This window comes from Saccopteryx bilineata, chromosome 5, assembly GCF_036850765.1.
Source record: "Saccopteryx bilineata isolate mSacBil1 chromosome 5, mSacBil1_pri_phased_curated, whole genome shotgun sequence".
In the NCBI taxonomy this organism is placed as follows: domain Eukaryota; kingdom Metazoa; phylum Chordata; class Mammalia; order Chiroptera; family Emballonuridae; genus Saccopteryx; species Saccopteryx bilineata.
The window spans coordinates 181767550-181835824 of record NC_089494.1 but is presented as its reverse complement, the minus strand read 5'-3'; the positions used below and the strand labels follow the sequence as shown (position 1 = coordinate 181835824).

The following is a 68275-nucleotide window of genomic DNA, read 5'->3' as shown; positions in this document are numbered from 1 at the left end:
TGTATGTGCCTTGACCAGGGATCAAACCAGCAACCTCTGTGCTTTGAGATGATGCTCTAACCAACTGAGTCATCAGGCCAGAGCAACCATTATTTTTAAAACCCCAAAGTGAGGTGAGGTTTTTTTGCCTTCAGTCTGAGTGTGCAGACAAATGATTCTCACTCTCAGAGAGCCTACTGAACAAACTGGGTATTCTATTTGATAAGATTTTAAAATAACATAATAATTTAGATCAATAAAAATTCTACCATTTGAGGCACATTATCTAACCATTTACCTTCCATCATGGGATTGCAGTTACTCTAGAATGAATTAGTAATCATTTGCTACCCTCCTATTTAAAAAATGTTTAATTTATTTACAGTTGACTTGGAACATTACATACACATGAAAGCTATTTTCATCATTCTATTTTTACTAGAAATATTTGTGCCATAATCTTCTAAGATTACATGTAAAAGTTTGGACATTTCTCTTTCCAGAATAGGCTTTAGGTTTAAATTACCTGACTCTCTTTATTTGTAAATATAAGTCACCTCCATTCTATTTTGGGGTATCAATCCTCCTCTTTTTTATACTTCTCCCACTGAGCTTGTCCGAAAATTAAACCTGTGAACACAGTCATGGAGTAAGATTTCAGTGTGAGGTGAATTCTTTCAAATTATTAAGCTATGAAGGATGTGGAACAGTGGAGATATTCTAATATATTTCTCAATTAGGTACCTTATTAGAGCTAATTCCTTAGCTTCTTAATGGAATATGAGAGAGGTGGGTATTGAATACAAAGCCCTTATTGGATAAGTAGACAATTCCTAAGTTACAACAATTTACTCCTAACTAAAGGTTTCAAAGTCTCCTTTACTTTTATTACTTATTAGACACTTTATATTGCACTTGTTATGTGTCATGTGCTTGCTCTAGACACATCATAGGCATCCAGTCATTTTATTCCCATAACAACCCCTTAAGGTTGGAACTATCATTATATACCCTTTGTATATGGAGAAGAGCAGCACAGAGAGATTCAGTGACTTGTCCAAGATTTCACGGCTCATGAAGGGCAGAGTCAAGCTTTAACCCAGGAATCTCCCTCCAAAGCTCTAGCAGCTAACCATTGTACAGCAAGTCCTCACTTAATTTTGGAGGTTAGGTTCCCAGAAACTAGGACTTTAAGTGATAAGAGGCTTACAAGAAAACCAGTGTTACCACAGGTTAGTTGATATAAACAAAAGTTAAGTTCATACAGTATACTTCTTGTCACAAAAAATCACCAAACTTCTAAATAAAGACCCAAAATACTTATAATATAAAACATTGAAATAACTGTGAACTACACATACATGTAAAGAGATTCATAAGACCCTGGCTGGGTTTCTCTGTGGGTAGATAATTGTCCTAGTGTGCTAAGGTCATGGGTTCCATCCCAAGTCAGGGCACCTACGAGAAGCAACCAATGAGTGCACACCTAAATGGAACAACTAAGTGGAACAATGAGTTGATGTCTCTGGCTCTCCTTTCCCCCTCCTGTCTCTCTCCCATGCTCTTTTCTAATCAAACTTTCCAACTGCTTATTCCAGTTCAGGATGCTGAGTGGCTGGAGCCTTTCTAGGCAGCTCAGGGTGTAAGGCGGGTCCCACCCTGGACAGGACTTCCTTCCATCACAGGACACTCACACACTCACACTCACACTGGGACGATCTAGACACACCAGTTCATCTTTGGGAACAGAGTCCCTGGAGAAAACCTGTGCAGATATTGGGAGAATGTGCCAACTCCAGACATTGGCCCTGGCTGAAAAATTTTTTTCAACACTATAGCAAATCAACATTGATTGAAAGAATGTTATTCAAGGACTTGCTATACTCTGTTACCTATTCAAGATTCAGTCTGAGCTCCTCTCCACACTCGCTTCCAACATTTCCTCCGAGTCCCATATGCACAAAAGTGCTTCTTTTTTATTTTATGTTATTTTATTTATTTTTTTGTGAGACAGTGAAAGAAAGAGAGAGAGAGAGACAGGAAGGGAGAGAGATGAAAAGTATCAACTTGTAGTTGCATCATTTTAGTTGCTCATTGTTTGCTTCCTCATATGTGCCTTGACCAGGGAACCTCCATGGAGCCAGTGACCCGTTGCTCAATCCAGTGACCATGGGCTCTGTCAGCAACTTTTGGGCTCAATCCAGCATCCATGGGATTATATCTATGACCCCACACTCAAGTCAGCAATCCCTCACTCAAGCTGGATGTGCCTGCACTTAAGTCAGCAACCTTAATATTTCAAACCTGGAACCTCAGTGTCCTGGGTGGATGCTCTACCCACTGTGCCACCACTGGTCAGGCACACTACTCTTCTTGAACAACATTCCTCCCTCTCCTCCAAACACACCAACATTTGGCTGGCCTAGTTTCTTTGCTCTCATTCTTCCTCCAGCCCTTCTGCCCAGATGAATCTTACCAAGCCTAGCTCCCATTACATTTCCTGCATACAGAAGCTGCCAGCTACTGAGTGTACCTGCTTCTCAGGAACACTTATTACAGGCACCACCCACTTTGAAATTAACCAGACCAACTTGGATGACTTGCCCTTCTCCGCTGCCTTATGTCATTAAAATTATTTTTATTATATAAATATCTCATGTTCCCAAATAAAGTGTGAGCTTCTCAAGTTGAGGACCATGTTTTGTAATCCTTAGTATCCTCCATGCAGTGCAGAGTTGGTGTTCAGTAACTGCGGAGCTATTCTCTACGGGCAATAGTTAGTGCATTCCTCACTTGCAGGGTGCCCGAGTGGCTTTCAGGATGGCCAGGGAGCCATTTGAAGGAGACAGACTTCTATCAGCGCCTCCACAGCAAAGCAGTTTACTCTCCCTTCATGGCCCAGTGCTCTTATGCTCCCCTCAGAAGGAAAAAATAAAGGCTACATTAACTTTGCCAAAAACAGAAGGAAAGCAATATTCTTATGCACTATCTTTTACAAATTTTTACAAAAACCTGGAAACAAGCATTTGTTTCCATATATATATTAACTGAGGAAAATGAGGATTGAAAGAGAATATCTCATTGGGAATTGGTATGCTAACATGATGGGCCAAGAGCAGAGTTTTCTACTCAGGAGCACCAGCCTTTTTGTTTCCCTCGAAGAAAGCGGTCACCTTGTGGTTGCCAATGGCTTATGGTCCAGAGCAGTGGTTCTAAAAATGGTGTCCATAAGAATAACCTGGAGCAGATCACTGCAGCTTCCTTTCATTTTGGATTCAACTGGCCTGGGGTGGGCTGAGGATTTGCATGGAAAACACATGAAGTTTTCCAGGTGAAGCCCATGTAGTTGGTATGGGGACCACACTTTGAAAGTCTTGCCCTAGGGAAAAAGAAAGACACCTAAAATTGTAAGAAGATCATTGGTCCCTCCTGATGTTTGTAAACTCCCTCTCTCTCCTTCTTTCTCAGTGTGTGTGTGTGTTTAGAGTTTGTACTTTCTGCAGTAAAATAGATATTTCAGCAAATCCCTAAGAGCCGTCATTCCTTCATCTTTAGGATAATTTTAAATAAGTGAAATGCTAAAATATAAAGTTTCTAAATAGTGTTTTGGATTTTAGGAGGTGGGAGGGTTGGGATATGGGAGGTAGGAAGACATCTCAAAATCATATGTGTCAAAAGTTTTAAGGATGTTTATATGCTTTTACTCAGTAATTCTACTTAGAACCCTTTATTCAAGGAGATACTCAGAGATGCCTGGAATGATTTGTATCCAAATATGTTTGTTGCACGATTATTTTTATAGTCCAAAATTATAAAAAACTAAATATTTAAAAATATAAGATTGATTAAACATATTATGATATTGCAATATGTAGAAATAAAATACAGCTGTTAAAAATTATTTCTCAGCCCTAGCCAGTTAGCTCAGTGGATAGAGCATGGGCCCACCATATGGATATCCAGGGTTCAATCACCAGTCAGGGCACACAAGAGAAGTGACTATCTTCTTCTCTTCCCTTTCCTCTCCCCCTTCTTTCCCTCTTCTTCTCTTGCAGTCAGTGGCTCAGTTGGTCCTATCATCAGCCTCAGATGCTAAAAGTAGCTTGGTACTCAAGCATTGGCCCCAGATGGGGGTTGCCAGGTGGATCCCAGCCACGGTGCATGTAAAAATCCATCTCACTATCTCCCTTCCTCTCCCTTAAAAAAAAAAAAATCATTCCTGTAGGTACTTTGGAAGATAAAGAGGTGGATTTATATAATAATTTTAGGAAGTACATAAGTAGTTTACAAAATATACTTACATGTTCTTTTTTAGCAGTAATTTCTGTAGTGAATTTCTCTGAGGATTAAGAATTTGGCCTACTTTTCCATTTTTAGACTATTTTAACATTTTCTAAATTTCTTCAAAGAACATGCCAATAAATTTGAGTATCTTTTTTTTTTTTTTTTTAAATTTCTTTTTAATTTATTTATTCTTTTTTTTTTTAGAGAGGGGAGAGAGAGGAGAGAGAGACAGAGAGAGAGAGAGAAGGAGGGAGGAGCTGGAAGCATCAACTCCCATATGTGCCTTGACCAGGCAAGCCCAGGGTTTTGAACAGGCGACCTCAGCATTTCCAGGTCAACGCTTTATCCACTGTGCCACCACAGGTCAGGCGAATTTGAGTATCTTTAAGCAATCAGAATAGCAGTGAGTTTGAGTTTTTCAGAAGCAAATATGCTGTAATTGGGAGATATATTATAGTAGTTAACCCTTTGAGTAATATGAATGTTCATGCACTCTTGTACCTTCTGACCATCCAGAGTGTGATCGTAACAAAAATTTTTATTTTAAAAATGTGTAAGGTGGCCCTGGCCAGTTGGCTCAGCGGTAGAGCGTCGGCCTGGCGTGCAGGGGACCCAGGTTCGATTCCTGGCCAGGGCACATAGGAGAAGCGCCCATTTGCTTCTCCACCCCCACCCCCCCTCCTTCCTCTCTGTCTCTCTCTTCCCCTCCCGCAGCCAAGGCTCCATTGGAGCAAAGATGGCCCGGGCACTGGGGATGGCTCCTTGGCCTCTGCCCCAGGCGCTAGAGTGGCTCTGGTCGCGGCAGAGCGACGCCCCGGAGGGGCAGAGCATAGCCCCCTGGTGGGAAGAGCGTCGCCCCTGGTGGGCATGCCGGGTGGATCCCCAGTCAGGCGCATGTGGGAGTCTGTCTGACTGTCTCTCCCCGTTTCCAGCTTCAGAAAGAAAGAAAGAAAGAAAGAAAAATGTGTAAGGCAACATTAAAACAAGGCAAATGTATGTTCTTCTTGTTTCCACAAATTGGTTATCAAACAAACATGACTTTAAGTTAATAAAACTATAACTAAAACTAGTTTCATTTTTTGAAAAAAACTCACTCCCGGGGGTCAGCAAGCATGAAAAAAAACTCACTATTCAAAGGGTTTTAATATTTTTTAAGTGCTAACTACAAGCCAAAGGTAATAGTATCTTATTATTATTATCACATTATAATAATCTATATAATATAATGTTATTCTGCAATACTATATTTAGTGTGTGTTTGTGTGTGCTATACGTATACAAAAAATAAAACTTGTTCTTACTCTATCCAATAGTACTGGGGTATATAAGCTTTCAAAGAACATCCACTCAAGGGACAATGTGTTGATCGGGTTGTAGCTACAAGGAGCAGAAAGAAATATCAGGGTTTTTTGATACATCTTTGATGACTGTCTTTTCACGATACTTCTATTGTATAAATTTATCAAAGGGGTTGACCATGCTGCTTTTGTCTATACTCCTCCCTCACCACCCGTCAGTAGCTCCCGTGCCCCTGGCACAAGTAAACAACTTCTTCCAGTCTTGCTTTTGCTCTGGTCTTCTGGGTCCTCTGCACACTCAGCCCTCTTTGTCCCCTGCCTGTCCCATGCTGGGTGGTTTGGGATGGATCTCTTCTCTGTAGTCATTAGTCAGTTTCCTCTTTCAATCTCCATGCCTTTGACAGGCTTAGACTAGCTAGCTTCATCAGCATATCAGGCATGCTCGCCATGTTTAGAGGCTTCCTGAAATCCTAACCGCTTCACGAGTCAGAGAACCTGGCATGGAATACGCTTTTTTAAATTTTTTATTCCTAAATAATATTAATATCCTTCACATTGGAAATACAATAGTGATTTCTGCCCTATGGGACTCCAACATATGCCCAACACTCAAAAAAGCATGCCCATTAAAACTTGTATACTTGTATATACTACTCTGATTCTATATATTTTTCTATAATTCTTTTCTTTTTATTGAGACTATAGTAATCTAAGGATTGGCTTTAAAATTACTTTTTAAAAAGTAACTGTTCAAAAATATCCCTTATGAGGATGATGGTTTTAAAATTGTCCCCAAATTATTTGATACTCTTCTGATTGAGAGATGGGGTGTCCATTGAGTCTGGGTTCTGTGATTGCTTGTCAAATAGAGTATGGTGAAAGTGATGCTGTGTCACTTTCTGAACTAGGCCTTAAGAAACTGGCAGCATCTACTTCCTGTCTCTTGGGATAGTCATTGTTGGAACCACCAATCATGTTTTGAGGAAGCCCAAGCAGCTCATGAAGAGACCCAAGTGAAGAGGACCTGAGGCTCCGAGCTGGCCCGGCTGATAGCTAGTGTTGGCTCTCCACAGGCTTGGGAGTGAGCCATGTTGGAAATGGATTCTCCAGTTCCTTGTGGAGCTCATGTGTGAAGCAGAGCCACACCTCTCATGCCCAGCCCTATTCAAATTGCAGGTTCATGAGCTAAACCAATAATTTTTGTGGCTTTTACGTCACAAGTTTGAGGTGGATTGTTACTCAGTAGTAAACAACTAGAACAATGGTTATGCTTGGTTATGAAGTGAGGTCTTCTGGACATAGTGTAGTAGGTCTGCATTAGCAGGAATTCAATAGGTGACTAAATTGCTTTATGTAAGAAGTAGGAAATTAGAGGATTTTGAGCCAGCAAGCTAAAGAACCGAAGAAGCAGAGGCTGAAGAGAGGGAAGGGCTCTAGCAATAAGGAGAGTGGCTGCAGCACAAATGAACTCAAAGACCAGTGAAGATTTTCTAATGCCAGAGATAGCACAGGGCTGTTTAAGAATAGGTATATAAGTGGTTCAGGTTTAAAGTGTTTGTTAATGCAGCTGGCTGCCTTATGATGGAGCACCTGCTAGTCTCTATCCCTTGTACCTTAAACCTTCAGCAAAATCCTGCCACAAATATATACTTGAGTCAGGAATGCTCAGGACTGGATGGGTGAAATGAAGTCAGACTATAACGAAGTTTCAGCCACCACTGTCTTCATTGTACAATGGGGCAATGTAATGCAGAATAAAACAGTGCATGCTGGAGGCAAGATGGAGAATGAAATATGAAAATTCTCTAGAAAACAAAAGCCAGAAGCCAGAGGTGACTCAGGAAAATATAGGGCCTGGAACTTTCAATTTTCTTTCTGCTCGATCATCCTCAACCCTGGACATATGTAAGAAATCCTGGATTCTCTTGGTGAAATGTGGGTTAAAGTTTTTGTTGGGCTTTAATCTTAAGGTTTAGAGTGACTTTAGTTAACTGATTGTTGACTTAAAGGACATATTACACTATCGATCCTCACTGTGCTGCTGGTCCTCAAAACGTGTGCCTCTTATATTTGGGCTTTGAAGGGGTTAACTTTCCTGGGCCTGGTATAGGCCTGCAGGAACATTGTTGTTTAAGTTGTTGTTCACACACTGTGTTCAGTGCTCCTCACAATGCTACTTAATGAGTCAAGCAGTTAGAATCTTTGGGTCAGGTGAAATACAATGAGATCAGGGAAAGATCCATCCAAGACTTCTGACCTCCAGAACTGCAGAATAGTAAACTGTGTTTGTCATAAGCTGCTAAGTTTGTGGTTACTGCAAGAATAGAAAACTAATACAACTTGGATGTGAAACATTAGAGTATTTTAGCAAAATGAAGGATTTAAGTTAGAAGACAGAATAAAATGGAAATGTCCAATGCTTATTTTTTTAGTTAAAATAAAGACAAACAATGTGTGTTTTCTTTGCAGTTACTTTTACTGGAAAACAACAACAACAAAACAGATGTTTCAAGAATAAAAATAAAAGACCATTACACAAGATTGCACAATCACCTACAAATGCTAGCAGTTAAGGTAAGGCTAGTCTCACAGAGTCCGTCTGGGTAGTTTTCTCCATATGCAATACACTGATAAATGTAATTCTCAGAGCTGTTGCGCTGGCTCACGGTCCCACTGGCCAAGTTCAGTGCATTCTGTAACTGAGTCACATCAGACCAACTTTTGGAAGTAGGAACTCTTCCACCAAGATTTCAATCTTGAAAGCAGTTCAAATTTTCACATTCTTTCCATTTACCACTAGGTTTTTTTCATAGCCAAGGGTATAATTCAGCATTATCCAAAGTCTTTCTCCATTCATCACACAATTTATCTTCTCTGTTTGGGACATAACTTCCTCAGTCTTCACATGCTTTTCAACCACCACTGTCTTTACTATATAGTAAGCTGATGTGAATTTCAATACAGAAACCTACACCTCCAAAGGGGGAGGGAAAAAGGACCACCTGCTAGAAAATAGATATGAGTATGATAGGTAATTTCAAAGAGCTCTGGAAAGGACTTTTTGCCATTAACGCTAGCCTGTAAAAAGCAATTATGAAACTTAAAAAAATCAAATTAGATGTGTTGTGTGTGTTTTATTCTGCACCATTATGAATTAAATAGGAATAAATTTAATAATATGCTGTAGTTGACATGAACGAGAATATTAACAGCTTACTAATACTGCTGTGAACATTCAGATCGCTTCTGAGACACGAGCTGTACAAACAAATCCAATCTTCAGAATCCTCCCCTGGGCCTTATAATCACACATGCCACACATAAACACACTTTTCCCCCAGAGTCTGCACTTCTGATTAGATTCAAGCTTAAGGTACAATTGAGCAAATGCTACATGCTTTATTAATGATTTTATGCACCTGTGAGGTCTACTTAGGACCCAGAAGTCAGTTAAGAATATAGAAACAGTCTCTTGAAAATATATATCATATCTATATGTATACTTCCTTAGAAATTATGTAAAAGACTAACATATTTTATGAATTTAATTTTTTAAAACAAATCTATACATAATTTAAAAATTTCCCCCTCAACAGTACTGATAAAATACAGGGCACCTTTTTCTTTCAAGTATTTGGGTAAAACAGCATACCCTGAGAATTTGGGGTGCAAACCTACACCTTGTAAACTGTAGAATGAAACTCCTCAAGCACCACATAGGAGAATGTATATGATGATAGTTTTTAAACACAGAGACTATTATTGAATGTGTTTTCTCATGCGTGTGTGTGTGTGTGTGTGTGTGTGTATACTTATCATGAGATTATAGTCAATCTACCAAGGAATCAATACTGTCCTGCAGTCCAAAGTATTATTTCAGGTAGCATGAGCATTCAATTTGTATTAAACACATGAAGTATGAAAATAATTTAAACACATTAAGTCTCTTTAAGAGGCAAGGATTATAAAGCCAAATCTGAAATTAAGAAAAACATTGATAGTACTAGGCATTTCCTAGAGCTATAAGGATGAATTTGAAATGTGTGTTAATATTTGAGATTTATCATAGAGATGTCAATATGTGATTTGTTTTAACTTATTTACTCAATGATATACAGAGAGCCATATACACAGAGACATATACAGACATACAGACAGTCTGTAAGTTAAATCACTGACTGAATATCTGAGCTTTATGTAACCCTGAGGGAAATTTCAGTGAGTGCTTTTAAGAAAATACATTCTGGTGAATTAAATTATCATACTGGTTACAAATGTGTTCAGTTTTCCAAAAATAATTCAAATTGAGCATATTTCAACCTGACCATTTAACCAACAAGGAAAAAAAGGAATGGGTCAAGATTTCTACACACAACACTCTGAAAAACTGAGTCATACTTGTAGCCATAAGAGAAAATGGCAAAAGGCAAACTCTAATTAGATTCCAGCTCAAGGCACTCTTTAGTAGATGCCATATGCTTCACAAACAGTTTTGTATATTTAAAACATAAGAGAGTTCAATAGCTAAAGGGACATTGTATGGGTGATAGCTGTGTGGGTTAGAAGGTTCATAGACTCTTATTCTACTTAACTTTGGTTGAAAAAAGAAGAGCATCACCACTGTTTTCAAATATCAATGCAATCCCAAGAAATGATAAAACAATGACAATGAGGATTTACCTCAAGTCTTTAAAAAATGTTCCTCCCTATCATTTGAGGTAGTATATGGCCTAGCAGCTACAAAATTATCAATAGATATTGTCATATTCATAGAATATTATTTTAAATTTACATTCTTAACCCCTTAGACATTTACTACAACCTTGTCAGCTCCTCAGAGGACTTGGCCAACAAGTGAAAAGTTCTCCTTTCTTTCCCAGTGTCTGTCCTAGTTTATCTCAATGTGAGAACTTAAGGTTCAGATCTGCTGGTGATAAATAATGATAAATAGCTTATGGGGCTTGGTAGGTAAGAACATCACCACATAATCTAGGAAGGAAGGGTCTCACTTTTGGGGGAGCTGGCAAGCAGTTGACTACTCAGCATGACCTCTGGGTTTTCCTAAGTCACACATAGTTTTAAAAGTCTTATCAATTCTGGTATTACCCATCCAAATCCTGTGTAAGTTGCACCAGATATTTTCAAATACTGTTTTGAGTATTATAGGTTTCAGACCTTTGAAATTGGCTCTACTTTTTTTGTTTCAATATTAAGTGACCTCATAGTCAGCCAATCTCTACTGAAAATGAGGGAGGGCTGATGCTTTTATCTAACATATCTGTATTCTATTTTTTAGGAAAAATATTCCTTAATGGAAATCCCTGAAATTGAAATTGAGTTAATTTTTAAGAGTCTGAAATAGGAGCATGACTACCATGTAATGAGAGTACATAAATTATACAATAATCAGTCTCAGAATATTTTACCCACACCTTCAGTCATGAATAGCATAAAGTTCTGTGGCTTCAAGAACCATTTTTAACCAAAAACCAAATATTGATGACTGTTAAAATCAAAATAAGGCTTTAAAAAATTACCAGAATAATTTATCTTTGAACAAATCAGTGAAGAAGAGGAGATTCCTTAAATAAGAAAGCCTGAAGAAAATTTTAAGGTATTTGTTTAAAGAGTAAGAAATAATCCAATGTAATATTTATCAAATATATATTGACACACATTAATTCTGATAAGCTAAATATTTATCTGATCAATCAACTCTTTAAGACTCACTGTTAACACTCACTAAAATAACCTTCAGATTAAGTTACAACTGAGACAATATTGAATGTTGATGAAAAATTCTGTGATTTGGACTCTCAACATCTCTTAAAACCACAAAGAACAAGTGATATAATCCTCTGTCACTGCTATTGGTATGGCTGGGGTTGGAGAGAATCAGAGCTACTGTATAGGAGCTTACATTCTACCTTATCACCCCAAACCCATCACTCTTAGGATCCCAACAGCAATCCATGAGAAATGTAAATGAATTTCTCATGGAGAAATCCATGAGAGCCAGGAGTATGCAACTACGGAGGGAATCATTGAAGAAGACAAAGAAATGCTATATGCTAATAACAAAGTTTGTGTTAATAGAAGGAAATAGATATTTTATACCTTCCTGAGACTAAGGACATAATTTTAACTATAACCACGGCCTCTTCAGTGTTTTAAGCAATTCTATTTTAAGGCAACAAATAGTGTCACAACATTGTACAAATGGGAAAATTTAAAGAAAGCACAAAAGTTAAAACCACTATTTTTCACAATAACATCTGATCATGCTAAACTCAATGAAAGAACATGTAGAATATAATGAAGAGAATGACTAAGCTTGACTGTTATATGATTTAAAGTGAGGACCCATCATATTTAAAATCCAAGCATGTGCTGGAATTCTGCCAGCTAGTCCTCATGTCTCCAGGAACCTATCAGGACATTTGGGAAGCAAGTTATTGATTTGCTGGCTTGGTTTACAGCAAAAGCCACCCCATTGTTGAACTATGAAAATACTTAAGGGATTTTTTTTTGTGTGTGTGTAGCCTAAAGGAGTAAAAGATAAATAGAAAGTTTATATCCTGTATTAAAGTACAAAAAGAAACAATTTTACAGGGGAAAAATGCAACCATTCAATCAGTTTAGTAAAACTAAAACAACACAAACTATCTTAACAGGGTTGTTCAGGAAAATATAGAAACTTACATAGTTGGTATATAAGAAGCCAAAATTAAGAATAACACATGTAAAAGAAGTGTTTCAGATGAATTTTTAGTGGTGTTACAATGCAACCTTCAGATTAAAGAAGACTTCATCTTTCTGTCTTGCTCCTATAAATAAACATAGATAAGAACAAATGGTTAGTTCTAATAGTAAAATTTACTTGTAAAGAAACAAGAATAATGTCAAAATAAAATTTATTTAATGATTTGTCTGATTTCAATATTAATAATGATGTTCACATTTTAAAATGTATTTGGCAAATGTGTTTCTGAACTTACTAGACATTATACTGACTTCAAGAAAGTGCCCAAAGGGGAACTTTTCTTTGTAAATTGAATGAAATTCAATGAATTATACAAAAATAATCTTAGGGTGACATCAGAATAAGTGTGGCATGAAAAATACTCCCGATCTCTCCATTAAAATTTCAACAAATTGAATAACTGTAACACAGTGAAGAAACCCCCGCTGGGCTTTCAGGAATGCCTGAAAGATCCATGCACTGAATGGACTAAAGGTGGGATGGGTTGAAAAGGAGGATAGAAGATAAAATGAATCGAGTGGGCTCTAGAAAGGAGACAAAGCCAGAGTGACTGGTTTGTTTTTTGTTTTTTCTCTGCTGGACTACAGAGAGGAAGGAAGCTCAGACTGTTTAGATTTTGTCTGAGAAGTACAGAGAGGGAAACCCGGAGTGACTGGGTCTCCTTCTGCTTGGAAGAGCAGTGAGACAGACAGGCAAAGGTGGAGATAAACCAAAGCAGTCAGAGCACAAGGTCAGGGCCAAAGTTTTCACAGTCTGCTTGCAACCCACACTCAGCAGAGACAGAGAAAGCTAAAGTTCATCCCTCAGCCTCCCAGATCTTACCTCCCTCACCTTGCAGTATAGAGAGTGCCAGAGACAAACCCCACTGCTAGCTCTCCAGAGAGGCTCTCTCCCCTGAAGAACACAGGTTCTCCATGTCTGGTACCCAGATCTGTTAAGACATGGGTAGAAATGCCTAGAAGCCTGAGTTCACCATTGGTAGAGCTGTAAAGTGGGAAGTCAAAGCCATAAGGCCCTCATAACATGCCCCATCCACCAAACAACTGCAGCCCCATCTAATCATTGCAACAGAAACATCTTAGCAGAGGTCAGACTTCACAGAGCTAAAATTTGTAATACAGTAAAACCTACTAGAAGAAATCTCTAAAACCTGAATTTATTTTTCCTTTCTTTTCCATTCTTTTCTTTCTTTTCTCCTTTTAATTTTATTTTTTTAATTTTTATACTTTTTATTTCTATTATTTTGTGAGTATTTTGTTTTTGTTATTTGTTTTTGGTATTTAATCTTTTTTGTGATTTTTCTTCTTTAATTGTCATAATTTAAAAAATTTTTATATTTTTATTGTACTTTTTCATTTTAATTTTTCATTTTTTTAGTTATTATTTTGTTAGGGTTCTTTTTTTTTTTTTTTTACACAGAGACAGAGAGAGAGTCAGACAGGGACAGACAGACAGGAATAGAGAGAGATGAGAAGCATCAATCATCAGTTTTTCGTTGCGACACCTTTGTTGTTCATTGATTGCTTTCTCATATGTGCCTTGACCATGGGCCTTCAGCAGACCAAGTAACCCCTTGCTCGAGCCAGAGACCTTGGGTTCAAGCTGGTGAGCTTTGCTCAAGACAGATGAGCCCACACTCAAGCTGGCAACCTTGGGGTCTCGAACCTGGTTCCTCTACATCCCAGTTCGATGCTCTATCCACTGCACCACTGCCCAGTCAGGGCTTGTTAGGGTTCTTAACAATACCACTCTCACATATCCTCAAGGATGAATAAATCGAATACCATGGCTACAGAAGACAGAGATGTAGTTCAGAAAGAAAATGAGAAATCTCCAGAAAAAAATCTCAATCACATGGAAACCTCAGAGTTTAATAATAGAGAATTCAAAACTGAAGTTTTAAAAATACTTAACAAGAGGCAAGAAAACACCAATAGGCAGCTTAATGAGCTCAGAAAACAAAACAAAAGCCTCACCAAAGAGTTTGAAACTTTAAAAACAGAGAAGAACTCAATACATAAATTGAAAACTGAGCTAATAAAACAAGCCAGATAGAGGAAAGAAGCAGTGACATCAAAGACAGGCAACTAGAGATGCTATAAAAAAAAAAGAGAAAGACTCATGAATTAAAGAAAACTAAGAGAGCTCTATAAGAATTGTCTGACTCCATCAGAAAGAGCAATATAAGAATAATGGGTATATCAGAAAAAGAAAAGAGGGAGAAGGGAATGGAGAACCTATTCAAATGAATAATTAATGAGAATTTCCCAAGCCTATGGAAAGAGGTAGAGCCTTTAATCCAAGAAGAAGAGTTACCACAGCCCAAATAGACCTACTCCAAGGCACATCATAATAAAATTGTCAAAAATCAATGACAAAGAAAGAGTTCTCAAAGCAGCTAGAGAAAAGAAAAAAATAACATATAAAGAAAAGCCCATTAGGTTATCATCAGACTTCTCAGCAGAAACTCTACAAGCCAGAAGAAAGTGGACCCATACATTCAAGATACTGAAAGAGGAGAATTACCAGCCAAGAATACTATATTCATCCAAGTTATTCTTTAAATATGAAGGAGAAATAAAAACTTCTACAGACATACAGAAGCTGAGGAAATTTATCACCAGAAAACCCCCACTGCAGAAATTACTCAAAGGGGTTATTCGACCAGACACAAAGAACAGAAACAAATCATAACCACAAGTAAAATCTCTAAAAGGTCACAATAAAAATATGGGTAACCTGTGACAATAATAACATAAAAGGGGAGAGGATGAAGATCTGCAGTAGCAAGGGAGGATGGAGTGCAGAAGCACTCATAAGACAAAGGACTCTTGTTCATATGAACATGTTTCTTTTAACAACCTAATGGCAACCGCCCATGAAAAACCACTACTGAAATACACAGCTTAATAAAAGAAGAAACAGGGAAAAGAAATATTGACTATCGCCAAACAAAAATGAACAGAAGTACAAAAGAGAAGAACCAAACAAGACACATAGCTACCAAAAAACAAAACATAAAATGGCGATAGGAAATCCTCAAGTGTCAATAATTACCCTAAATGTAAATAGACTGAACTCACCAATAAAGAAGCACAGAATAAGAGATTGGATCAAAAAGCACAACCCAACCACATGCTGCCTCAAGAGACACATATAAGCTGCAAGGACAAAAGTAGGCTCAAGGTGAAAGGTTGGAAAATCGTTATCCAAGCTAATAATATCCAGAGAAAAGCAGATGTAGCCATACTCATATTTGACAATGCTGACTTCAAGACGACAAAGATAACCAGAGACAAAGATGGACACTTCATAATGATAAAGGGGACATTATATCAAGAACACACAACACTTCTTAATATAGATGCACCAAACCATGAAGCACAAAAATATACAAGACATCTACTAACTGATCTAAAAATAGAAGCAAACAAAAACATAATCAGACTTGAAGATTTCAACACACAATTGACAGCTTTTGATAGATCATCCAAACAGAAAGTCAATAAAGAAATATCAGCCTTAAATGATACACTACACCAAATGGACATAACAAACATTTCATTCCAAAAATCAGATTATGCATTCTTTTTTAGTGTGCATGGAACATTCCCAAAGGCAGACCATATGTTGGACCACAAAACTAACATCAACAAATTCCAGAAGATTGAAATGATACCAATCATATTTTCTGAACATAAGGCTTTAAAATTAGAATTTAACTGTAAAAAGTAAGTAAAAAAACCCCACAAAAATGTGAAAAATAAACAACATACTTCTAAAAAATAACTGGGTCAAAGAGGAAATAAAAGAAGAAATCAAAAGGTATACACAGACAAATGAAAATGACAATATGACACATCAAATTTCTGGGATGTAGCAAAAGCAGCAATAAAAGGAAAATTTATATTATTACAGGCTTATATCAAGAAACAAGAGAGATCCCAAGTAAACAACCTAACATCACATCTTAGGAAACTAGAAAAAGAAGAACAAAGGCAACCCAAAGTGAGCAGAAGAAAAGAAATGGTAAAAATTAGATCAACATTAAATAAAATAGAGAATAAAAATCTATAGAAAAATTAATACAACAAAGAGCTGGTTCTTTGAAAATATTAATAAAATTCATAAACACTGACTAGAGTCACTAAGGGAAAAAAGGAAGGACTCATATATACAAATCCAAAAAGAAAAATCCAAATTCAAAAAAATTACCACAGACATCATAGATATATGAATGATTATGGTAGAATATTATGAAAGATTATATGCCACAACCAAAGATTATAATTCAACAACCAAGAAGAAATGGATACATTCCTAGAACTATACAATCTTCCAAGACTGTGTCATGAAAAATTGGAAAACCTATATAGACTTATAGGCAACTAAAAAATAGAAACAACTATCAAAACCCTTCCTGCCTGACCTGTGGTGGCGCAGTGGATAACGCATTGACCTGGAAATGCTGAGGTCGCTGGTTCGAAACCCTGGGCTTGCCTGGTCAAGGCACATATGGGAGTTGATGCTTCCAGCTCCTCCCCCCTTCTCTCTCTCTCTGTCTCTCTCCCTCTCTCTCTCCTCTCTAAAAATGAATAAAAAAACAAACAAACAAACAAACAAAACAATTATTTAAGCCTGACCAGGCAGTGGCACAGTGGATAGAGCGTTGGACTGGGATGCAGAGGACCCAAGTTCGAGACCCTGAGGTCGCCAGCTTGAGCACAGGCTCATCTGGTTTAAGCAAAGCTCCCCAGCTTGGACCCAAGGTCACTGGCTCGAGCAAAGGGTTACTCGGTCTGCTGAAGGGCCACGGTCAAGGCACATATGAGAAAGCAATCAATGAACAACTAAGGTGTTGCAATGTGCAAAGAAAAACTAATGATTTATGCTTCTCATCTCTCCGTTCCTGTCTGTCCCTGTCTATCTGTCTCTCTGTCTCTGTAAAAAAAAAACAAAAAAATCCTTCCTAAAAACAAAAGTTCAGGATCAGATGGCTACACTAGTGAATTCTACCAAACACTCAAAGAAGATCTGGTACTTATCCTTCTCAAAGTCTTCCAAAAAATAGAAGAAGAAACAATAGTCACCAACACATTTTATGAGGCCAACATAACCCTCATACCAAAATCTGGAAGAATGGCACACAAAAAGAAAACTACAAACCAGTATCTCTAATGAATACAGATGCAAAAATTCTAAACAAAAAACTAGCAAGTCGAACACAATAACACATTAAAAAAATAATGCATCACGATCAAGTGGGACTCATTCCAGGAGTACAAAGATGCTTCAACATATGGAAATCAACATAATACACCTCATCAACAAAAGAAAGAACAAAAATCATATGATTCTATCAATAGATGTAGACAGGCATTTGATAAGATACAGCATCCTTTTATGTTTAAAACACTCAATAAAATCAAAATAGAAAAAAAGCACCTCAACATAATAAAGGCCATATATGAAAAACCATCAGCTAATACCATACTACATGGTAAAAAAAAAAAAAAGAAAGAAGGCTTTTCTTCTAAAATCTGGAACAAGACAAAGTTGGCCACTCTCTCCACTCCTAGTCAACATAGTTCTGGAAGTTTTAGCCAGAGTGACTAGGTAAGAGAAAGAAAGAAAAGCCATCCATATTAGGAAAGAAGAAGCAAAGGTATCACTTTTTGCAGATGACATGATACTGTATATAGAAACCACCAAAGACTCCATCAAAAAAAATAAAACTATTAGAAACAATTAAACAATACAATAAAGTAGCAGGATACAAAATCAATATACAAAAGTCAACTGTTTTCCTATATGCCAATGATAAAACATCAGAAAATGAGTGCAAAAAAAATTCCTTTGACAATTGCAACAACAACAAAAGTAAACACCTAAGAATAAATTTAACAAAGGACATGAAGGACCTATATACTGAAAACTACAAAACATTATCGAAAGAAATTTTAAAAAATGTAATGAAATGGAAAAATATTCTATGTTCATGGATTGGAAGAATCAGCATAATTAAAATGGCCATATTACCCAAAGCAATATACAAATTTAATGCAATCCCCATCAAAATACCAGTGTCACTTTTTAAAGAAATAGGACAAAGAATTACCAGGTCTGTATGGAACCATAAGAAACTCTGAATAGCCAAAGAAATCCTGAGAAAAAATAATGAAGCCAGGAGTTTCACACTACCTGACTTCAAATTATACTATCGAGCCACAATAATCAAAACAGCATGGTATCGGCAGATAAACAGACATACAGACCTATGGAATAGAATTGAAAGCCCAGAAATAAAACTACATATATGTAGACAAATCACCTTCAACAAAAGAGCCAAAAACACACAATGGAGAGAAGAAAGCTTCTTCAATAAATTGGAAAGCCGTATGCAAGAGAATGAAACTGACTACCATTTGTCCTCTTGAAAAATGAATTCAAAATGGATCAAAGACTAAATATAAGATCTGAAACAATAAATTACATAGAAGAAAACATAGTCACTAAACTCATGGACCTTGGCCATAAAGAACAATTTATGAATTTGACCCCCAAAGACTAGGGAAGTAAAAGCAAAAATAAGTGAATGCAACTATATCAAACTAAAAAGCTTCTCTACAGCAAAAGAAATATACAACAAAAAATATAGGCAGCTAACTAAATGAGAGATAATATTTGCAAACAACAGCTCTGATAAGGGGTTAATATCCAAAATATATAAAGAACTCACAAAGCTCAACAACAAACAAGCAAACAACCCAATTAAAAAATGGGGTAAGGACCTGAACAGACACTTCTCCCAAGAAGACATACAAATGGCCAACAGATATATGAAAAGATGCTTATCTTCACTAGCTATTAGAGAAGTGCAAATCAAATCTACAATGAGATACCACCTCACATCTGTTAGATTGGTTATTATCAGCAAGACAGGTAATAACAAGTGTTAGGCTGTGGAGAAAAAGGAACCCTCATTCACTGCTGGTGGGAATGAAATTAGTACAACCATTATGGAAGAAAGTATGGTGGCTCCTAAGAAAATTAAGAATAGAACTACCATATTACCCAGCAATCCCTCTACAGGGAATGTACCCTAAAAACTCAAAAACATTGGTACATAAAGACACATGTACCCTGATGTTTATCGCAGCATTATTCATAGTGGCCAAAACATGAAAACAACCAAGGTGTCTCTTGATAGAAGATTGGATAAAGGAGATGTGGTACATATATACAATGGAATACTACTCAGCCATAAGATATGATGACATAGTGACATTTATGACAACATGGATGGACCTTGAGAACATTATACTGAGTGAAATAAGTAAATCAGAAAAAACTAAGAACTGTATAATTTCACGCATAGGTGCGATATAAAACTCAGACTCATGGACATAGATAAAAGTGAAGTGGTTACAAGGGGGAGGGGCATATGAAGGGAGGGTGTAAAAAGAAACAAATATAAGGTGACAGAAAATGATTTGACTTTGGGTGATGGGTATATAATATAATCAACAGTTTAAATGCTATAGAAATGTTTACCTGAAACCTATGTACTCTTATTGATCAATGTCACCCTGTTAAATGTAATTTTCTAAATAAAATTTTAATAAAATTTAAAAAATAATAACTTTTAGAGTGAAAGGTTTAGTTTCATTGAAATCATCCATAGCACAGATAAAACAGTGAAATAAATAAGTTTCTACAATATTACGCAGAACTGAAATTTACCATGAGTTAGCAATCTGGTTCAAGAGTGAATGAACCCTATACTAAGAATTATTGTAAAGGAATGATTACTGCCTAAACTATATGGAACTTCACCTGGTATATTTTGTTTAAAATGAGATGTACAGGTTAGAGCTTATGACTGTCCAATCCATTCCAAGACAAGAACTGACATTTCTAAAAGTTTACCGAAAATTACCCCCTTCGGTTGATCTCTTTCTCTGCATGGTACATCTACTAGCACTTTTGCCTAAAGAACATTTTTAAAAAACATTTGAAAGTTGATATTTGAACATAATATTATAAAGACATAAATAGTGTGCCCTACAGGTAATATTTTGAGGGGTTAAAAAGACTATCATGTGAAAAATAACCTGCAAGAAGTATCAAAGAACAGTTATCTAATCAATTACATACAACCACAGTAAACCAGCAAGTCATCTTTTAACCCTGTTATCCAGAAACTGACCTGTTAAATATATGCTTTAAAAACAGTATGTAAGGACATTTATGGTTTCTTTTTTTTTTTTTTTTTTTTAAAGTGGCTCAGGGGCCACTTTTTTTTATTTTTTTTATTTTTTATTTATTCATTTTAGAGAGGAGAGGGAGAGACAGACAGAGAGAGAGAGAGAGAGGAGAGACAGAGAGAAGGGGGGAGGAGCTGGAAGCATCAACTCCCATATGTGCCTTGACCAGGCAAGCCCAGGGTTTCGAACCGGCGACCTCAGCGTTTCCAGGTCGACACTTTATCCACTGCGCCACCACAGGTCCATTTATGGTTTCATATGTATAATATGTGTTTAAATTTTATTCTTTTTGTGTTTTATATTAAGGAGTGATCTTCAGGATAAAAGGGACCATTGTGAGTTTTGTAACCTTCATACACTAAATTTAAGGTTTTCTATCTAATGACATAGAAAGTAGCAACAGGAAAAGAAAATATAAAAGGAGGAGAAGAAAATAGAAAACTACTAAGATTTACTTCTATGCAGATCAAAGGGGGTGGAGGGGGGCACTCAGGATGCTGAGAAATGGAAGAAGAATCTGTTTATTCAGTCTACTTCTACATTTTCATAGATCTGTCATCCAGACACTGCCTTTTCATTCATTCACAGAGTATCGGCAGAGGCAGAGGAATTTTATTTGAAATCTTGAAAGTAATATGTTGCTCCAATTCTTATCAAGTAGAAAATAATAAAAGCACCAGTTTAACTAACCAAGAGATTATGAAGATTCAACAAAGGTGAGAGGGGTGACTAGATGACTATACTATGTCATCAGGCAGTTTGGCCTTGATGATTTCCCATGATTATAGGCCCAGAATACATGACAGCTCAGAAGGGATGCTGGGCCAGCTTTTCCCCTCCGCCACACAGGCCTGTGCCCAGACAGAGAGGAGGATCCCACAGTACAGCTGGCAGTGTAGGCCCAGAGTTGTATAACATTCTGGAGAGCCTCGGAGGATACTAGAGTACCTTGACCCACAGCCAACTGACCTACCCCAAGGTCAGCCAGCTCTGACTGCAGAGCTGTGGAGATTGCATCCAGTTTGGAGAAATAAAAGGTTCCTAGGTCAGGCCCCTGATGCTACTCTCGGAGTCTACAAACATAAAGCTGATTTTCTGCTCTGGTGGGGACCCCTGAGTGATGAGGGGGTCCTAAGGCATTCATAAGGTTACAATCTCCAAAGCAGATGGAACTCTTACTATGTGCCATGAGCTATTTGATATGTCCTTTGTAATAATTTTGTTTGTTTAGTTTTTTTTTTTATTTTTCCGAAGTTAGAAGCGAGGAGGCAGTCAGACTCCCACATGTGCCCGACCAGGATCCACCAGGCATGCTCACCAGGGGGCAATGCTCTGCCCATCTGAGGCATTGCTTTACTGCAACCAGAACCATTCTAGCACCTGAGGTGGAGGTCATGGAGCTGTCCTCACAGCTGGGGCCAACTTTGCTCCAATGGAGCTTGGCTCTGGGAGGGGAAGAGAGAGATAGAGAGGAAGGAGAGGAGGGAGGGTGGAGAAGCAGATGGGCTTTTCTCCTGTGTGCTCTGGCCAGGAATCGAACCCAGGACTTCCATATGCTGGGCCATCGCTCTACCACTGAGCCAGCTGGCCAGGGCTGTAATGGTTTTATAATTTAGTCTTGACAACATTCTTGCAAGGCACCCCCATTTTAGAGTTGAGAAAACTGAAGCCCAGACAGGGCAAGTCATTTGTTCAGAATAGTAAGAGTGTTAAAATTTGGGTCAGGGCTGCCTGACTTTAAGGTGTATATTCTTGGGCTTTAGTCAAAGCACATGCAGCTTCCCCCACCTCTCCACCCTCGCCCCCAACTAAAAAGCATGAGGCCACTGACATTCAGAAGGAGAATCCCACCTTCAAGTGGATAACCCACCCCCACCTCTCCCCACATACACACAGAATTACCCCACCACTGAAAGCCATAGCCCCTAGATCTGCTGACACTGGCTCAGAATCCTCTTTGGGGCATAAAATGTTTTTATAACTAAAGACAGCTAATTTTTTAATCAAAAGAAAAAATATACATGGAGGCTTGATATGTGCTAGAGATGACCAGATTCAGGGTCAGTTTCTGACCTTACTCTTTTCTCTTTGTCCCAGATGATGGAAGAGGGACAATTCACAAGAAGGAGCTGAGCCGCGAAGGGCAGAGAGTAAGAGAAGGGCAGACAAGGATCCACGAGTCAGAGCATGGCCATGGAGCTCAAAGGGCCTGGGTTTTTACTGATCTACTGATTTGGGACGAGTTATTTCCTCATTTGTCAAATAGAGATGAAAATATAGTAGTACCTACTTGTTTTTAGAATCAGAGAGCATGATGTTAAATCTTGGTGTATAATAAATAATTAATGCAGATTAGCTATTTCTTATAATTTTTATTAATTTTATAGAGGGTAGAGAAGAAAATAATAAAGGCATCCATAAAACTGTGGAGAGAGACACAAAACTAAAAGCAAGAGGAAAGCTACAATGCAAGAAAATAGAAAGGAGGAAAAAAGCAAAAAAAAAAAAGATAGAGAGACATTAAGAAAATAATAAAACAACACTCATATGTAATAATTGGGAGAGGAAGTCACAACCAAGTCAGGGACAAATAGAAATCAATGAATTGATTCAAGAATGTAATTTGGAGTAAAGTGGACATGAAATGTCAAGCTGGCAGCCACCTAGCCTCCTGCACAAAGCTGCAATGAACGTGTTAGTGAGGGAGCTGGCAGGGTGCACTGGCCCTTTAAGCTGTCCAGTCTGTGATTAAAAATAAACTACTAACAAAAAAAGTGAGAGGGGAAGAAGCAAGGTGAGGCAATAGACGAAATCAGCTAGAAGTCAATGGGAAAGAGAAACCCACAATATGGAATAAAATCTCCCCCCCCCCCCAAAAGCAAAGAACAAAAAGTAAATTCTCAAACAAATAGCAAGGGAAGAAAGGAGGGGAGGTGACCAGTGGAACAGATGCCAGGGAGGAGGACCACCAAAGAAGAGTGGCCGTAGGGAGAGAAAGAGAAGGGGGCTGGAGAGCAATGAGAACAAAGCAAACTGAAAGAAAGACTGGGGATAGGGTCATTCAGGGTTTGGGTCCCAACTTGGCCACAAAGGGACACTGTGGTTGAAGAAGGCCACTTAACCTCTCCCAGAGGCCCAATTTCCTCTTGCAATTTTAATTCAAAGGAACAGGCTTTGAGGATTTAAGAACCTCTCTCCGGCCTCTTAAAACACTCTACACAAGTACCTGCCCCGAATCCAGCTCCCTTTCCTTCCACTTCAGCTGCTGACTTGTGGGGCTCTGTCCAGAGGGTGGAAATTACTCCAAGGAAGTAAGGAGAAACGAAAGACCAATTGTGAAGCCACAAAAGGCACACTCAGAAATGAAGAAGCAGATGGATAAAATCTCAAAGAAAAAAAAGACATTCAAATGTAACAAAATAATCATAGTGTTGATTAAAGTTTTCTTTTGTTATTATTACATTTTAATTTAATCTTTATGCCCTTGTAAATGGCATTTAGTATCATCTCAATAAAAATTTTAAAACAAAAATATGGCCTCTGTATGGGTGGGCCAGAGAAAGCATGAGAGTGAATAAGTCAGAGAAGGAAAAATAAAGCTATGTGCCTCCAATGCTAGAAAAGTAAAAACAAAAATAATCTCATTAGAAAAGGCATCCAAGATCATGTGGAGCTAAGACTTTCCAAACGAAAATCAATGAACAACAAGGGTCTAAACCAGAAAAGTCCTAACAAAAGGGGAGAAAGTAATGAAATTTTGCAACTGCTGTGCCTAGCGTACTGGTGTGTCACCGTGGGTTTCTGTTGTAACTATCTGGCCACTGGGCCATTGGATGTACCGAGCCTCGTCCATTTATCACAATCTCCAATGTCATTACTAAATAACAATAAAATAAGTAACATTACTAATTATCTTTTTAGAAGCAGGAAAGTCCCACCTATCAAAGCAAAACTAAAGGGAAATTTATAACAGAATAATTAGAAAGAAATAATAGCAGCTGGTTATACTTAAATATATAAATATAATATAAAGGGGGAGAAGGAAAAGCTCCCTGTTACAATGTACAGCTAAAAACAGATGATGAAATGTTTATTATTTGACCTGGAAGGAATCTTAAAGGTTAAGACAGGACTCAAACACTGGTTTTGTAGTTTAGTATGACTTCCTGCTCAAGTGTAGATTCCTGGCTGATGGGCCAGACCAGGTCACATGAAGTTTAGAGTCACTGCAGAGTACACTGTGGCTCATAGAGTATAAACATGTAATTCATGTTTGTTAAATGACTGAAGCAATCAGTGCCTTTTATCTAAACATTCATTTTCCAAATGTCCAGAGAGGCAGAGACTAGGTCCCAGGTGTCCTGGCCACCAGTTCAGATCTTACTGCACTCCTTTGCCACCCTTCCTTAGCTCCTGCCTCCTACCACAGAACAAACACACCTCGCAGCCTGCAGGGAGCGCAGTGTGGCCCTGGGGCTGAGAGCCACCTCCACAGAGCCGGGCTCTATCACTTTTTCAGGACTTGAGCAAAACCACTTTTCTTCTCTGTGAAATGTTGTAATTGGATCAAATTATTTAAGTGACTTAACTGAGAGGGGCTCATAAAACTAGAGGTCTTACCTCAAGGAAAATCTCTGGGATAAGGCTGGTTTTCAAAGGAAAGACTTGTCACATGGACCATTTGTATGAGCCTCAGCTGGTGAATGAGTACAAGGTAATTTTTTTATATAGCTGAACAGTGTTTAAAATGTTTTTCATACAAGGAAAAGAACTATACACTTCTCTATGTATCTGACTTTTCTTTGGGAATTAGCATAGGACTCTCAGGAAAGTGTGTTTGGAAGAACTTTTTTTTAGTTACCTGAGTTTTAATAATTAGATTTTTGCCTATACATGAAAAGCTAATAATCATTAGTTTCTCACTAGTCTTCCTAAATGGTGAATCCAACTTTTGATTTCTATCTTCAGGGATGTGAACTTAAATAAAAGTTGTGTTTTCAAACAGAGTTAAACTCTCAAAACAACCATAGTTCAAATCTTAAATACTAAAAGCTCTGATTTATATTTGCATCTGATGGAAACAACTCCTAGCACCTGCACATCTCACACAAAGGCCTTGCAGGATTAGCTGCTCCAAAATAGCCTCAGGTAAAACATACCACGTTTCCAGAAGATTAAGATGCTTCTGTTAGGTTACTTTTATTCTTCTGCAAAACTAATTCTCTCATTCTGAGTCTCTTCCACATGCATACTGATTGTTTTTTTCTACATCAGACAAAGATGCAGTATTTATCTTTAATGCCCCCTCCTTCTTTATGTGTGATTATCAGTGCCTACTAAAGATTCTTGGAGGGAAAGAGTTTGAATCATTTGTTTCTAGATTGCAAATAAAATGAGGATTGTGTTTTCACCTGAATTCTTTGAGAAAGAACCAAGCGTTTTTTGGTTAACAGTGGCCTAATGTTGTCTTGTACTCCAATAAATGTAAGAAATCCTTAATTTGAAAAGGGTTTTTAAATTTGCAATACACTGTTATATCATCTGACATTCAGATACATTTTGAAGAGCAGATATTATTGACACGGGTGTCACGAGTGCTGGATAGTTTGCAGCCCAAGAACACAGAGCTGGTGGGAGGAAGCAGCTGTGACTCTAATCTAGATCCTACTTCCTAATTTAAAGCTTTTTCATTGCCCAGTGAAACCATGGTCCTCATTATTCATCAGTTCAGAAAAGAAAGAAATGATTTATTTTATATATGCATAGAAAGGGTTTCTCTCCTCTCCATCTCCTTTCTTGGTTCAGTATATTTTTACCAGGGAGTGAAAGTGCAAGAAACATTTGTAATGTCAACACTTCCTAATCTGAAGAGAACAGGAGAATGAGGAGCAATCTATCCCCACAGTGCTGACATTTCTGTGCTCGGATCTAAAGTGTGCCCCTATCTTTCTTCTGTGTGTGACCTGATGTGTCCTGATTCAGGCTCACTTTTCCTCTCAAGTTCCGTGGACTGTATTTACAGCAAAGATTCCCGTCTATGAACTGAGATTAACTCGGGTGTTAGGGATCTACTTTATCTGATTTCCTTTAGGGGGGACAAGGGCAAGTGGCTTCTTTTCTGAAGAGAGAGAGAATGCAGACATGAAAATAAGCACCTTGTAAGGACTGGCAGCTGAGAGTCGTAGGTTCAGTCTGAATGACTGGATCAAATACAGTAGCCCTTTCAACGAGCCACAGCTCAGTGATCTCCGTCTCATAGAAGTCAAGTGTATGTGTGTGTGTGTGTGTGGGGGGGGGTTACACTAAAGACCTCAGTCTCATTCAAGAGAAAGTATTCTGATTGTCTGAAAACAGAATCAGAAGAGCTTAAAAAATAGTCTTTTGGTAAAAAGCAAAACTTCAAGAGGAAGATGTGGAGGAAGGACGGTAGCTTTCCCGCAGATTTCAGAAAACCCCTAACAAAAATATGTCAGTGTTTGACTCTCCTTACTGTTGAGGAACAAGCCTATGAACAGTGTCCCTAATGATCTCTCAGGATGTTCTGTCTTCTGTCACTGGTGCTGCCAGGAATAGAGGCTCACTCCGTGAAATCCAGACCGGGTTTTTGTTTCTCTCCCCTGTCAACCTTCACCAAAGGCTAACCTGACAGATCCAAGGTTCACTTCCTTCCTTCTCACAGGTGAGCAAACGCACAGGCAATCTGAAAAAGTCAAAGGGGAAAGGCCACAGGGACTGAGGAGCGGGGAGAGGTGAAAGCTTGGCAAGAAAATTACCTCCTTAATAATTTGGATGGGGTTTTGTTCTATTCTTCCAAAATGCCCATTTCTAGACAGCCTCCTCTGCTGTAAATCTGCCACTCTAAATACAAAGAAACAGGATTGTCCTTAATCTGTTAAACCTGATTATCAAAATCACATTCACTCACCGGTAGCAGCTCCAGCTCCCTCCTGTTTCCTGGTGACCGCTCATCATCTGTGCTCCACCACAAAGCTCATAGTAGTGCCGTCAAAGGAGGGGGGCGCAATAATCCTCGGCCCCAGGGGCTGAGAAGTGATGCTGATGACAGGTTTGCCGTGCAGCTGGGCAAAGCCCTTGGCCCCCACGAGCTGGGATGTGGCTGCAGGGGCTGCGGAGGAAGCGGAGGCAGGAGACTGACCCGAGGCCACGAAGTATGGTGCCTCGGTGAACTTGGCAGCTGCCTCTTTGTTGGGGGGCTCTGCGGCCATCTGGGAGAGCTCGCCTCCCCCTGGAGTGTGAGCAACTGGTGTGGGTTGCAGGGCACTGGGAGGCAGCACTGTGGGCAGAAACCCGGGGTAGATCATGTAAGTGGGTCCATAGGCCCCAGGACTCAGGGCCAAGGGAGGCACAGGGAGGGACATGGGAGCCACAGCTTGCTGTTGGGAGGTCATGGGCACATCCACATACTGCCCTGTCTCTGGGTCAAACAGTCTCCGGGTCACAGGCTGTACTGGTGTGTCCACCAGGTAGTACTGGCCAGTCGTCACATCCAGGAGCATCTTGCGCTGGGTCTGCTGCGGCTGTGGCTGCTGGAAGGGGTCTGTGGGGACTGGAGCTGGGCCTGCAGGTGCTGGGGAAGGCATGCCGGGTGGAGAGAAGCAAAGGACCTGGGGCTGGGTGCCCTGCAAGGTGAAGGGCAGTGCTGGCTGGTGGTAGATGGCAGTCTGTGGATGCTCGGGGCTCTGGGGCCCTGGAGGAGGAGCTACAGATTCCCGTGGATTGTTAGGTTTGGTAGGCCAAGCAGGCCGGCTGGTTCCACTGACCTGGGAGCCTTTGGGGTTACTGGGGACCTGGCTGCGGGCACTTAGTGGGGGCAAGCTGCAGAGAGTGGCCGTTGAGGAGGCTGGGGGTCCCTCTCTGCTAGCCCCAGGCCTGACCGGGAGCTCCCCAGCTGCAGAGCTGCCTTTAAGGGGGATGGTCAGGTAATTTTCACAGTCACTGTTGCTCTTTTCCAGATTGCTGCCGGTTTTCTTGTTGATCACCTCATCAAGAGGCGCTCGGGTGGCTGGAGAGATCTTGAGGGACCGGAGTCCCTGAGCCTTGATGCCCTTTGCTGCTGAAGGACTCTCTGGAGAAAGCCCTTGTGGGAACTTGCCAGCGACACCCCCAGTCTTCTGGGCGCTGGGGGCACTCACTGTGAACACGTTCCGGCTGCTGGGGAGTGGTGGAAGGGGCTGCAAGGGCTGGCTTCTCTCCACATCTTTGTGCACTGGGGGAATATAGAGGGATCGAGGCCTCTCCCGGGCCAGGCTCTCAAAGGCAGCTGCACGGGCAGACACACTCTCGGAGCTCGGGTTGGAGTTTCTCCGCTGCAGACGCTCCACTGGGCCCCCTCTCAGGACGACTCCGCCTTTGCTTCCTGTGTCCCGTTCTCCCATCTCGCCCAGCCGTTTGGCCAGCTTGTTGGGGTCCCCCTCAGCACCCCCGGCCCCTTCCTTCTCCTCACTAGCAATGAGCGACAAGACATGGCTGTCCGTCATCATGGGCAAGGGGTCGCTTTTGCGCTTCCACTCTTTCCTGTTGAAGCTGTACAGCTCCTCCATGGACCTCACTGCCGCTGTCAGCTTCTCCAAGGCATTCCGCGATGGCTTCGGGCCTTTCCCCTCCTCCTTGACCTCCTCGTCCTTGGCCTTTTCTGGGGTCTTCTGAGCAGCAGTTTTGGAGACGATCTTGAGCACAGGCAGGTATGAGCCCTGCTCGGGCTTATTGGGGGCAATGGTGGCCACCGGCAGCCTGCCAGATGCCCTGTGAACCAGGACTGTCCCTTCCGACGAGGAGGAGTTCAAGCTGCTGCTGTTGCCACCCCTGCACAGGCTCTCCCTCAGCTCTCGGTCCAGGCTGTCCTCCCTCTGGTTCACCACGGCCTGGCACGTAATCACCATGGGGGACAGAGATCTGGATGTACCAGCTGCGGCAGCCAGGTGCCTCGGTTTGGGCCCTGTCATCCCCTGCTCGGGGGTGACACTGCCCTTGTCACTGCTATCCCCTGACCCTTTGATGAGTTTCCTGACGTCTCGCACCTGGTGGAGGGGACCCTGAGCCTTGGACTTGTCTCTGACGTCTCTCACCTGGAACTGGGGCACTTTCTCCGGGTTGTCTCCCCGGAAGAGTTTCTGTTGCGCCCTGGTGTTGTCCTCCATGGTCCTGAGCAGGTGAGAGGCACTGCCACCGGCCAGCTTGGGCGTGAGCAGCTTGGCGATGTTGAAGTCGGAGCTCGGCTGCTGCACACTCCCCAGCCGGATCTTGATTTCGGGAGCCTTGGGCCTGATCACGGCCGTGGAGGTGGCCTGGGCAGCGGGGTACTTGGTGGCCTGTTTCTCCGGCTGCTTGTCCTTGGGTGTCTGCTGGATGTTGGGGACATAGAGGCGCGACATGATGGTGGACTTGCTGGCAGAGATCTCTCCGAGGTCAGCCCTCCAGTCACCTCCTTTGGGGAGTTTCAGCTTCCCGATGGGGGTCTTTTCTTCCTGCTTCTCGGCCTCTTTCTCCTTCCAGGACCGGAACGCGCTGTTCTGACTCCGGAGGAAGATGCCCTTGACGGTCTCGGATGCACTCTTTTTAATCTCGCACACTTCCTCCGTCTGCCCGTCGGCGATGTTTCGGCCGGAGCCTGCGTTGCTCTCCCGGGGAGCACTGGCTTTGAAGATGGGGGACTTGGACCCCGCCACGGGCCCGTCCCCACCCGCGTCCGACACGCTGAGCGCAGCGAGCTCGGAGCCGGCCTCCGAGTGGCGGGAGCCCTGCCTGTGCAGGCCCCTCTCCCGCTGCCGCTCCGCCCCGGGCGCGCCCTCGGGCTCCCTGGACGCGCCGGAGGGGTGCCGGTGGGACGTGTCCGTGACTTCCCCCCTCTCCATTTTGAACTCATGTTCCCGCTGCATCTTCTTGGAGATGACATTCTTGAGCAGACTGGACGCGAACGTGGCCTTCTTCTGGGGGCCGTCGGCGCGGGCGGCGGGCCTGCTGTGCTCGGAGGCCTCGGAGCCGTCGTCCGTGCACTCGGACCCGGGGCCCTTGCTGCAGCCTCCGGGGGCCCCGCAGGGCCCGGCGACGGAGCTGGCCTTGCTGTCACTGCGCACACTCAGGGGCTCGAGCAGGGTGACCACGCGGGAGCCCGTCCGGACCTGCTTCTGGAAACCCAGCGGCGTCTCCACGTGCTTGATTTCCCCCTCCACTTTGCTGACCACGAACTGCAGGGCCTTGGCCTGGGCCTTCCGGGCCTGGACGTACAGCTGGTCGGCGGAGGCCCGGGCGCCGCCCCTCCTCAGGCCCGCGGCCACCGCGGCCGCGCTGCTCCGGAGCAGGCTCTGCTCCACCCTGGCCCCCACGCCCCCGCATTTCAGGTCCAGGAAGGTGGACCAGCGCCCAAAGCCGACCTCGGAGAGCGTGGAGGACTCCCGGGAGCTGATGTTCAGGGCCTCGAAGTAGGGGTAGGCGAGGCTGCGGAAGGCGCGGGCGGTCAGGCTGCCCACCTCCTTGTCCGCGTCGTCCAGCTCGCTCACGGCGCTGGAGGCCCCGCTGGAGTAGTCCGCCAGCTCCTTGGCCCGCACGGCCCCGCAGCGCGTCTGCAGGCGGGCGGGCACGGCGATGAATCTCCTCGCATGGTCCTGAGCCACGGCGGCAGCCGGGTCCTGCTTCAGTGAACTTGAACTGTGTTCAGCTGTGGAGACGCGGAGGCTCATGTCGCCTTCATGCTTGGCAGCAGAAATACTGTTTTGCTTTGCACGCACGTTGCTAGGCTCATTTATAGCCCGGGAGGTCGGTTTGATTGATAGGAGGATCTGGCTTGCTGCACTCCCACAGCTGCTTGCTGCGGCTGCTGCCCCTGGAGCCGCCTCCGGGGGCTCCGGCAAGGGCTCGGGCCTGGTGGCCATGCCAGGCCCAGTGGGTGGGGGAGTGGGGCCCCCGGCAGAGGGGCCGCTGCCCACTTCTGTGCTGCTGGTGTCGCGCCCGCTGCTGCCTGCGTGCGGAGGGTCGCTGCTGGAGGGGCTGGGTGTCCGGGTGGTGGTGGTGCTGGGAGTGGTGCTGAGGTAGCAGCTATTGTCCTCTTCTTCTGTTGGGGTGGTGATGTCCCCTGGGGTCTCGTCGCTACCACCAAAAGAAGCATAGTCCACGAATGAGTAGATCACGTTGTTGTCCTCGAAATCCCAGTGGGAAGCGAGCCCCACGTCAAAATCCATATCCTGCTCCACCTCACTCAGCTGGATCTCGTGGGTGGTGATATAGTGAGCCTCCTCATTTTTTAGGGGAGCCCTGCTGCCTTGAGACTTGGCAATAATGTCCCTGCACTCTGCTCCATCTTCCTCTCCCCCTCCCCTCCTTCCTCCCCCACCTCCTCCTCCGGCTTGTTTCCCTCCCACTCCTCCCCTGGGCTGGCAGGTCACTGCGCTCTCACCACTGTCACTCTCAAAGCCTAAAGATGAAGACGAGGTGGCCGGAGCCCCTGTCGATGCGGTGGTTTCAGCCAGCTTGAAAAGGCCACCTTCTGCTTTGTCCACCAGGGAGGAGCAGGAAGAGGAGGAGGAGGAGGAGGAGGAGAGGTTGCTGCCCTCATCAGTGCCGGAGATCTGGGATCTGGAGAGCTCGGAGGAAGCAGGATTCTTCTGAGGGGTTGGTGCCTTGCACTCTTGACCGCTGGATTCATCTTGGGCTTTCTCCTTGGGGCTCCTAGAGGCCCTTTGATCCTCAGGTGAGCATTCCAGAGTCAGTTTCACAGCCCAGGGACTCTCCCTCTGTACTCCAGCTGAAGTGCACATCTCTACATATTTCGCTTCTTGCTGAGAGGAGGAGGCTGGTGGCTTGGGCAGTGGCTGCAGCTGCTGCTTGAGCTCCTGGCTATCTTGAGCTCTGCTCACCCCGTCCCCCACCTCCCGCAGTCTGGCCTGCGGATTCAGCTCCGGAGTGGTGGCTTCCATTCTGAGCCCTCGCCTAGGTATTAGCGAGAGGAAGAAACAGTGGTGAGCACTGGGGCTGCCCTGGGTTCCTCCCTGGTGCTGGAGGGGCCACAGAGTTGTCTGAGACAGGGTCCCAAGTGCCTGGACTGGCCCCAAGGCTGCTGACACCACTGCCTCTGCTGCCACCACCTCCCAGTTCTTCAGCCACTGTGACGGGGCTGGGGCAAACCTGAGGGAGGTGGGAAGGCTCCTGGATGGGGTGGCAGAGGTGGCCTGCAGCTGGAGGGCTGCTCCTCTGGCCGAGACTGTGGCCACCTTCCTGTAGCTGAGCTGTCCTGTCTGGTTGTTTGCCTGGCACCGTCGGCAGCTAGGAGCACGAATGCCATCGACCACGGAAGGAACAGCATCTGTACGTCGACCCCGGGACTCCCAGAAATGAAAGGAAAGCATGTGCTGTTTCTTGTGAAGCCTTGTCCTTTTCCTGGATGGGGCAAGAGTGGGTCACGTCATTCCAGAAATATTTTTAGTGTCTGTTCCCTAGTCATAGTGAAACCACACTTGAGGGCTCAGAGGAGGCTCTGCGATGAAAAGAGAAGGTTGAGGTTTGGAGGAAGACATGTGGGTTCTAATTCCAATCAAGCAAATGTCCTATGTAATCTGTTATAATGTCTAAGAAGTGTGAAATTATTCTTCACTCACTACCAGTTTCACTCCCAAGTCTGATTTAATGGGTGGCCCCTCCTTGTTCTTAAAGAAAATCCAAATTCTGCATTGCTTTTCAAATCGATTTAAGGACAATCCAAGACTGATTTCCAAATCTCCCTGAGACATATGGTAAGCTTTATGTTTGCCTCAAAAGCTAAGCATTTTCTCCCTTCTCATCTCAAATCAGATTAGTTCTGGTAATAAAACTTTTCATAGGAATAAAGCATTCTATCCCCTTTTTCCAGAAGTTATATTCCATAAAACATAATCTGTTTGTTTCAAAATAGGAAGAGTCCCTTCTGGAATTCTCACTGTGCTGACTCGAAGTACAAAAGGACAATTTTCAAAGACTTAAAGCATAATGTTTTAAACAAACTTTTAATTACAGTCACTAAAAAAGGAGCACAGAGGGTCAAAATTGACACTACTTCAACTCCAAACAATATCCAATCAATCTCAAAGAAAATGTTCCCTGAACTTCTAAAACTGTGACAAGACAATAAACCTCCAATTAAATATAGCCTGAGCTGCAGCCTCCTGATTCGGTTACACTGGCTGCATTCCAGACCTGCAGGGCACCAAGTCGATAGGCGCAGAACAACGAACACACTTACCCTTCATGAGTACAGTGCTGCTGGGAGGGAGGTTGACAAGAAATGTGACCTGTTGGCATGCCTCATAGAAATGAAGCCAAAATCCCAGTTCGCTGGCTCCGATGTACATCTATTTCAAACAATTCAGTAGTTGTGCAGGTGAATTTGCCAGGCAGCCCATTATGGGGATTCTGTGCTGGCCATCCTCAGTAAAGGTCCCTTGGGTGTTATCAGTGAGGAAACACGACTCTTGGTTTTGGTGAGATCTGGCCCTCATCACCTGCCAGGCCCAGTTCCACCACTATACATAGTCTATGTGTCACTTATGCCGATTAAATAAAGCACTATTTTAAACATCCACATTTGTGGGGCACAAAAATAACACCATCAACCGTCTCTTTCCAACATGAAAGCCACCCCCACACAGAAAAATGTTCCTTCCTCTGTTAGGCGTGGGGGTAGGTATGGAGTGGGAGCCCAAGCATTTACCTTCCCATACTTGAGCATCACATCCCTACAACTCTCCCCACAACAACTCAGGTCTGCCCACATCATTGCCTTAAAACGCTACATAGGGAAAGACTGGCAATATCAAGTATTGCAGTGTGGATATAAAGCCAGAGCACCAGGCGAAGAGAGTAAAAGAGAAAAGGCAAGAAAGACAGGGAGGAAAAATGAAAGAATAAAGAGAGAGAGAGGGAGAGAGAAAGAGAGAGAGAGAGAATTTGCCTGATTTGCAATCTCCTTTTTCATTACCAAGAGCCACATTTAATGGCAAAAATTGAGAGATAATAAAAATTTTAAAATAATAACTATGTCTCAGACTTATATAGTGCCCAGTAAATGCAAAACACTATTTGAAGCACTTTTAACTATGTATATGAATTATTTTAAATCTTATAACAATCTGATGAATTAGGTACAACTACTGTAGTGGTTTTATAACCAAGAAAGCTAAGGCACGGAGATGTTAAGAAATTATGGAGCAAAACTCAAGCTGAGGCAGTTTTGCTCCAGAAGTTGAACCTTAACCATTATGCTACAGAGCCTTGCTGAATTCCATGTTCAATACTCTCCATGGCACCCCGATACTTACTTAGAAGAGAACAATGCATCCACCAAGCAATTTTATTTACATGACCACAAGTAAATTATATAACCATAGCTTGGTTTTGCTTTCTTTTTTTCATATCATCAGCCTGTGTACATATTATGTACTCAGGGATTAAGGAACCTGACACTATAAATAAATGAAATAAAATATAATTGCCTCCTTCAGGCAAACAGAATATTTTTAATGTCCCATTTCAATGTTGCTTTGGGGTCTTCTTACACAATAAACCCTGAACACTGCCTCAAGCACCGTGGGCCAGATACATACCACAGCTGAACAGAAGGCAGAGTCTCTGTTCATCAAGGCAATTATAGTTTAGGAAGGAATTTTTCCAGCACTTTCCATATGGTCCTGTCTATCACGACAACTTGAACAGATTTCAGTAGTTCCCCCTGAGTTTGGCAAAGTGCAACATCAGAAGGTCAGATGCCCTGGGTACAGTGCATAATTACTTAATGTCCAAGTTCTGGAAACCTACTTCTCGAGTTTTGTTTCTTCCACAGAGCGTAACCCTAGCCAAAGCTCCCCAGCAGACAGATAGATTATCCTAAAAAAGGCACTTACCTCCAGAATATCTGTGTGGCTCCTTTTCTTTTTTCTATCTCAATGAATGCCAGTGTAGGGAAAAATTTGTAGGCAAATCTTTTACAAATAAACTCAATTTTCAAAAAGTAAGGTCTAAGTCAAACCACAAATTCTACTTAAAAAATCAAACAAGCAGAGAATTTGGAATAAGACAGACTCTATTAAACTATATTAAAAAGAAACTCGTAAGTGGAAAAACAATGACCCATTAAAGAGTAAAGTGAAACAATTACCCCAAACTGCCTACCCTCATTTCGGGGCAGGATATATTACTATGAAATACTCTCAATTCTGTTGAAATAATCTGTAGTCATCTGGTAGCCGTGGTGCCTTTTATTCCTTAATATGACTATAGTCATTGTTTTTTATACAGATGAACTCAACGATTGCCTACCTGATCTCAACTCTTGAGCAATCAATGGTGACTAATGTCACAAGCATTAAACCATATTAAGCAGGCACACTTGGTAGACCAGGCAAGGTATACTTGGTAGATAACTTTATATGGGAATTCAAAGACCTACAAAAGAAATGACTCAGTATCATTTTTATCTTCAGAGAAAGTTTCTTAACATCTTCTGAAAGTTTTGTGACATAGAACCATAGTATTGTAAACTTTAACATGAATAAAATTTTAATATAGTATGAAAAATGGTAACATGAAATTAAGAATGAAGGCCAGACTATCCACCAAGTGGTAAAGGGTATGATTATATTTCAGGTCTCTGACACTGGCACAATATGATAAAAAATATATTATTCAAAAGGAACAACAGGTTATCAGAGGTAGATGACTAGACTAGAAATAAAGAGAAAGGTTTATACTCTGACTCAAACTAAGAGTCAGACAAAAAATTGTACCAAACCCAGACATTCTCAGGATACTCTGGGGTGCAATCAGAGATATTCTTTGAATGCTTTAAATTTTGTTTAAGGCTTTTCATAAACACCTGCACACCTCTTTTCACACACTGAAGTGAAGGAGGCTTTTCTATTGGCCACTGCTTAATGCTCAAAGTGTAGCCAGCTACTTCGTAGGTAAACATTCCTCAGAATTGTATCCAAAAGAGTGACACCGTATTATTTACTTTTTGCCTGGGAGTACCAAAGAGTGTCTGTTTAGTTATTAAAGTAAATTTGTTGAATATTTTAACTCATTTAATCTTCTCAAAAACACTTGAGAGGGCAATTATTATTCCCATTTTATGGATAAAAAAAAATAAGTTAAGTGAAAGTGTGAACCCTGCATGACTTTTCACAATTAATCAGTGCTGGAACCCTGATTGTCCGGCTCTGAGGTCGAAGCCCACACGCAGCTGATGACTGAGCACTCAGTCCATGCGGTGGAGGTCACAGGCTCATTCCCTCTGCTGTCCCATTAGCTGCTCCACAGCCCCAACCAGCTGCCTGCACACGGGACCAGCTGGTCACCATGGAATCCAAGGAAACAGAGTGGCAGGATTAGTGTAAAACTATCCCTGTGAGTAGAAAACGGCATGTCTCATGAAGACGAATAAGTATTGCAGTTTTCTTGTGCACAGAAAAGCATGTTACTGTAGAATCGTGCCATTCACATTGCAAACGCAACCCTTTAATTATGCCCTTAAAACTTGGAAGGACAGGAGGGAACAGTCCACCACCAGAAATAAGACACTAAGTCTGCACACAGAGAGTGGTCCATTAAAAATGTTTTGTTTGTTTGTTTTTTACTTTTACCCTGGAGTCAGGATGTGTATGAAAGAGTTTCTCTCTCTGGCCTCCCTCTCCCTCTTTCCTTCTCTCAATGGTCTCCTAGACATTTTGCCCTCACTTTCTCCACTCCCATCCCTCTTCTTCTTCTTCTAGGTCAGGGGTCCCCAAACTTTTTACACAGGGGGCCAGTTCACTGTCCCTCAGACCGTTGGAGGGCCAGACTATATAAAAACTATGAACAAATCCTTATGCACACTGCACATATCTTATTTTAAAGTAAAAAAACACAACGGGAACAAATACAATATTTAAAATAAAGAACAAGTAAATTTAAATCAACAAACTGACCAGTATTTCAATGGGAACTATAGGCCTGCTTTTGGTTAATGAGATGGTCAATGTGCTCCTCTCACTGACCACCAATGAAAGAGGTGCCCCTTCCGGAAGTGCAGCGGGGGGGGGGGGGCAGATAAATGGCCTCAGGGGGCCGCATGCGGCCCGTGGGCCGTAGTTTGGGGACCCCTGTTCTAGGTAATAGTTTTCATCTAGTTCTCTCTTCAGAGAGCAGTAGAGGTTTTGGTGTTTTAGGCTTTACTGGGTAAAGAAAAATTATCACTTTGAGATCAGCTTCAAAGTGAAACATTAACAGGACAAATACACCTTCCTCTATGTACTACTGACCAGTCCAAAAAGCCTGACTGTAAATGTTCCTTCCTCTCACACAAGTTGACTGTCGTCCTAGCTTGCAGGAAGCAGAGTCCTGAGAAGGGCGTGGGGAAGGGTGTATCCTTGGTCTGGGACAGCAGGTCAGGGAAGATGCCTCATTAGGCTTTAACAAGTTAATGTAAGTTTTCTCGAGTTGATGTTAAAACAATTTAAATTATCAGTCAACTTAGCTGCCTTTTTATTGAATAACACAAATGAATTATTTCTGTGATTTTAGAAAAAAAAATTTTCATTGCATTTTGGGGTCTAACATCATGTTTCTCTGTTTTGTTACCTGGGAAAATATTTCTTCTTCCCACATTTCTGATTTCAGACTTCAGTAATTTCAAACATGAGTCTTTAAAGATATATTCAATATTTTATTTTTCAGCTTTCTATTTTCTATGAATATTTGGAATAATTATGAAAGTTGTTGGATATCACTTCATTTCTTGCTTTAAATCTAACATTCAAATCTGCTCAAAACTCAAGTACAAAGATAAAAATTAAGCAACTTTTTAGAAAATCTGACAGTTTCTATTTAACATACAGAAGAAGAATATTAGTAACATTAGTAATGTATGTATAGGGATGTTTATTACAGCATGTTGTGATAACAAAAAGATTGCATATCAATCAACAGATACACTACCTGGGTGCTGTGTCACATTGGGCAGACGTTAATTCTGCAGACATTAAATGAATAGAAACATACATTCCAATCTTGAAAGAATTTCCATGAAAAGAAAATTACAGAATAAAATGCATTAGTATGATTGCATTTTGAAATCAACAATAGGCCCTGGCCAGTTGGCTCAGTGGTAGAGCGTCGGCCGGGCGTGCAGAAGTCTTGGGTTCGACTCCCAGCCAGGGCACACAGGAGGAGTGTCCATCTGCTTCTCCACCTCTCCCCCTCTCCTTCCTCTCTGTCTCTCTCTTCCCCTCCCGCAGCTAAGGCTCCATTGGAGCAAAGTTGGCCTGGGCACTGAGGATGGCTCTGTGGCCTCTGCCTCAGGCGCTAGAATGGCTCTGGTCATAACAGAGCGGCGCCCCGGATGGGCAGAGCATCGCCCCCTGGTGGGCATGCTGGGTGGATCCTGGTCAGACGCATGCGGGAGTCTGTCGGCTGTCTCCTCGTTTCCAGCTTCAGAAAAATACAAAAAAAAAAAAAAAGAAATCAACAATAATAAAGCTCATTAAGTGAACATATAGTTGTATCAATGAAAAGTATATAGAAGTATAAATACCAAACTAACATTGTTTTTGTATATATAGGAACATAAGATCAAATAATTGTTAGTAAATTTTCCTTTATGCAGTTCAGAGTTACTTGAACTGTTACAGTAAACATGTTTTTTTCTTTTATAATAGAAAAATAATTTTATTTTAGATACTTTTTATTTCTTCTATATACTTTTCTTAAGTTAAGCCCATTTAGCTTAGAATTGAAGCAAAGACAACTCATACTGGGGTGGACCAAAGAAAACTTTTAACTTTGCTTCCTTATTTTATTAATATAGGAAATGAAGTTCAGAGAATTTAACTGACTTACCAAAGGTTGCACAGCTCTGAATAGTAGACAAGGACTAGAATTTATTTCTCTTGGCCTCAGATTCAGAGCTTGTTTCTGTGTTGATCAAACTTCATCATCAAAGTGACCAAAGGGAAGAGGATACTAAATTGTTTTCTCAAAAACTATGGGTATAGGCCCTGGCAGGTGGCTCAGTGGATAGAGCATCAGCCTGGCTTATGGAAGTCCTGAGTTAGATTCCCAATCAGGACACACAGGAGAAGCAACCATCTGCTTCTTTCTCCCCCCTCCCCCATCTCTCTCTCTTTCTCTCCCACAGCCAGTGGCTCGATTGCTTCAAGCATGGACCTGGGTACTAAGGATAGTTTGGTTGGTCCCAACCAAGTGTGTCAGTCTCATGCTCTAAAAATAACTTGGTACTGGAGAATCAGCCCCAGACAAAGTTGCCGGGTGGACCCTGGCTGGAGTGCATGCAGGAGACTCTCTCGCTATTTTCCCTCCTGTCACTTAAAGAAATGAGGGTATATACTCTAAAAAAGAAAACAATTTTGTTGCGGCATTATGTTTTACCTTAAAAACTAATGTCAATTAAGTAAACAAACCACTGTCACATATAGATGAATCTCACAAGCATAATGTTTGGGGAAAAGAAGACAGATGCAAGGAGAACATACTAAATAATTCTATTCATATAAAAATTAAAACAGGACAAACTAACTACTAGTGTTGGAAGATAGGATAGTGGTGATTCTTGGCAATGGAGTCAGAGAATGGGCAAATGGGAGCTCTGCAGTGCTGGAATGTTCTATGTCTTTATCTTCATGCTGATTATATGGATGTATTCACTTTGTAAAAGTATATTGAACTGAATGCTTATAATTGTTCACTTTTCTAAATACATGTCATAAAATGTTCATTAAAATAAATGTTTATATCAAAATCCCAATGTCATTTTTAAAGAAATAGAACAAAAAAAAATCAATAGATTTATATGGAATAACAGAAGACCCCAAATAGTGAAAGCAAGCCTGAGAAAAAAGGATAAATCTGTAGGTATCATATTACCTGACTTCAAATTACACTACAAAATTATAATAATCAAAACAGCTGGCCCTGGCAGGCTGGCTCAATGGATAGAGCATCAGCTAACAATTGGATTTTCCAGGTTTGAACTCTGATTAGGGCACACATGAGAAGCAACCATCTGCTTTTCTTCCTTTCCCACTTCCTCTTTTCTTTCTGTTCCCTTCTCACAGCCAGTGGCTCAACTGGTTCAAGTGCTGGCCTTGGGCATTGAGGATAGTTCAGTTGGTCTTAGCATCAGCCTCAGGTGCTGAGGATAGCTCAGTTAGTCCAAGCCCTGGCTTCAGGTGCTAAAGATAGCTCAGTTGATTTGAGCACCAGCCCCAGACCGGGGTTGCTGGGAAGATCCTGGTTGGGGCACATGTGGGAGTCTATCTATCTCCTCTCCTCTCACTTAAAAACAAAACAAACAAAAAAACCCACAGTACTGACAGAAAGACAGGCACATAGACCAATGGAACAGAATTGAGAGCCCAAAAATAAAACCACATGCATACAGGCAAATAATTTATGACAAAAGAGAAAAAAACACAATAAAGAAAAAAGAATCCTCTTCCATAAATGGTGCTGGAAAAATTGGAAAGCCACATGCAAAAGAATGAAACCAGATTACAGTTTGTCCTCATGTACAAAAATTAATTTAAAATGGTTCAAAGACCTAAATATAAGATCTGAAGCAATAAATTACATAGAAGAAAACACAGGTACTAAACTTATGGGCCTTTGTCATAGAGAACATTTTATGAATTTGGCCCCAAAGGCAAGGGAAGAAGAGGGAAAAATAAATGAATGGGACTACACAGTGGTGGAATTTAAATAATTTAATAACTGGTTCTCTGCCCTAATGACCATTTTAAGTATAAAAACAATATGCCAAAAGGTATTTTATAATATTATTTTATGCATTTAATACTTAAATAAGAACAATAAAAAAGGTTTACAAAACTAGATTATAAGTTTTTAAATATTAATGAAAAAATATTAAATAATATCTGACAAAAACCAATAAACCTGTTATTTAAGATATTTCCATATTGCTTCTTAATTGGCATCCTCACTTGCAATTTTGTTCACCTAAGGACAGAATGAACATCATTACAGGAGCTTAGAATATGCTGTTGCACAGCTGAACGTTAAAAAAGAATAGGGGCCTGACCAGATGGTGGCGCAGTGGATAGAGCGTTGGACTGGGATGCTGAGGACCCAGGGTCGCGACCTCGAGGTCGCCAGCTTGAGCGTGGGCTCATCTGGTTTGAGCAAAAGCTCACCAGCTTGGACCCAAGGTCACTGGCTCGAGCAAGGAGTTACTCGGTCTGCTGAAGGCAGAGGTCAAGGCACATATGAGAAAGCAACAGTATCACAATGCACAATGAAAAACTAATGATTGATGCTTCTCATTTCTTCATTCCTGTCTGTCTGTCCCTGTCTATCCCTCTCTCTGACTCTCTGTAAAAAAAAAAAAAAAAAAAAAAAGAATAGGGAATGTGAATTTGGGATTTCCACATTAGGTGGCAGCCCAAGCACCCAATTTAGAGAGAACCCTGGTTACAAGCGCCGTTTTAACAACCAGTTCACCAAATTTAACAAAAATTTAAATATCTATTCTGCTAAACCAGTGAAAACTGGCTAAATCCAACCACTCAAATCAAACTCAGAAGCTTCTGTACAGCAAAAGAAACTGACAACAAAAGAAGAAAAGGAAAATGCTACCAACAAAAAAAGGAACCAACTGAATGGGAAACGATATTTGTAAACAGCAGCTCCAACAAGGGGCTAATATCCAAAATATCTCTTTATATAAAGAGCTCATGCAACTCAACACCAAACAAACAAACAATCCAAATAAAAAATGGGCAGAGGACTGGAACAGACACTTCTGTCAAGAAGACATACAAATGGCCAACAGATATATGAAAAGATGCTCAACTTCACTAGTTATCAGGAAAATTCAAGACAAAATACAATGAGATACCACTTCTCACCTGTTAGAATGGATATTTTAAACAAAACAGATAATAACAAGTATTGGAGAGGTTATGGAGAAAAAGGAACCCTCATTCACTGCTGGTGGAATTGTAAACTGGTACAACCACTATAAAAAAACAGTCATTGGCGGTTCCTCAAAAAATTAAATAGAATTACTATATGGCCCAGTAATCCCTCTTCTGGGTATCTACCCAAAAAACTTGAAACACGTATGTTCAAAGATATATGTACTCTTATGTTTACTGCAGGATTATTCACAGTGGCCAAGACATAGAGACAACCAATGTCCTTTGATAGATGATTGGGTAAAGATGTGGTATATATATACAATGGAATACTACTTAGCCATAAGAAAAGATGAAATACTTTTATTTACAACAATATGGATAGACTTTAAAAATATTGTGCTAAGTGAAATAAGTCAGTAAAAAAAGCTAAGAATATAATTTCACTCATATGTGAGATATAAAACTATAATTCATAGACATAGACAACAGTGCAATATCAGAGGGAAGGGAGTGGGGTGGTAATAAAGGGTAAAGGGGGTCAAATATATGGTAATGAAAGATAATTTGACTTTGGTTGTGAGCACATAATACAATATACAGTTCATGTATCATAGAAAAGTATACTTGAAACCTATATGATCCTATTAATCAATGTCACCCTAATAAGTTTAATAAAAAAGAAAAAAAATGTGGAAAGTAAGGATAAAAAATATTCAAATGCCAAGCTATTCTGTTTTATAATGTAAAAGCTAAGCAGAATTTTCCTAACAAGGCCAAATGAAATAAATCTATTTTTAAAATTAAAAAAATCATTACCAAACTATGAAAATTAACAGGAATCATAAGATATTGGCTAATTCCATTAGTTTCAACCTAATACATAGCCAATAGGTACCTGTTAGGTGCTAGCTGCTGTGGTAGGAATTCAAAGTGTGAGAAATTCAAAGATAAACAAAATGTATTCCCTTATTCTGAATATGATCAGCTGACCCCTGCATAAGCAATTAGAAACCACTGTGAAATTTTTAGTAGGTGAATAGCATGAACTAATATAGAACATGGCACATACATGATCAGAATACAGAGAGCCCATGAGGCTTACAAGCCTGATAAAAAAGATTGGTTTTTATTCTGTAAAAGTGATAACAATAGTAGCTAACAAAAAAAAATTAATGTGATTTTTTACAACCTGAATACCCATATCTATTTATATATATATATATATTTTAAATATTGAGATAAAGTTGATAGTTTATTAACATATGCAATTTTTATTTTGTCACTTCACATACCACTTGGTAAACTCCAGAGATGTTCACACCCCCAGTTTTGATGAGAAGCATGGAGTCATGGCTGTCTCTGGTTACAGCACTTAAGTCAGGAATTCTGGGGCAGTCGACAGAGCGTTCCAGAGGTTGGGCACTGGAGTTACACAGCAGGAGTTTGAATACTGACTCTACTTTTCCTAGCCCTATAACTGAAGACAAGTAATTTAACTTCCCTTCACTCCATAGGGCTCACCTCCATAAAGTTGTGAGGATTAAATTGGATAATCTAGTTAAAGCACTTAGCACAGGGCTTGCTTGGCCCATAGTAAGCATGGAATAAATGTTAACTATTGCTAACTATTGCTATTCTACACAGAAATTTTAACCTTCTCCCTCTGTGTTTGCATCTCCCATCCCCACCCCTGCAACCAGGACACCACACATTGTTTAATATGCGTCAGATGTTCAATACTTTTTAATTGAATTGAATCCAATGATTCCTTGTGATGTATAAGAGAAAGTCCATCTCTTTAATTTGCAATGAAATGTGTTTCCCATTTCTGTCCCCTCCTATTTTCTAGCGCTTTAGTTTCTTCACTGTTCTTTATTAATCCCCGTCCTGATCACACAAGTCTAAAATCATTTCCAAGCATGTCTTGTATTTTTCTTTTTCATAATGTTTCTTTGCTTATGTCTTGCACTCTTCCCATTTCCAGAAATCTCTTTCTTAGTTCTCTTAAATTGTACTTCTAAAATTTAACCAGTCTTTTTAAGACCATGATTAAATTGATCTCCTATAGCAATGTTTCTAATTTTTTTGATTCACAAAACCCTTCAAGAATTTAACAATTTCGATTTGACAATTTTCTTTCTTAGAAAAAATAGGTACATATATACAAACCATCCACTTTTTTTTTTTTTTTTTACAAACCATCCACGTTTGAAGGTTTCACAATCCTCCTGAATCTTGGTCAGTCCTCCACCTAGGGTCTTAGACTACCATCACCATGACAAAGTTACCCTTATTCTCAATGTTTATAGTAATTCCTCTCAATGACTTTGGTTTATAATTCAACTCAGTCAGTGAGGTAGACTTAGAACAGGCCTCTTTGGCATATGCCACAGCACTTTATGAAATCAGTCACTGTCTTCAACACAACTTTTCACTGTCTATACATTAACCAATTATATCATATAATGCAAGAGCCTCCTGGGCCAAAAAGGTCTCTGAATATATTATTTCTAAAGGGCAGGGGCCATTCATCAAGAAAGACTGTTTAAGCTCAGAAACACGACAGTTTTCTGCCAGCAGCCGTGGGTGACAAAGGGTGCAAGGACATCTGACTTTCACGGCTGAGCTTCCAGGCTTAGTGGGATCACAAAGGAAGGAGAAACCAGGCATATACATTTCAAGGCCGCAGACCCTTCTTATATTTATAACAAGATGTTTTCCTAGTAACAGTGTATTTTGCTGAAAACATTTAAATAAAAGCTTCCACAGCCTCTTCTGAAAAGATGAGTTTGCATTCCCCAGTCAAGCACTTGCCTGACATTATTGTGCTCTTATTTTAGTCCCTATAAACATATACCTTCTTTCATAAGACTTGAGTTGTCCTCTGTGTAATTATCACACACAACACACAGCTTCTAAGAGGAGATTAGGTGCAGAAGATCTTCCTGGCTAGCTCTGGAGAACTGTCCTCTCTGGTGCTCTCAGCTGCTAGAGAAGCAAAGTCATGGGCATGAAAACCATTTCTAACTCAGCACAACACTTTTAACATGATAGCTCACAAAATGCTTTCTCACTGACTTTGACATATGTTCTCCTAGTGTTGAAAGGTCTTTTCACTGGAGTTTCCTCCCAATTGTCTTAGTGTGACTAAAGCAACCTTTGTACAATTCTGATGAGAACAAAAACGCTCCTGAGTCAGTGACCTCGTTTCCTTCTCTATTCCTGGTCAATTCCAGTATCCGACTGACGGACTGCACCTTAATAATAATCAGATCTGAATTAGTACTTGGAACCAGAAGACAGCTGTCTCATGGGCCTTCTCATTCACTGAGGGCCATTTTAATTCACATTGGACTCACAGGCTAATTGGGCAACTAAGACCATATTCAAGGCAAAAGGCAAGTAAGGTCTAAATTACCCTTGGCAATCTCTTCAAATGCCTATACGTCTTATTTCAGGATTTTGACTACACAGCCCTGCATAATGTGACATGTGATTATGCATAATTATGTACAATACATAATGTCTAAGTGCACATGTTTATTCAGTATATAATATCAAACATATATACAAAATAATACTTTATAATATTTATTTCCCAGTTTCCCTCTCCCACAAACAGAGTGGTTGAATTGGCATTAATCAAATGCATTAGAATTCAAGTCTCTCCACTTCAGAGGTGAGAGGCACCATTTAGCCTCCAAGTTCTCTCTTAAAGCTTTGCTTCCTGTTCTATGCTTGAAACAAGCCCTTTTAGAACCAGTTGTGTACTTAAGATATCATTTCCATGAAAAACACTTTAATAAATTTCAACGATCTTTCATTAAAGAAATCAAAGAGTCACAAAAGCCTGAGCTAGGCACCCACTAACCCCTCTGACTATATGAAAAGGCAGGCAGGTTTGCTTTTCTAGACAGAGCCCCGATCTTTTTAAATTTCTATCTGTTCTTTGCTGCCTTTCTTCTAGAAAATGATTCATTCATCTGATTGACTTTCAGTGTGAGATTTGAGGGTTTTTTTTAAAAAGCCAGTAAACATTAAATATGTACCATTTTTAATATTGTAGTACATAGTCAAACTTGAGTTTGATGCCTGAAGCAAATGTCTGTTATGTGTGCGGTGGGAGTTGAGGGTGGGGATTGGATTTTATAACTTCTAAGCAAAATGTTGTTCCTCTCAAAATGGAACAGTGTGTCTTACCTGGTTCTCACTTTGAAAAGCTGCGCTTTTTAAAGTTCAACTCCCTTTGTTACTGGTAGAAAGAAGACTGTGGTGATGACTCCGTGGAGAAAGTGACAATGCTTTTCCCACCGTCTGGTGGGGGGACAATGAGAACTCTTAATGAGATGCCAGGAAATTCTGTAAACTGGGAATAACACTAGCTAATAGGGTTGAGGTCAAAATTTGGGGGGATAAAACACATGATTTGTTTAAACTGTTGCTCAGTGTATAAGGAGCCTTCTATTGTTGTTGATAGTGCTTCTTGGACTGGTGTCATGACAACAGGCATCCTGGAAATAACTAGATCTTTTTGAAACTACCTAGTGAAGTGTTTTAACTTACTGACCCAAGATAATCCAAAGATATATAAAAGGCAGATAGAGTTCACCTTTAAGACTAGATAGTCATTTAGAAACAAAGATTCAGTCAAGTTTTTCATTTTTGGTATCCTCTGGAGGTAAAGCCGTGAGTTTGTGAGTTTCCTTTTTGGAGAATGAGTAGAAATCTGAAGAAAAAAAAAAGAATGGCTCTATAGGTCATTTAATTCAACACAAATACTTTAAACATGATAAAATTGAGAACAATGGAGACACCAAGGTAAGAGCTACTTGTCACTATCAGTAGGTCTACACTACAAGCAGATCTTATTTCCTCATTTGTCAAATTCCAAGAGGAAAGAAAAATCAGTTATGTTTAACTATGAAAAAGAAACATAGCCTAATCTTCTTTAAATAAAGCAAACTCTATGTAACTTTTAAAATTGATCTTATTATTGATATTTAAACTTACCCCGCAAAGTTTTCAGATATGTGGCCAAAACTATAGTTATATATCTCTACGAAGAGTTGAATAGTTGAATTATTTATGCATTTTTATTATAAATTTAATTATGTCACCTACCTATGAAAACAGTATCCCTTTACTATGATGACCCTTTCCTTAACATATATTTATAGAACACCTGCTGTATGTTAGACACTCTGCTAGACACTTGGGACAGATGTGTAAGCGAAACAGCAGAAACTCTTGTCCTTTTTGAGTTTATTTTCTACTAGCAGGAGACAGTCACAGATGATAAATGTCAATAAGTTTTAGAAAATATTAGAAAGAAGTGAACACCAAATTTTTAAATTGAGCAGATGAAGGGAATCAGAAGTGGTGGGGTGGGAGCCAGGTAAACTTTAAATAGAGGGGCCAAGGTAGACTTCCCTGAGAAATTGACATAAAAGCCAGTAGTTAAAGAAGGGGAGAAGGTAGTCATGTGAATAATGGGAGGAAGAATGTTACTGGCAGTGGGAACAACCAATGCAAACAGCTAAAGTGGAATAGTAAAGAGGCCATTGTGGTTGGAGCAGAGAGCAAGAGGGAGAGAAGTAAGGATGAATCAGAGAAGCAATGGGGATTTACCTCATGGAAGGTTTGTTTGGGTTTTCTAAGGAATCTGGCTTTCTAAGGAAATGGGTTTCGTGTACTGGAATGACTTATACTTCAAAAAGAAACAATATGACTGCTGTGTGGAGGATAGACTGTAGGAGGAAAAGTTGAACCAGGAAGAAAGCTTGGGGGGCTGCATCAGCAACCCAAGGAGAAGATGGGCCTGCAAGCAGGGAAATAGGCAGATGGGATGAGGGGGAGGTAGGGTTTTGGATGTATTCTGAGGGCATAGCCAACAGGATTTGCTGCTGGATTGGTTGTGAGGTGAGAAAGCAAGAGGATTCAAAGATGATACCAACGATGTTGGTTGGCCTGAGCATCTGGAAGGATAGAGTTTCCATCAGCTTAAATGGGAAAGGCTGCAGGTAAAACAGATTTGGTGATAAGCTAAGGAGTCACCTACCTGTGCCTTAATTGGCTTAGTAGTATGTGCTTCTATCATGTAACATGCTTACTTTATTGTAAGTTATAGATAAATGAGTGAATAAATTAGAGAAATGTGAATGTTTCAAAATTAAATAATGATTATTACAGATATAAATACTTATGTGCAGGAAGAAGTAGAGTGTCATAACTAAGACCATTGTAAAAAATTGGAAAGGTAATTTCACCTCTTCAAAAATTTACCTGCAAATTGAAAACAAGGAGACTTTTATCTTCTTCATCATGCTTATTCTCATCATCATTTCATCACTATCATCATCATCATCATCATTATCATCATCACTATAATCAGTATTTTTATGAGCCAGAAATGTACTATGTGTAATTAATTTACATATTATGTAATTAATCCTTACATCAATCAATCCTTACATCAATCTTTTTGTTTATGTTTTTATTATAATCATGATGCTGTCAAGAAAACTGAGGTACATCTTTCCTAAGGTCATAATGCTAATGAGTGGTAGCAGGACAGTGAGTTAACTAAAGTTTGTTAACTCCAAAGCTCAGCTTCTGAGTCACTAAGCTCTATTGCTAAATATTGGCAAATTTCAAGATAAAGGGGTTAAATGTTCAGAACTCTGGAAACATTTTCAAATGAAAATTAAATTGTACACTGAGAGATCAGATAAGAGAAATTGATTTTAGCACTCTAGGAATTGAGGGAAAATAGTACTTTCAAAAGTTCTATAGGATGCTATATTCACTATCAATTGTTATATAACATATTATGCTACAACTTAAAACAAGAAATATTATTTCACACAATTCTGTGTGTCAGGAATTTGGAAGGTGCTTAGCTAAAAAGCTCTATCTCAGGAACTCTCATGAGGGTGCACTGAAGATGTTAGAGGGGGCTGAAGCTATATGAAGGCTTAGATGGAGCTGGAGAATCCACTCTCAAAATGACTTCCTCACGGTAGTTCCTTACTGGCAGTTGGTAGGAAGCCACAGTTCCTGACCATGTGGGTCTCTCCATAAGGCTGTTTGACTGTCTTCCTAACATGGCATCTGGCATGCCCAGAGTGTGATCCAAGACACAAAGCAACACAGAAGCCAGGACAACTTTTATGATCTAGCTTTGAAAGTTGCATACTATCATATACCTCATTCTATTGATCACAATGATGAAGGGGGCTATACAGAGTGTGAATACTAGAAGGGAGAGATCATTGGGGACCATCTTGGAGGCTGGCTACCACAGATACCTTAAAAAATTCTCCATCATTGTTGACTTAGGTAAATGGTAAATTTTACACACAATTTTTATTAAGATGCTTAACCTAATCACTGTGGTCATTCTAAGGTATTATTATGTTTATTTTCAGGAAGCTTTCATATACTATTTAGACTAAAGAAGATGGACAAAAAGAATTAATTTGAATTTTCTCTGTGGATCATATCTTTCTGCAGTTATTATTCAATAGTCTTTCACTCTTAACCCATTATTCCTTTATTTTTTTAAAAATTTTTTATTAATTTTAATGGGGTGACATCAATAAAACAAGGTACATATGTTCAAAGAAAACATGTCCAGGTTATCTTGTCATTCAATTATGTTGCATACCCATCACCCAAAGTCAAATTAGCCTCCATCACCTAGATTTCTTTGTGCCCCTCCCCCACCCCTTCCCATCTCCCTCCCCCCCCCTCAGTAACCACCACTCTCATCCATGTCTCTTAGTCTCCTTTGTATGTCCCACCAATGTATGGAATCATGCAGTTCTTGGTTTTTTCTGATTTGCTTATTTCACTTCGTATAATGTTATCAAGATCCCACCATTTTGTTGTAAATGATCCGATGTCATCATTTCTTATAGCTAAGTAGTATTCTATAGTGTATATGTGCCACATCTTCTTTATCCAGTCATCTATTGAAGAACTTTTTGGTTGTTTCCATGTCTTGGCCACTGTAAACAATGCTGCAATGAACATGGGGCTACATGTATCTTTACGTATCAATGTTTCTGAGTTTTGGGGGTATATACCCAGTAGAGGGATTGCTGGGTCATAAGGTAGTTCTATTTTCAGTTTTTTGAGGAACCACCATACTTTTTTCCATAATGGTTGTACTACTTTACATTCCCACCAACAGTGAATAAGGGTTCCTTTTTCTCCGCAGCCTCTCCAACATTTGCTATTACCTGTCTTGTTAATAATAGCTAATCTAACAGGTGTGAAGTGGTATCTCATTGTAGTTTTGATTTGCATTTCTCTAATAACTAATGAAGATGAGCATCTTTTCATATATCTGTTGGCCATTTGTACTTCCTCCTGGGAGAAGTGTCTGTTCATGTCCTCTTCTCATTTTTTAATTGAATTGTTTGTTTGTTTGTTGTTGAGTTTTATGAGTTCTTTGTATATTTTGTATATTAGGCCCTTATCTGGGCTGTTGTTTGAAAATATCATTTCCTATTTAGTTGGTTGTCTGTTTATTTTGTTGCCGGTTTCTCTTGCTGAGCAAAAACTTCTTAGTCTGATGTAGTCCCATTTATTTATCTTTGCCTTCACTTCTCTTGCCTTTGGAGTCAAATTCATATAATAAAATGCTCTTTAAAACCCAGGTCCATGAGTTTAGTACCTATGTTTTCCTCTATGTACTTTATTATTTCAGGTCTTATATTTAGGTCTTTGATCCATTTTGAATTAATTTTAGTACAGGGGGACAAACTATAGTCGAGTTTCATTCTTTTGCATGTGGCTTTCCAGTTTTCCTAGCATCATTTGTTGAAGAGGCTTTCTTTTCTCCATTGTGTATTGTTGGCCCCTTTATCGAAAATTATTTGACCATATATATGTGGTTTTATTTCTGGACTTTCTATTCTGTTCCATTGGTCTGAGTGTCTATTTTTCTGCCAATACCATGCTGTTTTGATTGTCTTGGCCCTATAATATAGTTTGAAGTCAGATATTGTAATGCCCCCAGCTTCATTCTTTTTCCTTAGGATTGCTTTGGCTGGTCAGGGTTTTTTATAGTTCCATATAAATCTGATGATTTTTTGTTCCATTTATTTAAAAAATGTCATTGGAATTTTGATGGGAATTGCATTAAATTTGTATATTGCTTTGGGTAATACAGCCATTTTGATTATATTTGTTCTTCCTATCCACGAACAAGGAATATTTTTCCATCTCATTGTATCTTTTTCGATTTCCCTTAACAATGCTTTGTAGTTTTCATTATATAAGTCCTTTACATTCTTTGTTATGTTTATTCCTAGGTATTTTATTTTTTTGTTGCAATCATGAAGAGGATTATTTTTTTGAATTTGTTTTCTAATGTTTCATTGTTGGCATATAGAAAGGCTATGGACTTTTGTATATTAATTTTGTATCCTGCAACCCTATTGTATTGGTTTATTGTTTCTAGTAATCTTTTTGTGGAGTCTTTGGGGTTTTTGATGTATAGGATCATATCATATGCAAAAAGTGAATATTCCTTTATTTTACAAGGGAATTTAGATTTTTGCACCTATCATCACCATTATGGCTCTATCTTGGTATCAAATGGAGCCATCCCTGGCCAGTTGGCTCAGTGGTAGAGCATCGGCCTGGCGTGCAGGAGTCCCGGGTTCGATTCCCGGCCAGGGCACACAGGAGAGGTGCCCATCTGCTTCTCCACCCCTCCCCATCTCCTTCCTCTCTGTCTCTCTCTTCCCTTCCCAAGGCCAAGGCTCCATTGGAGCAAAGTTGGCTCGGGCGCTGAGGATGGCTCTATGGCCTCTGCCCCAGGCGCTAGAGTGCCTCTGGTCATGACAGAGCGACGCCCCGGATGGGCAGAGCATCACCCCCTGGTGGGCGTGCTGGGTGGATCCCTGTCGGGCTCATGCGGGAGTCTGTCTGACTGCCTCCTGGTTTCCAGCTTCAGAAAAAAAAAAAAAATGGAGCCATAATATAAGGGCCAACATAAATGCCAAAAGAATAGTTTTTATCATGTTTCTTTGGGTGAAAAATATCTATTAGTCATCCTCTGACCTTGTTTTTATCTGTGTGTTCTTAATATTCAGCAGAGTCTGGCATAGAGTGGTTCAAATAAGATGAAAACTAATGCTGCTGTTGGTGACAAGAATTCAGTGGAAGTTCCAATATGGGATGATCTTTGAAAGGGAAAGCTCCAGAATGCCTTCCAAGAAATCCAGAGGAAGACAGGCTACCAGGTAGATAGATCTCTGCATGAAAGCCATATAGCCAGTAAGAGAAACTGCGTCTTCGGGCCAGCTCAAAGCCAAAGGGTCCCAGCCTCAGTCTGGTGAGTCTGCCTCAGGGAAATGAAGCAGACTGGGGGAAGGGAAGTAAAAAGCCGGAATAGGTTGGAGAACATGGTTCTAAGACAGACTGCACATGATATAATCCAATGAAGCTTTACCCTCAGCACTCCATCAAAACCACTCTTACAAGAGTAAACAGTAAGCCGTTGCGTTTAACAATCAGACATACCTTGTTAAATACAAAAGCCAGTCCTCTACTTTTCTTCAGCAGAGTCAGACACAGTTGACCGTTCTTTCTTCCTCGATGGGAATGTTCCTCATGTGGCTTCCTGGAAATGACATTGCCTGGTGTTTCTCCTACCACAGTGATTACTCCTTCTCAGTCTTTTGTGCTTGTTACTCTTTTTCTCAGTGCACAGTCGTTTTTTCTTCTCTATATACACACATTCATTTTGAAATTTCATCCAGTACATCTCATTCCAGTACAATTTATAGACCAATGTTTCTCATATTAGTAAATTAGTATCTCCATTCTAAACTCTTTCACAAACTTAGATTCAAGTCTCTATGGGGTATCTAACAGACATCTCAAACTTTCTAGATCCAAAATCAAACTCCTTAGCTTATCCCCAAATCTGTTTTACCTGCAGCCTTTCCCATTTCAGCTGATGGAAATTCTGTCCTTCCAGATGCTCAGCCCAACATCTCTGATGTCATTTTTGAATCCTCTCATTCTCTCACCTCACAGCCAATCCAGCAGCAAATCCTGTTGCCTATGCCCTCAAAATACATCCAGAGCCCTACCTCCCCCTCATCCCATCTGCCTATTCCCCTGCTTGTAGGCCCATCTTCTCCTTGGGTTGCTGATGCAGCCCCCCAAGCTTTCTTCCTGGTTCAACCTTTCCTCCTACTGTCTATCCTCCACACAGCAGTCATATTGTTTTTTTCTAAAGTATAAATCATTCCAATACACAAAACCCATTTCCCACAGAGTAAAAGCCAGACTCCTTAGAAAACCCAAACAAACCTTCCATGAGGTAAATTCCCATTGCTTCTCTGATTCATCCTTACTTCTCTCCCTCTTGCTCTCTGCTCCAACCACAAAGGCCTCTTTGCTGTTGCACTTTAGCTGTTTGCATTGGTTGTTCCCACTGCCAGTAACATTCTTCCTCCCATTATTCACATGGCTACCTCCTCCCCTTCTTTAACTACTGGCTTATATGTCAATTTCTCAGGGAGGTCTACCTGGGCCCCTCTACAGTGTGTTCGTAAAGTCATGGTGCACTTTTGACCGGTCACAGGAAAGCAACAAAAGATTATAGAAATGTGAAATCTGCACCAAATAAAAGAAAAACCCTCCCAATTTCTGGGGATGATGTGGCAGCATGTGCGCATGTGCAGATGATGACATAACACCGTGTATACAGCGGAGCAGACCACGGCCATGCCAGTCGAGATGTGGATGGTACAGAGGAAAGTTCAATGTGTTCTGTGGCTTGCTAAATTCGAATCCGTTACCAAAGTGCAACGTGAATATCAGCGCATTTATAACAAAGTACCACCACATAGGAATAACATTACTCCATGGGATAAGCAGTTGAAGGAAACCGGCAGTTTGGTGGAGAAACCCCGTTCTGGTAGGCCATCAGTCAGTGACGAGTCTGTAGAGGCTATACGGGATAGCTACCTAAGAAGCCCTAAAAAATCTGTGCATGAGCCCACATCAAACTGCACTGAATAGGTATGAAACTGGGAGAGTTTTCCTTTTATTTGGTGCAGATTTCACATTTCTATCATCTTTTGTTGCTTTCCTGTGACTGGTCAGAAGTGCACCATGACTTTACGGACACACTGTATTTAAAGTTTACCTGGCTCCCACCCCACTACTTCTGATTCCCTTTCTCTGTTCAATTTAAAAATTTAGTGTTTACTTCTTTCTAATATATTCTAAAACTTGTTGACACTTACCATCCGTGACTGTCTCCTGCTAGTAGATAATAAGCTCAACAAGGACAGGGGTTTCTGCTGTTTCGCTTACATATCTGTCCCAAGTGTCTACCAGAGTGTCAGACATACAGCAGGTGCTCTACAAATATGTGTTATGGAAAGGGTCATCGTAGTAAAGGGATTCGTATTCATGTTCTGTGGAGAAAAGACTTCTATAGAATGCTGAGCAGTGAAGCAAAAGGACCAGTCAGGAGCCTAGCGTTCCAGTTCAGGCGAGAACTTTTGGGGGCTTGGCCTGGTTGGTAGCAGCTGAGAAATCCTGTCTCTGGCCCAGATGCCTTGCCTGAACAGAGCTGGCACCACTGTCAGATAGTACTGGACAATATGTCCCCATTCAGCCCTGGTCTTACTCTTAAATCTTGTTGGATAGTATCTCTTTAAAGCCCAGCTTAGAGTTAATATCCACTGAAGCTGTAACAAACTTCTGCTCCACCCCAAGTCTAATGCATTGCCCTTTCTTCTTGTTTCCACATCTCGCTCATACTTTTTATACAATACTTAACACCGTGTATGAAAATTAAAATATATATCCTTACATAGTTGGGAATTTGTGCTTCCCTTGCTAGAATGCGAGCTCCTGAGAACAGTGAATATGCTTCATTGCTCTTTATCTTTGCAACTAAACCAAGATTAATTCCTGCACTTGGTAAACAGCCAGCAAATAAATAAAGGAAAATTACTTTAGATTCTGCTTGGTGAATTTCATTTGAAAGAGGGATCTCTTTTTATCTTTAAACAGTTTTAATTTAATCAAATAGTAACAAGAGATACAAGATAATTCTTTCTTAGAGAAGTCAGGCATCTTAACCAATAAAAACATTTTAGTAAAAAGGAGGGACCACCATTTTTAAATGAGAAATAGTTCAAACATAGTAGCTTTTTTTTACATATTGTAAAAAAAAAAAAAAACCAAACAGAATTTCAAGTGCTCACTCATTAAGTCCCAGGTTTCTGGCCTTGGGAATTAAGCATGCCCTCAGCAGCTCTAAAGAAGCAGATTAAACCAGTTGGGCTGTCAGCTTGAAGGACTTGGAAGCTGGCCAGACTGCCTTAGAATTTTTTTTCTTCTTATTCTCTTCCTTTCTGCCTAGCTCCCTCAGTGAGTTTATTTGCAGAATCAAATGAAAATCAATCCCTTTTATGCAAACCTTCCTGAAGCAGCAGGGCTATGTTTGGTCACAAGAGCGGAGGTCCGTGCGGTGGAAGCCCTGGTGGTGCTTTCTCCCGACCCAGCGCTCGCCAAGGCCCTCGCCGCCACGTAGCAATGAAAGGGAGGATCAAACAGCTCTCTCAGAGCCAAGCTTCACCAGACTCGCCTTTTCTATATATAGTGCACTTCAGTAAACACCATTGTGAATTTGCGGTTTGTTCACTGGGGAATATAGTGCCACCTCCACCAAAATTTTATGCACACATGTGCATATGTAGATCTTATTGGACCCCTTTTATCAGCTAAAATACTAAACAAATTCTTTTTTAATTTTAAAATTTGACTTTCAATCTGTTTCTGCTTTACACTTTAGATAAATTAACTTGAAGAAAAGGGCTTTAGATCAGATAAGGTTGAATGAATGAAATTTAACCCAGGCTAAGGTCTCTGAAATTTTTGAAATACTACCTGAGGCCAGGCTGCTGAGTTCAGTCTACTGCCCTGTGTCGGTGGTGACACTTGCACCAGTCAAATAAGTAGGCCTATCAGTTTAGGAGAATACTTTTTTTTTTTTTTTTGGACAAATTCTCTTGGGCAGTGTCCACTTATACAAGGATAAAAAGGAAGTCTAATTTATTGCTGAGAGACCCTGAAGGTTAAGGTGCTATTCTTCATTTTGATTTATGTCCACCTTTGATCTTGATGGAGACTGAATATCTCTGTTCTTCAGCCAATACCTGATACTTGGGCTTCTGTTCACTCTCACTTTAAAAAAAGCTCAGGAGAGAGAGCACACATAGTGTGCAAAGCTCCACAACAATCTAGACCAGGAACAAACAACATGATCTCCAGGAGGAGCCATGGGGATCACCACCAAAGGATGCGACATTTCAAGCTGGCTTTAGCCCACGAAGGCCTCATGCATGTGGGAGAGACATGGAAATCTGAGTAGACACGTGTGGATGGAGCCCAGTCTCTTGGGTTCCTCTGAGAGGAGAGACTTTCTGAGATCAGCCTCTCACCCTTAAGCTCAACTGCTTCAGTTTTTATATAGAAGAAATGTGGAAGCCCCCAGGATCATAACTCTTTCCATCTATAATTTTCAATACTTGTAATTTTGGGCAGGTTTTTTATTCCTCTAGAGACAAATTTCTATATCATTGCTTATCAAATCAATCTAACAAATTACATTCCCAAATTTAGGAAATAAATCTTTCAATCTTGAATCAGACAGAGTAAAGTATATAATGCTAGTTAAATATGACAGAAGTTGATTCTACTAGACAGGACAAAAAAGAGGAAACTATGTTTTTGGCACTCTGATTTTTCTTTTTGTGGCCATCAGCCATTTGTGCATCTTTTGTGTTCCTCAGATACTCCGTTTTTGCACAGTGTAAACTAGGGATTGATACATTGACAAGGTGCAAACTCCTCTCTAGGAAAATCTAAAATAATACCCAAAAAAATGACTTAAAAATATATATTTGACATGGTTTTCTTTTTCACAAGAGGACTGCCCGGTAGGTTGCTTTACATCAGAATTATACAGACCAAAGCTTTTACAAGCAGCTGTGGAGTGGTGGAAAGACTCAAAGGTCTCAGTTAATGTTCCAGCTACACCATCCTTCAGCTGTCTGACCTTGAACAACTTAAGTCAGTTAACCTTTTCGAGTTTCTGTTTTCTCTTCTATAAAACCAAGATAACACCTACTTCACAGTTTGCTAGAATCAAATGAGATCATATATGTAGAAGAGCTTGGTTGACATAACCTATTAATTTGTGATTTCAGTGAATATTCATGGTGCATCTGCTATGTGCTGTCACTTTTAGGCACTGATATTATGATCTGCCCAGCATGTGCCAATTTAATTTGCAATTTTCATTTCTCAGAAACTTCCAATTTGTGTTGAAATCTGAGTGTTTTGTGAAAGACAATTACATGTGTTTATTTCTTCATATATTTCAGATGCACCAGAAATTGTGAACAAAGGTCCTACTTCTTAAGGACTTACCATCTTTATTGGCTAATGTGAAACAAAGGGACATGCATGATCCTTAGCCTTTCTGAAACACAAAATGGAAAGAAAATGCCTCTTGGTATATAAGTGCAGATAATACTGGGGGATTTGGCATTATGGACACTTTTCCAGGTTCTTCTGCAGTCTATACCTTGAGCTCTTGAATTGGGCATCCTGATTGGGTATGTTTAGTGGAGCTAATTACTATGTTCCAGGGGTGCACTGTATTCATGGAACTTCTGCCAGAGTTTGTTCTGATGCCAAGTGCTTTGCATGACCTCTTTGTGTCCTTCCTCAGCTGTCTGAGAGCCTCCTGCCATCTGCACTTTTCTCTCAGCACCGATGTGAAGCAATGACTCTGTCAGTCTTACATTAGATCTTAAAAGCTACCACTAGTAATGTTGCCTTACCCTAATTCTTCTATTTAGTACAAATTAAATACTCTATATAACATTTCTCAAGAAGCTGTGTAGACTAACTTTGGAAATCTCTGTTTTTGCAACCATAGGGAGCAGGACATTGTGCAAATTGAAGAGGTTTCATACACATTAAAGTCTATGTCAGTAGCCAAAGACAGAGTAAGGTCAGTTGAGGCCCCAGACACAGAAGAAAATATTGGGCCCCTTACATTGGAACAAAGTGTAAAGTTGGGGTTTTGCAAGGCCCTTCAAAAGTCAAGGCCCAGGGCGCACGCCTGGTGCTTCCACCGTTAAATTCGCCTCTGCTGGTAGCATTTTCTTGTGTTGTGCACAGTCCAGCTATAGTTGTTAGCCCTGATAGAAAACTAGAAGCTCCAAAGTATTTCCTTAAGCTGAATCTGAGACTGAATCATATGTGAAATCTACAATCTCTGTCATGCTTCTCAAAGTGTTTTGCCACTTTAACTTTCTAGTCAGCATTGAAAAGTGTTCTAAGTACAGGCATTCTTAATGCCTTGGACTCTACGTCCTCCCCTCAATCAAATTGTCACTGCAGTCATGCAGGTCTCTATCATCTTTCTCCTGAGTCACTGTAGCCACCTCCTTTCCAGTCTTCCTACTTTCAGTCCCACCTCTCACCACTTTTCCTTTTCTAGGCTTGAAAGGGTAACCCCCCTCCAAATCACAAATATGGTCATGCTGTCACCCTGTTTGTAATTCTTTAATAACTGTCCATTGTCTCTGGGATAAAATCCAGACTTTTTAGTGTAGCTTTAAGGCCCTTCATGATTGTGGTTCCTGCTCACATCTTCTCCTTCAGAAACACTGTATTGGGTCAAGTCCAGTAAAGGCCTTTGCATTTGAAGCTTGTTCAGCCTAGATTGCCTTCCACTCTTCTACCCCTTCTCCTGACCAACCCCAGTTCAGGTGTTATCTCCCCTGGGAGCAATTTGAAGGCAAATACAGGGACTATGTACTGAACAATAAAATTGCTAAGCAATGAAAATCTTTGCCCCACAAAGTATTGAAAAGTGACAGTCTTGAAAGTCATGCCTGGCCCATCACATACTGACTTGGAGGGGCTAGATGCTGGTGTCAAGAAGTTCCAGGGGCTGCCCAGAAAGTAAGGGCCACGCTGAGCGTGCTTCTGTGTTCCTGTCCTCTGGGTTGCGACCCAGAGCTAATCAGATGGCAGAAAGGCCTTATGAGGGACAACCTCACATTGCCTCTGAAATAAAAGACAGAAAATATAGCAAAAAAAAGTTTAAGTTTAGGAACCAGAAAAACTGAGTTCTGGTTATAATATCTTTAGATCCCAGGTTATTTTTTATTATGCAAGGATTAAATTCTGTCAGAGATTTACATACTGTGTTTCACACAGCCCTACACATTCCAGATGTTCTTTGAGTTCCACCTCAGGAGAACAGGGAGACTTCCTAGGGGATAAATCCCCCAGAACACCTTCCCTCTAGTCAGATATTCTGCTCTTCTGTGTAACTTTTCATCTGACAAAAGCGTCATGCTGCTAAAAGAGACTAATAAACAGCAGATGTTCTATGAACTGACCTATGCTTTGCCTTCTCCCAGAATTAAGTTAAGCCCTGTTGACCGATGCCCACAGTGGACAAGTGGGCATTGTTTATGGCTGCTTCCCAGTCACCTACCTCCCCAGTCACCTACTGCCCTCAGCTCTCTCTAGCTGGCCTGCTCATTGTCCAATGATCAGTTGGATTCTGTCTCCAAACCAGCCAATGTCAATTGTACTTGTTATTTTGATTATATTCTTTTAATTACATATTATATAAGCCAGTGAAAAGGGAGTCTTTTTTTTATACGGACATTACTGAGAATGCTTTGGAAAGACTTAATAAAAATGTCACTAAAAATATTGCTGTGCGATTATGTATGGGCAAGTTAACTCTTTGGGGAAAGATTGTAAAAGTCTATGTGGGATCTACACTCCAATTGCTTCACAAGTATTTTGGAGTTCTATTTCCACAATAAAGGAACCTAACCTGGATATTGCACATGGTGTGTCAGAAAGTGCAGTTCACTCCAAAGAGGCTGCAACACAACTCCAAACGTTATGTCCACAGTCAAATTAAGCCTTGGCCTTAAATTAGACATTGAAAAATAGGCACCTATGTTTAAAGATAAAACAAAATATTTAAATATATATGTTATTTTTATGATTCACCACTTGACTTTTTCAATTAACCACTACTCTCACCAACAATGGTTGTATGTATATAAAGACACAGGACAAAAACAAATATCCTTTCTGCAAAAACAAACAAGCCTGCAGCAACAGCCCAGGATCTGAAGTTCTGTTAGCATTTTTCTTCCAAACAGAAAGCACTTCTATGGAAGTGGACCCTGACTGGGTCGCTTTGTGCAGCTGTCAGGCTCAATGGTCATTATAACACAGACAACATGGTCATTTCCTATTACAACAAGTGTCCTTGATTTTTAGTCTTTATTAAATTTCAGCAGAGACTGCAGTATAATCATGGAAAAAAAGATTGGACAAGAAGAAGAAAGATAGAAGTATAGAGTGAATGGTGTGACCAGGACACTTTCTTTCTAACTGGTCAGTACATGTGTAGCATCAGAGAGCTCTGTTTGGTGAGCCACAAATTAAAAAGATTTACTAGTTCTGCTTTTAATCGTGATCAGTCACTGAATGACTTATCTTGTCTTTGTTGTGTAGTGACGGGACCATGACCATACAAAGCTATCTTTGCAGAATGATAATCGCAACTATATATATATATATATATATATACACAGAAAAATCAGCGTTGCTAGGGGTCAATAGAATATTGAGGTGGGCATCAACTTTAAAAGAGTAATGCATTAATTAGTGCCTAAAAAATGTGCTAGACTACTTGGTGGAAGGTGTAGCCATTCTAAAATCTGAGTGTGGATCCCCGGTGTGGAAAGCAGTTTTGTGTGTAATAATTTATTTTATTAGGAGTTTCCATGAGCTATAATCAAAGTACAACCTTTAGTAAACAAATAAAGAGCTTAGTGCCTTCAATTATAGATAAGGCATAATAAGCTCCTTAAGTTACATCTTGTCACGTAGAATTTCACTTGGAGCACTAGGTCTTAAAAAACTCTGAAAAGCACACATCTCCTATATCTCACCAGTCTCTGATTTCTTCAGCCCCTCTTCCTTCTGACAGACATTGCCTCAGTCCAGACGTATTTTATTCCTATTGAAATGTATTTTCTTTTTATGACATATTTGAAATCACATCTGATATGCTGTTCTGTATCTTGTCTTTTGCATTTTATTTTTTAAGCTATACCGTAATGGATAGTTCTGTGTATTTACTAAAGATTATTTAGCTAGCTAGCTCATGTTTTACTCTACAGAGGGAATATGGGCATAATGGGAAAAAACATTAAAACAATACAGATGGATATATATCTTTCAAAACTGATGAAAATCTGGGTGATACAAGAGATGTTCTGAGGGGTAAGGAAGGGACTGACACCTGAGAATTAATCTGAGAGCAGAAATAGGCCTGCTGGTGATAGCCCTGCCTTCTGTGAAATTCAGGGCTGACCTCGGGCTTAATGAGAATTTGTATAATTTCCCAAGGTGCCATATATAGAATAAGGCTTGAGTAATATCAGGAAATTTTCTCCAACATTGCCAGTATCTCTAACTGATCCCTATTAGTTTATAGCATCTCAACTAAGGTACGAATTAAGTAGGAGTCACATTTTCAAAAGCCGGGCTTTCTGGTTGGTGAGAGTCAAGCTATTATGAGCACTCTTTATTCCTTTGGTTAATATGTTTCCTTTGATCCAGGAATGTGCTTACTTCTTTGGGGAACCTAAGTGAGCATAATGGAGTCACCTAAACAAAAATTGCTAGCTGGAGCACAGATCTTAATGGGATGAAGTTGTGATCCTCAGTTTCCATTAACAGGAATGGAGTCACAGAGTTTCACAAGAAAGGCATTAAGTTTTGGGTCAGACAATCTGCTTATGTTCAAATCCATGTTCTACTATAGACAAACCATCTGTCCTAGGCATGATTCAACCCTCTATACCTATATTACTTATGTGTAAGATGAGGTATATTAAACCCATTATTATGGAGATCCTGGGAGAAGTAAATCAAGTATTACGCATGCTCATGAACCAGGTCCTTATGTGTACTAGGTCAGGCACTGTCCTGGACTTCCAGAAACTAAACACATGGTAGGTAGTCATTAAAGACTTTCTGAGTTGACTTAATCTCATAAAGTAATTAGGAGACTCAAAAAATAAACAAAACAAATAAAAGAGTGCAGGTGACAAGGCTTTGGAACTGTGCCATGAGATGAGAGATTAATCAACTCCACTTAACTCCTCAAGCCTCATTCCTCAAAAATAAAAATAGAAAGAAGGGAGAAGACAAGATGGCGCTGGAGTAGGCAGACGTACCAACATCCACCTCCCAGAACCAAAGTGGATTACAGAATAATTTCAAGAACTATCATCTGGAAAAACCAACTTTGAACTAAACTAAGAGGACTCTTCAACCAAGGAACACTGAAGAAGCCACACTGAGACTGGTAGGAAAAGCGGAAACGCGAAGAGGGCTGCCCAGCTCCCCGGAGCAAACAGCAGCCGGGAGAGACTCGTGTGGTGGGAAGTGAGTTTAGCAGAGAGGGAAGGGTCCTGAGCCCCAGGAACAAAGCCCCAGCCTGCAGCCCCAGAGCACAGAAAAGGCGTAAGGACAGTATTTAGCTGGAAACAAGTCAGGATACTGTTTGTGAGAAAGAGACTGATTTCTCAGACCCAGGATCCTTCTTAAAGAGACCACGCAGAAAACCTCTCTGACAACCACTCACCCAGGGAACGGGGAGAGAGGAGAATACCAGAGTAGCAGGAAGAGAGTATAATCTAGGAGGCACAAGGAGAAACATTTTGGGAACAGCCACCCTAACCCCTGGGACGGTCACTCCCCAAATCTGAAGTGAATATTTCCACTGGAAACAGCAATACCAGCAAAGGGAAGCAGAAGAGCAGCCAAACAAGCTCCCCCACAGCACTTATAGCAGAGTTGCTTAGAAGGAGGGAGCTTTCGGGGCTACAGTAGGGAATCTTAGGGTCTTAGCTACAGCGCCCGCACCCCACACGGCTGAGGGCTCGCCAGAGGGTGGGCCGCGGAGGGACGCGGAGGCGCAGTTCTGTTGGCAAGGGCAGAAGCCGGGTGGCCACCACTGGTCTCACGTGTGAGCTCAGTCTTGCCCAGCTGGGGAGGAGGGGGTGTGCAAAAGTGGTCAAGCCCAGCTGCCGGCAGCCTGTAATCCAGCCTGCGGGAGAAGGGTGGGAACCCCAGAAGGGGTGAGACCAGCCCTTGAGCAAGGGCGCAGGAGCACAGCCTTGCCCCACCCACAGAACCCAGGCTTGTGGCCTGACTTGGGAGCCTGCTAGTCCCACGGGGGTGGAGCCAAAAGCCCAGAACAGGCAGAGTTCCGCTACTGAGCTGAGCGTGGGCACGCTGTCCTGCCCCGCCAGTAGAGCCAAGGCTAGCAGCTGATCCACGAGCGAGCTCCTCCTGCAGGGCGGGGCAAAAGCCCAGAAACAGGCGGAGACCCGCAGCTGAGCAAAGATGCTTGCCAGTGCCCTCAGGACCAAGCATAACGCCACCCACGGGGGCAGGGCAAAGGCCAAGGCCACCAAGGCTTAAGCACCCAAGCACGTGATCACAGCCACTCCCCATGAAGAGAAAATGCAGAGGCAGAGAAATGCAACACAAATGAACCAAGAGAAATCCCCAGAAAAGGACCTAAATGAGTCAGATATAACCAAATTACCAGATGCAGAGTTTAAAATAACGATTGTTAGGATGCTTAAAGATATTAGAACAAAAATAGATGGTCATTACAAACACCTAAATAAAGAGATAGCAGATATAAAAAAGAACATTGAAATAACAAAAAAGAATCAATCAGAAATGACAAATACAATATCTGAAATAAAGAACACAATGGAAGGAATTAAAAGCAGGATGGATGAAGCAGAGAATCGAATCAGCAGTTAGAGAACACAATAAACAAAGGCACGGAAGCAGAGCAGAAAAAAGAAAAGAGCCTCAAAAAGTCTGAGGAAACTCTAAGAGAGCTCTGTGACAACATGAAGAGAAATAACATTTGCATCATATGGGTTCCTGAAGAAGAAGAGAAAGAACAAGGGATAGAGACTTTGTTCAAACATATCATAGCTGAAAATTTCCCTCAATTAAGGCAGGAAAACATCTCACATCTCACATGTTCAGGAAGCACAGAGAACTCCATTAAGGAGAAACCCAAAGAAATCAACACCAAGACACATCATAATTAAAATACCAAAGCTAAGTGATAAAGAGAAAATATTAAAAGCTGCTAGAGAAAAAAAGACTATCACCTACAAAGGAGCCCCCATAAGGATGACTTTTGACTTCTCAACAGAAACACTTGAGGCCAGAAGGGAATGGCAAGAAATATTCAAAGTAGTGCAGAACAAGAGCCTACAACCAAGACTACTTGATCCAGCAAGGATATCTTTTAAAATAGAAGGAGAAATAAAAAGCTTTACAGACAAAAGAAAACACTCAAGGAATTCACTACAACCATACCAAGGCTGCAAGAAATGCTAAGGGGCCTGTTGTAAACAGATCAAAGGAGAAAAAGAATATAGCAAAAGAGGAATACAGTTTTAAAGAATAAAATGGCAATAAACAATTATATATCAATAATAACCTTAAATGTAAATGGATTAAATGATCTGATCAAAAGACATAGGGTAGCTGCATGGATAAGAAAACAGGACCCATACATATGCTGTATACAAGAGACACACCTTAAAAAAAAAAAGATGCACACAGACTGAAGACAAAAGGATGGAAAAATATTTTACGCAAACGGAAATGAAAAAGAAGCTGTGGTACAATACTTATATCAGACAAAATGGACTTTAAAACAAAGACTATAGTTAGAGATAAAGAAGGTCACTACATAATGATAAAGGGAGCAATCCAACATGAAGATATAACTATTATAAATATCTATGCACCTAATATAGGAGCACCTAAATATATAAAGCAGACTTTGATGGACTTAAAGGGTGAGATCAACAGCAATACTATAATAGTAGGGGATTTCAATACCCTATTAACATCATTAGATAGATTCTTAAGAAAGAAAATTAACAAAGAAACAGCAGACTTAAAGAACATATTAGATCAACTCGATTTAATAGATATCTTCAGAACCTTTAACCCTAAAACAGCAGAATATACATTCTTTTCAAGCACTCATGGCACATTCTCTAGAATAGACCACATGTTAGGGCACAAAAGCAGTCTCAACAAATTTAAGAAGATTGAAATCATATCGAGAACTTTCTCTGATCACAATGGCATTAAAATAGAAATCAACCACAACAGAAAAACTGGAAAACACTCAAACACTTGGAAACTAAATAGCATGTTATTAAATAACAAATGGGTAAACAATGAGATCAAAGAAGAAATTAAAAAATTCCTAGAAACAAATGATAATGAGCATACATCAACTCAAAATTTATGGAACACAGCAAAAGCAGTCCTGAGAGGAAGTTTATAGCATTACAGGCATACCTCAAGAAGCTAGAAAAAGCTCAAATAAACAACTTGACCCTACATCTAAAAGAACTAGAAAAAGAACAGCAAGGAAAGCCCAGAGCTAGTAGAAGGAAGGAAATAATAAAGATCAGAGCAGAAATAAATGACATAGATGCAAAAGAAACAATACAGAGAATCAATGAAACCAGGAGCTGGTTCTTTGAAAAGGTAAACAAGATTGATGAACCTTTAACCAGACTCACCAAGGAAAAAAGAGAGAGGACTCAAATAAATAAAATTAGAAACGAGAGTGGAGAAATATCAACTGACACATCAGAAATACAAAATATTGTAAGAAAATACTATGAAGAACTGTATGCCAAAAAACTAGACAACCTAGATGAAATGGACAAATTCCTTGAAACATATAATCTTCCAAAAATTAATCTGGAAGAATCAGAAAACCTAAACAGACCAATTACAACAAATGAGATTGAAACAGCTATCAAAAAACTACCAAAAAAGAACAGTCCTGGGCCTGATGTCTTCACAAGTGAATTCTACCAAATATTAAAAGAAGAACTAACTCCTATCCTTCTCAAGCTATTTCAAAAACTTCAAGAGGAAGGAAGACTTTCAAGCTCCTTTTATGAGGTGAGCATAATTCTGATTCCAAAACCAGGCAAAGACAACACAAAGAAAGAGAATTATAGGCCAATATCCCTGATGAATTTAGATGCAAAAATCCTCAACAAAATATTAGCAAACCAGATCCTGCAATATATGAAAAAAAAATCATACACCATGATCAAGTGGGATTTATTCTTAGGAGACAAGGCTGGTACAATATTCGCAAATCAATCAATGTGATTCATCACCTAAACAAAAGAAAGGAGAAAAACCACATGATAATTTCAATAGATGCAGAAAAAGCATCTGATAAAATCCAGCACCCATTCATGATCAAAACTCTCAGCAAAGTGGGAATACAGGGAACATATTTCAACATGATAAAGGCCATCTATGACAAACCCACAGCCAATATTATACTCAATGGGCAAAAATTAAAAGCAATCCTCTTAAGATCAGGAACAAGGCAGGGGTGCCCCCTTTCACCACTCTTATTCAACATAGTTCTGGAAGTCCTCACCACAGCAATCAGACTAAAAAAAGAAATAAAAGGCATCCAAATTGGAAAAGAAAAAGTAAAACTATCATTATTTGCAGATGATATGATATTGTATATTGAAAACCCTAAAGTCGCAGTCAAAAAACTACTAGACCTGATAAATGAATTCAGCAAGGTGGCAGGATATAAAATCAATACTCAGAAATCAGAGGCATTTTTATACACTAACAATGAACCGTCAGAAAGAGAAATTAAGGAATCAATCCCCTTTACCATTGCAACCAAAAAAATAGAGTACCTAGGAATAAATTTAATCAGGGAGATTAAAGACTTGTACTCAGAAAATTATAAAACATTGATAAAAGAAATCAGGGAAGATACGAACAAGTGGAGGCATATACCATGCTCATGGTTAGGAAGAATAAACATCATTAAAATGTCTATATTACCCAAAGCAATTTACAAATTCAATGCAATACCGATTAAAATACCAATGACTTACTTCAAAGATATAGAACACATATTCCAAAAATTTATACGGAACCAAAAGAGAACACGAATATCCTCAGCAATCTTGAAAAGAAAGAATAAAGCGGGAGGTATCACACTTCCGGATATCAAGTTATATTATAAGGCCATTGTACTCAAAACAGCCTGGTACTGGCATAAGAACAAGCATATAGATCAATGGAACAGAACTGAGAACCCAGAAATAAACCCACGCTTTTATGGACAACTGATATTTGACAAAGGAGGTAAGAGCATACATCGGAGTAAAGGCAGCCTCTTCAACAAATGGTGTTGGGAAAATTGGACAGCTATTTGCTTGATGGGGGATTTTTGCCCACTAAGGGACTAGGGAAAGAACAGCGAGGAATTCTCACCCCCATAGAAATGGCACCCAATACCAGAAGGTGTGGATTAGGATATCAAAATTTAGCATAGGGGCCTTGGTAGCTCCTGCTACCGCAATAATGCATTGTGCAGACCCAATTACTTGGAAATCAGATAATCCTGTATGGGTAGACCAATGGCCCCTTTTCAGGAGAAACTTAGAGCAGCTACTCAATTGGTACAAGAGCAGCCACAGCTTGGGCACATTGAACCATCTAATAGCCCAAGGAATACACTTCCATATTTTGATCTTGTTGCCT

General features: G+C 40.4%; 1 protein-coding gene across 1 annotated transcript; it reads right to left on the bottom strand.

Annotated features, from left to right (window-relative positions):
* Positions 1-8082: 8082 nt before the first annotated feature.
* Positions 8083-33969, bottom strand: C5H4orf54 (chromosome 5 C4orf54 homolog). Its single transcript, XM_066280359.1, has 2 exons — positions 27517-33969; positions 8083-12388 (listed from the first exon to the last, which is right to left on the bottom strand). Exon 1 carries the CDS (start codon positions 32948-32950, stop codon positions 27560-27562), a length of 5391 nt encoding a protein of 1796 aa, XP_066136456.1. The 5' UTR covers positions 32951-33969; the 3' UTR covers positions 8083-12388; positions 27517-27559.
* Positions 33970-68275: the final 34306 nt, after the last annotated feature.

What these genes read in the sequence shown, in the direction of transcription:
- C5H4orf54 (XM_066280359.1), bottom strand. Translation starts at nt 32,950, where the DNA reads ATGCTTTCCTTTCATTTCTGGGAGTCCCGGGGTCGACGTACAGATGCT.